General features: G+C 42.5%; 2 protein-coding genes and 1 pseudogene across 3 annotated transcripts; 1 reads left to right on the forward strand and 2 right to left on the reverse strand.

Moving 5' to 3' along the window:
• The first annotated feature begins 2,130 nt into the window (after positions 1–2,130).
• Positions 2,131–58,079, forward strand: LOC124039016 (glutamate receptor ionotropic, NMDA 2C-like). Its single transcript, XM_046354905.1, has 13 exons — positions 2,131–2,192; positions 5,049–5,237; positions 5,341–5,681; positions 5,789–5,903; positions 18,498–18,709; positions 30,860–31,028; positions 33,266–33,419; positions 35,283–35,408; positions 43,442–43,671; positions 50,487–50,647; positions 50,881–51,068; positions 51,645–51,877; positions 56,442–58,079. Exons 1-13 carry the CDS (start codon positions 2,151–2,153, stop codon positions 58,077–58,079), a joined length of 3,798 nt encoding a protein of 1,265 aa, XP_046210861.1. The 5' UTR covers positions 2,131–2,150.
• LOC124040079 lies at positions 22,313–24,058 on the reverse strand (annotated as a pseudogene).
• LOC124040080 lies at positions 24,479–26,467 on the reverse strand. Of its 2 annotated transcripts, XM_046356871.1 has the most exons (7): positions 26,206–26,466; positions 25,299–25,369; positions 25,035–25,211; positions 24,883–24,944; positions 24,703–24,800; positions 24,582–24,623; positions 24,498–24,513 (listed from the first exon to the last, which is right to left on the reverse strand). In XM_046356871.1, coding segments are annotated over exons 1-7 (609 nt in total). In that variant the 5' UTR covers positions 26,364–26,466; the 3' UTR covers positions 24,498–24,512. The 2 variants fall into 2 exon arrangements, with proteins under 2 accessions (XP_046212826.1, XP_046212827.1); XM_046356870.1 differs by having other exon boundaries at positions 24,479–24,623; positions 24,711–24,800; positions 26,206–26,467.
• Positions 58,080–72,089: the final 14,010 nt, after the last annotated feature.

Below are 72,089 nucleotides of genomic sequence, written 5' to 3' on the forward strand. Positions count from 1 at the left end.
GATTTCTTACCGTCCGGGTAGCAAGAACACCAAGCCTGATGCCTTATCCCGTCTGTTTAGTTCTTCTGTGGCTTCTACTGATCCCGAGGGATTCTTCCTTATGGGCGTGTTGTCGGGTTAACAGTCTGGGGAATTGAAAGACAGGTTAAGCAAGCACTCACGCACACTGCGTCGCCGCGCGCTTGTCCTAGTAACCTCCTTTTCGTTCCTGTTTCCACTCGTCTGGCTGTTCTTCAGTGGGCTCACTCTGCCAAGTTAGCTGGTCATCCCGGTGTTCGAGGCACTCTTGCGTCTATTCGCCAGCGCTTTTGGTGGCCGACTCAGGAGCGTGACACGCGCCGTTTCGTGGCTGCTTGTTCGGACTGCGCGCAGACTAAGTCGGGTAACTCTCCTCCTGCCGGTCGTCTCAGACCGCTCCCCATTCCTTCTCGACCATGGTCTCACATTGCCTTAGACTTCATTACCGGTCTGCCTTTGTCTGCGGGGAAGACTGTGATTCTGACGGTTGTCGATAGGTTCTCTAAGGCGGCACATTTCATTCCCCTCGCTAAACTTCCTTCCGCTAAGGAGACGGCACAAATCATTATTGAGAATGTATTCAGAATTCATGGCCTCCCGTTAGACGCCGTTTCAGACAGAGGCCCGCAATTCACGTCACAGTTTTGGAGGGAGTTCTGTCGTTTGATTGGTGCGTCCGTCAGTCTCTCTTCCGGGTTTCATCCCCAGTCTAACGGTCAAGCAGAGAGGGCCAATCAGACGATTGGTCGCATACTACGCAGCCTTTCTTTCAGAAACCCTGCGTCTTGGGCAGAACAGCTCCCCTGGGCAGAATACGCTCACAATTCGCTTCCTTCGTCTGCTACCGGGTTATCTCCGTTTCAGAGTAGTCTGGGTTACCAGCCTCCTCTGTTCTCATCCCAGCTTGCCGAGTCCAGCGTTCCCTCCGCTCAAGCGTTTGTCCAACGTTGTGAGCGCACCTGGAGGAGGGTGAGGTCTGCACTTTGCCGTTACAGGGCACAGACGGTGAGAGCCGCCAATAAACGCAGGATTAAGAGTCCAAGGTATTGTTGCGGCCAGAGAGTGTGGCTTTCCACTCGCAACCTTCCGCTTACGACAGCTTCTCGTAAGTTGACTCCGCGGTTCATTGGTCCGTTCCGTGTCTCCCAGGTCGTCAATCCTGTCGCTGTGCGACTGCTTCTTCCGCGACATCTTCGTCGCGTCCATCCTGTCTTCCATGTCTCCTGTGTTAAGCCCTTTCTTCGCACCCCGTTCGTCTTCCCTCCCCCTCCCGTCCTTGTCGAGAGCGCACCTATTTACAAGGTACATAAGATCATGGACATGCGTTCTCGGGGACGGGGTCACCAATACTTAGTGGATTGGGAGGGTTACGGTCCTGAGGAGAGGAGTTGGGTTCCGTCTCGGGACGTGCTGGACCGTTCACTCATCGATGATTTCCTCCGTTGCCGCCAGGATTCCTCCTCGAGTGCGCCAGGAGGCGCTCGGTGAGTGGGGGTACTGTCATGTTTGTCATTTATTATCATGTCTTGTCCCTGTGCTCCCCATTCTATTCGTTTCCCTCTGCTGGTCTTATTAGGTTCTTTCCCTCTTTCTATCTCTCTCTCCCCCTCCCTCTCTCACTCTCTCGCTCTCTCTTCTCTCTATCGTTCCGTTCCTGCTCCCAGCTGTTCCTATTCCCCTAATCATCATTTAGTCTTCCCACACCTGTTCCCGATCCTTTCCCCTGATTAGAGTCCCTATTTCTTCCTTTGTGTTCCGTTCCTGTCCTGTCGGTTCCTTGTTTAGAATTCACCATGCTGTGATTGTGTATCGCCCTGTCCTGTCGTGTTTTTGCCTTCATCAGATGCTGCGTGTGAGCAGGTGTCTCTGTCAGCTACGGCCTGCGCCTACCCGAAGCGACCTGCAGTCTGTGGCCGCTTCTCCTGTTATTCCCCTCTACAGACTAGAGGATTTCTGTTATTCCCTGTTTGGACATTTCCTGTTAAGGATTCAGGATTTGTCGTTTTCTGTTTGGACTTGAATAAACTCTGTTTCTGTTAAGTCGCTTTTGGGTCCTCTTTCACCTGCATGACACCCTCTTCTTCTCACCCCACTCCTCCCCCCTTTAGGCTGAGGGTTCCACGTTCCTCCAGATGGGTGCCTCCCTGGAGCAGCAGATCGTCTGCATGTTCAAGGTACAGGAATAGAATAATCTAAAGTTCATGTTCACTTATAGAGCCCCCTTTCAGCCAATCAGAATGTAGTAATCAGGAACGCCGTGGTCTGAAATGTTATGTCAATATATGATTTTACATTTATGGGTCGTTCCACAAGTACGTTTTGCATTCCTTTGATATTTTGAGTAGAGATTGCGCACCAATATTGCATTTTAAAAGCCTGTTTTTTTAAATGAAGTGCCCTTCAGACTATTAGCATGAAAAAGACTTGCTAAAGCAAGGTTTCCCAAACTTGGTCCTAGGGTCCCCCTGGGCGCACATTTTGGTTTGCCCTATCACTACACAGCTGATTCAAATAATCAACTCATCAAGCTTGGATTATTGGAATCAGCTGTGTAGTGCTAGGACAAAAAAAAAACATACGTGCAACCAGGCTGGGCCCCAGGACCGAGTTTGAGAAACAACATGGTAATTGATCACTAATAACATAAATACATAATACTCTTCAGAAAGAACTTGGTCAAAGCTTTAAAATGAAAACTTGGATAAGTGGGTTGAAATCTTAATCTAATTCGGAAAAACGAGACAACATGTCAAAATGCTGAATTGTGACACTTGTGGCATTTTGACATGTTGTCAAAGTAATCAATTAGCATCTGTCCCTCATTTCAAGGTCAAATCTTTTATGTGAACTGAACTCTCGTTTCAATGTGGTGAAACTATTCCTTTTCAAATGATTTTTTCAGTAAAAGTAAAATCATAGAGAGAAAGCAGGTGAGCTGGTTCTACTCTTTTAGGCCTTTTTCTGGTGTTCTGTGGTGGAAAACGGAGTGCATCCAGCACAACACGTCAACTCTGTTACCCATAGATAGATAGGCTAGAGATGTTTGAACAGTTTCATTTTTTTGTGAAGCTTGCATTCAATTTCAACTCCCTGTTGCACACAACAAGTGTCACGGCCATTAAAAGAACTGGACCAAGGTGCAGCGTGGTTTTATTCAAAATGACACCGACAAAACAAACAATACAAAACAAACCGTGAAGCTTAAGGCTATGTGCCATCAAAAAAGTTAACTTCCCACAAACACAGGTGGGAAAAAAGGGTACCTAAGTATGGTTCCCAATCAGAGACAATGATAGACAGCTGTCCCTGATTGAGAACCATACCCGGCCAAAACATAGAAAGAAAAAATCATAGAAACACAAAACATAGAATGCCCACCCCAACTCACGCCCTGACCAAACCAAAATAGAGACATAAAAAGGATCTCTAAGGTCAGGGCGTGACAACAAGCTTCTATTCCCCCTGTCACAAGTGGATTTATCGCTGATTTAAGATCAAAACATCAACCCTGTCACGGTCAACCCTGCTACTTTATTTTGCACTTAATTGGCACTTACTTTTGTTAGACTTCAGTGCGGCCTTTGACATTATCGATCATAGTCTGCTGCTGGCAAAATGTATGTTATGGCTTTACACCCCCTGCTATATTGTGGATAAAGAGTTACCTGTCTAACAGAACACATAGGGTGTTCTTTAATGGAAGCCTCTCCAACATAATCCAGGTAGAATCAAGAATTCCCCAAGGCAGCTGTCTTGGCCCTTTTACTTTTTTCAATCTTTACTATTGCTACTGGCTTTGAGGAAATCCAGTGTCTATGTATGCGGATGACTCAACACTATACATGTCAGCTACTACAGCGACTGAAATGACGGCAACACTTAACAAATAGTTGCTGTTAGTTTCAGAGTGGGTGGCAAGGAATAAGTTTGTCCTAAATAATTCTAAAACTAAAAGCATTGTATTTGGGACAACTCATTCACTAAACCCTAAACCTCAACTAAATCTTGTAATAAATAATGTGGAAATTGAGCAAGTTGAGGTGACTAAACTGCTTGGAGTTACCCTGGATTGTAAACTGTCATGGTCAAAACATATTGATACACCAGCACTGTCAGCACGGCTGGCCCTTGGATGTACACAGAGAGCTAATATTAATAATATGCATGTCAATCTCTCCTGGCTCAAAGTAGAGGAGAGATTGATTACCTGTTGAATGCACTGAGCTGTCTGTTTGAACTACACCCATGCATGCCCCACAAGACATGCCACAAGAAGTCTCTTCACAATCCCCAGGTCCAGAACAGACTATGGAAGGTGCACTGTACTAAATAGAGCCATGACTACATGGAACTCTATTCCACATCAAGTAACTCATGCAAGCAGTACAAATAGATTTTTTTAAAGATAGAAAAACACCTTATGGAACAGCGGGGACTGTGAAGCAACACAAACATTGTCACACACACACACACACACACACACACACACACACACACACACACACACACACACACACACACACACACACACACACACACACACACACACACACACACACACACACACACACACACACACACACACACACACACACACACACACACACACACACACACACACACACACACACACTACACACACACACTATACACACACGTACACATGGATTTTGTACTGTATATATTTTGGAGTAGGGGCCTGATGGGGCACGGTCTGTGAATGTATTGGAATGTTTTTAAAATTATATAACTGCCTTAATTTTTCTGGACCCCAGGAAGAGTAGCTGCTGCCTTGGTATGGGGATCCATAATAAATACAGATACAAAAAACTAAAATCATCTTTTTATTTAACTTCTTGAGATGGAAAAACGTGTTGTTTTTTAAAATTAATTTGAACATGTGCTCTTTATGACAATGTTAATTAGGTGAAATACATTTTTATTTTGGACCAGATTACACGAGCCAAAATGTACTCTATTAGTGGAATGACCCTTTACATATAATGTGTTCTATCATGTCTATATTCTAGTTGATGGAGGAGTATGACTGGGGAGACTTTGTAGTAATCACCAGCATGTGGCCGGGATACGAGACGTTTGTAGACTACGTCCGATCCTACACGGACACTTCCTACTTCCTGTGGAGGCTACAAGATATCCTGTCTCTGGAGATGTCTGTCGGAACCAGTGACGTCCGAGCCAAACGCATGTTACAGCAGGTAGGAGAGAGAATTTTAAAAAACTATTTCCAACGAGAGAGAGAGAGAGAGAGAGGTTAATGTTAGATATTACTTACAGTGTTATATCTGTCTGTCCCTCTAGATTGATTCCCAGGTGCTCCTGGCCTACTGTTCCTATGAAGAGGCCCAGTACCTGTTCCAGGTAGCAGGGGAGGTGGGTCTACTGGGGCCTGGGTACATCTGGATCCTCCCCTCCCTCGCATTGGGCAACACAGAGAGCCCTCCACCTATCAGCTTCCCTGTAGGACTGATTGGCGTCATCACTGACCACTGGAGGAAGAGCCTGAGGCAACGTGTCAGAGAGGGAGTGGCCATAGTGGCCAAAGGGGCGGATAGTTTCAGAAGGCATCAAGGGTTCCTTCCAGAGGGACACAGCGACTGCAACACACCAGTTACACATATCAACAACAACACACTGTTCAGGTGAGTGTGTGAGGCCACACATCCTCTCGTCCTGTGTGTGTTTTTGTAAGTAGACATATACTAAACAGGTGTGTTTGTGTTGAAAACTGAATCTGTGTGTGTTGCAGACACATGCTAAATGTGACATGGGAGCGTAAGGACCTGTCGTTCAACAGTGATGGCTACCTGACCAACCCCTCCATGGCCATCATCGCACTGGACAGAGACAGACTGTGGGACAAGGTACTGAATTACATGTGTGTGTGTGTGTGTGTGTGTGTGTGTGTGTGTGTGTGTGTGTGTGTGTGTGTGTGTGTGTGTGTGTGTGTGTGTGTGTGTGTGTGTGTGTGTGTGTGTGTGTGTGTGTGTGTGTGTGTCTGGACCGTGAAACAACCAACCCAGCACTACCTGGTGTCTGGTGTACTTTGACAGCTCTTTGGTCTTGGCCATAGTGGAGTTTGGAGTGTGACTGTTTGAGGTTGTGGGCCATTAATACAGGAAACGAGTGGAGGACAGAGGAGCCTCTTAAAAAAGAAGTTACAGGTCTGTGAGAGCCAGAAATCTTGCTTGTTTGTAGGTGACCAAATACTTATTTTCCACCATAATTTGCAAGTAAATTCATAAAAAATTCTACAATGTGATTTTTTATTTTTTTTCTCTCATTTTGTCTGTAATTTTGAAAATGTACAGGCCTCTCTCATCTTTTTAAGTGGGAGAACTTGCACAGTTGGTGGCTGACTAAATACTTTTTTGCCCCACTGTATATAATTTACAAGTCCAAAAATGGATGTAGCAACTACAGATTTCCCCTTTAAGTCTATCAAAAGTTTGCGAGTTTCAGCAATAAAAGCCCCACGTTTATTCCATAGGCTGGGATCCGCACTGTACAGCTTTTGCAAGAGTGCATTTTTCACTGGCTGTCCACTGGTTTCAAAAACAATGACTGATAGGCAGCTTAAACTTCTTGAATTCAATCATTTTGGGGTTCAAATACACATTTCGATTTGTGAACAGCCATCCACAATAACCACAATCCATAATAGCTCAATGAGAGAGCAACAGTGTGATTCACATCAATGCGCTACGTAGATAACACTATTAAGTGATCTGTATTGCCGTAGACTACACCACTGCTGTCATCCTTACCTCCAAGCACTTATTTAAATAGGATAATCTTTGGATGCCGACAGCAGTTGTACTATTCGAAGACATAGCTTGGACTATAGACTAAAAAAGCCTATTCCTGCTCTCTTCCCGCGATCCATCAAACTCATTTGGTGTGTCATCATAGTGGTCTCTGACTTGTGGTCAGACTCACTCAGGTGGAACAAACTTAAACTTGTGCCTCTTTTCAATGCTGATTTGAATGTCATTGAGAAAACAGTGTCAAATAGCTTTTTCTCTCAAATCCTTTATGAATTTAAAAGTAATCCTCAAAGTAATCATCTAGTTTTTCCAAAAGTATCTGTAATCTGATTACAATATTTTTTCTGGTAACATTACGGATTACAGATACCATTTCTGTAATCTCTTACATGTTACGGATTGCAGGTAATCTGTTACTCCCCAACCCTACACACACACACACACACACACACACACACACACACACACACACACACACACACACACACACACACACACACACACACACACACACACACACACACACACACACACACACACACACACACACACACACACACACACACACACACGCGCCAGGCAGTGACATTGATACAGTAGGCTTGCTGTGGCAGGGCAGGAATACATTTGTTCAATAGTAGGAGGTAGTAAAATCCTCAAAAGTTCCCACAAGAATAGCAAACAAGGGAAATTCTCCCTTGTTGGGACATTTCCCACATTCCCATGAGGACAAAGGCTATTTTAAGATTAGGGGTTAGAGTTAGGGTGACAATTAAGGTTATGGTTATAATTAGGGTTAGAATTAGGGTTAGAATTAGGGTTAGGGTAATGTGTTAGTGGTGTTGTGTATTTACTGTAAATGTAAATGTACTATCATTAAATTGAAGACTTATAGTTTTTATCAAAGATTCTCTGTAATTAGTATTACGCGAAATTAGTATTCAGATTACAAAGTTATCATTTCCTAAAATAACTTTTCAGGTATTTTATCTGATCAATTAGTATTCGAATGAATGAATTATTTACTTTAACTCACGTTAGACTCATTCCAAACGTCGTAAATTGTTGGTTATCTGCACAAACCCAGTCTTCACTACGAGTCATCCATACATCAGTTGTCTTAAATAATTTATTTATTACTAACTTAGTAATTCACAGAAATGCATAAACATACAGTAAATATGGTTACAAGAAATGATGGGAGAATGTGCCCCTAGTGGGCTAAACCGGCATGGCAGCTTGTTAGACAAAAGGGGAAGTGGGGATTGACTTAGAAGTCACTACAGAGTGATAATTATAACAATTGAAATGCTAATCCTTTGCACATGAACGCTCACTCATTCGGGAACAATTGCAACCAATATATATTTACACTCAGTGTGTCGTCTTGATCGCTGGTGAAAAGTTGTTTCTTTTGTAGAATTGTTCGTCTCTCTCCCTCTATCTCGTGGTTATACTGGTTAGTTCAGAGTGACATTCATTCATTTCATTATAGAGTGGTTGTTTCGGCGGTTGTCGTTCTTCTAGCTGCAGACTAGTAATTAATATCAAATACTTGTTCTTATTCTGTCGGTATGGATAGTCTAAGAGTTTAACCACGTGGTATGGTTAAAAGATTCAGCAAAGGTCTACAACCTTTGTCCTCTCCTAATGGAGAAAAACATGGTGTGGTGATAATTTCTCAAAGTTGGGTTTTATTTGGAATTGTAGAAAAGGGGCTGTCCCAGGATGCCTGACACTAACTGGGCTCAGGGGCGGTCCTCTGATTTAGTTCAAATCAAAAGGGAATTGTATTTTCCTTCATTAATCAGTCTAAAATCATAGTACACAATTTTACAAACAGTATCATACTCACTCGTTCATCATATACAACAATTTGATGTAAACCTCATATCTGAGGCTATTATATAAACAGCATTATGGTAATGTGGCCACACCGTCTCCCATGAGCTTCCCCAAGTTGTAACAAACGGACCAGTTCGTAGCTGGATTCTTCACCAATCTTTTATACTTTCTCCGGAACATGAAATTAGTTCGTACCTCAAGTTCTGTGAGGTGGAAGAAATTCCTTTGTGCTCAATGAAAATTTACTCTGCCTCTAATACTATGTGGCCATGTGGCAGGGTCTTCTCAGGAATTTACGACCTCTCTTTGACCACAGCAGCCTAGTTGAAGGAGGCCAAGGGGAGGCAGGGAGAGGGGGATGGGGCTTGCTATACCCAAAGAGGGCAACTTCATGACAGTGGTTAGGTTTAGGGTTAGGAATTAGATGTAGGGTTTGGCTTAGGTTTATGGGTTAAGATTAGTTATGTTTAGTGTTAGGGGTTAGGGAAAATAGGATTTTGAATAGAAAAACATTTTTAGGTCCCTACAATTATAAAGGAACATAACAGTGTGTGTGTGGTTGTGTGCGGGTCGTGACTGTGCAGTCGGAAACTCAAACACAAACCAAAAGTCAGGCTGCTGGGGAATGCTCTGGAATTCCAACAAAACACAGTCATTCACAACCCCTGCTTCTATTTCTTCCCTTTAACCTTCTCACTCTCTCTGTAACACTCTCTCCCTCTTTCCTTTAAACCTCTCTCCCCCTCCTTACCTCCAGTGTCATGTAGCTCATTCATTAGTGAAAAAGTGTCATTGTGCACTTACTTGTGGGTTTGTGCATGTGACATGCCCTTTTCATCCCTTCTCTTTCCTTCTGACACACTGACAGCACTACACATCTCATTTTTTAAAACTAAGTCAGGGGGAACCGTCTCTCTATCTACCTCACTGCTTTCCTCCTAGAGAGGGAGGGAGGAGTGATTGATTTCAGTAACTGCCTGCGAAACAGTTAAAACAGCACTGCAATTCATAGTCAGACACAATCGTGTGGGTTATTTACATGCTAATGTCGCTTTAAATAGTGTTGTAGCTATTTCTACTTAAAAAAAAGTAATATAAATCAATAGAGATAGATTTAGAGTTAGAAAAATGTATTTAAGTGTCACGCCACAATGATACAATAGTCCAAAATGCAGATTTTATTTTCAACCACATTGTGGATCACTCATATTGAGTTCTGCAACACTAAAAACAATCATGATCAAACATTGTACAGGATTCATCTATAATACATGACATCGTCTATATACACATGTAGCCTCTGCATTAAAAAAAACGGAGTATACAGTGAATAAAAGGACAATTGGGCACATAAAAAGAAACGTCTCTATTGGAGGATAAGATGGCAGGCTTTGGCGCAGGCCTTTACAGTGCAGGCATTGACCTTTGACTTCTTCCACATGTTGTTGTTTGTCGCAGCCTGAACTCAAAATAGATCAAATCATTTTTTTTCTCACCAACCTACACACAATACTGTGTCTGACACTTTGATAATGACAATGTGAAAACGTGTTTTTAGACATTTTTGCTGATTTATTGAAAATTAAATACAGAAATAGAGTGAGCTCCAAAAGTATTAGTACAGTGACACTGTTTTGGTTTTGGCTCTGTATTGCACCACTCTGGATATGAAATGATCAATGACTTTGTTTTGAGGGTATTTTCATCCATAGCGGGTGATTTTACAATTGTTAACAAATTTACTTACACTGTATGTGTATTAAAGTAGTTGAAAGTGTAGTATTTGGTCCCATATTCCTAGCATTTGCTGTTTGTTTTGGTTGTGTTTCAGATGATTTTGTCCCCAATAGAGATTAATGGTAAACAATGTATTGTGTCATTTTGGAAGAACTTTTATTGTAAATAAGAATATAATATTTTTCTAAACACTTCTACATTAATCTGGAATCTACCATAATTACGTATAATCCTGTGTCACACTGTGAACTGTTTCACCTGTCCTTGTGATTGTCTCCACCCCCCTCCAGTTGTCGCCAATCTTCCCCCTTATCCCTGTGTATTTATACCTGTGTTTTCCGTATACTTGTTTGTCCGTTGCCAGTTCATCTTGTTTGTCAGTTCAACCAGCATTTCTGTTCTCAGCTCCTGCTTTTCCCAGTCTCTCTTTTTCTCGCCCTCCTGGTTTTGACCCTTGTCTGTCTTGACTCTGAGTCCACCTGCCTGACCACTCTGCCTGCCACTGAGCCTGCCTGCTAAACTGTAGCTTTGCCCCACTTCTGGATTGCTGACCTCTGCCTACCCTGAGCCTGCCTGCCATCTGGTATTGTTGCCCCACCTCTGGTTTACTGACCCCTGCCTGCCTTGACCTGTCTATTGCCTGCCCCTGTTAGAATATTAAACTATTGTCAATTCAACGTGTCTGCATCTGGATCTTACCTTGATTTCTGATAGTCCTGAATGAATTGTGAATAATGATGAGACAGAAAGTTGCGTAAATATCACCACCCACAAAAAAATGCTATCCTCCCTGTTAGTATAATGGTGAGAGGTTAGCATGTCTTCGGGGGTATGATATCTGTGCATCTGTAACATTCTCACTTATCATTATTCACTAAAATATATCACTGTCCCAATACTTTTGGAGCTCACTCTATATCATTTACATAAGTATTCACATCTCTGAGTCAAAACCTGTTAGAATCACCTTTTGGCAGCTATTAGCTTCACTGACAGTTCCATACTCTCCCTGACCGAGTCTGTAATACCTACATGTTTCAAGCAGACCATCATAGTCCCTGTGCCCAAGAAAGCGAATGTAACCTGCCTAAATGACTATTGCCTGTGGCACTCATGTCGGTAGCCATGAAGTGCTTTGAAAGGCTGGTCATGGCTCACATCAACACCATCAACCGGAAACCCTAGACCCACTCCAGTTCGCATACCACCCCAACAGATCCACTGGTGACGCAATCTCAATCACAATCAAACTGCCCTTTCCCACCTGGACAAAAGGAACACCTATGTGAGAATGCTGTTCATTTGACTACAGCTCAGCGTCCTACACTATAGTGCACACAAAGCTATCACTAAGCTAAGGACCCTGGCACTAAACACCTCCCTTTGCAACTGGATCCTGGACTTCCTGATGGGCCGCCCCCAGGTGGTAAGAGTAGGTAACAACACATCTTCCACGCTGATCCTCAACGCGGGGGCCCCTAAGGGGTGTGTGCTTAGTACCCTCCTGTACTCCCTGTTCACCCTCGACTGCGTGGCCAAGCACGACATCCAACACCATCATTAGGTTGGCTGATGACACAATAGTGGTAGGCTTGAGCACCGATGAGACAGCCTATAGTGAGGAGGTCAGAGACTTGGCAGTGTGATGCCAGAACAACAACCTCTCCCTCAACGCGAGCAAGACAAAGGGTGCTGATCATGGACTACAGGAAAAGGAGGGCCATTCACATCGACGGGGCTGCAGTGGAGCGGGTCGAGAATTGACATGATTTGAGTCCATTGGAGGTGTACCTGGGGATGTATTTCAAGGCCTATCTTCAAACTCAGTGCCTCTTTGCTTGACATCATGGGAAAATCAAAATAAATCAGCCAAGACCTCAGAAAAAAAAATTGTAGACCTCCACAAGTCTGGTTCATTCTTGGGAGCAATTTCCAAATGCCTGAAGGTACCATGTTCATCTGTACAAACAATAGTATGCAAGTATAAATAACATGGGACCACGCAGTCGTCATACCGCTCAGGAAGGAGACTCGTTCGGTCTCCTAGAGATTAACTTACTTTGGTGCGAAAAGTGCAAATCAATCCCAGAACAACAGCAAAGGACCTTGTGAAGATGCTGGAGTAAAAGTATCTATGTCCACAGTAAAATGAGTCCTATATCGACATAACCTGAAAGGCCGCTCAGCAAGGAAGAAGCCACTGCTCCATAACCACCATAAAAAAGCCTCTGGTCTGATGAAACAAAAATAGAACTGTTTGACCATAATGACCATCGTTGTGTTTGGAGGAGAAAGGGGGAGGCTTGCAAGCTGAAGAACACCATCCCAACCGTGAAGCACGGGGGTAGCAGCATCATGTTGTGGGGGTGCTTTGCTGCACGAGTGACTAGTGCACTTCACAAAATAGATGGCATCATGGAAAAATTGGAGAATTGGATATATTGAAGTAACATGTCAAGACATCAGTCAGGAAGTTAAAGTTTGGTCGCAAATGGGTCTTCCAAATGGACAATGACCCCAAGCATACTTACAAACTTGTGTCAAAATGGCTTAAGGACAACAAAGTCAAGGTATTGGAGTGGCCATCACAAATGCCTGACCTCAATCCTATAGAACATTTGTGGGCAGAACTGAAAAAGCGTGTGTGAGAAAGGAGGCCTACAAACCTGACTCAGTTACACCAGCTCTGTCAGGAGGAATGGGCCAAAATTCACCCAACTTATTGTGGGAAGCTTGTGGAAGGCTACCTGAAACATTTGACCCAAGTTAAACAATTTAAAGGCAATGCTACCAAATACTAATTGAGTGTATGTAAACTTCTGACCCACTGGGTATGTGATGAAAGAAGTAAAAGCTGAAATAAATAATTCTCTCTACTATTGTTCTGACATATCACATTCTTAAAATAAAGTGGCAATCCTAACTCACCTAAGACAGGGAATTTTTACTAGACTGAGTTTAAATGTATTTGGCTAAGGTGTATGCAAACTTCCCACTTACAGTCTATGCAGGATGCTACCCACCCTCCACAGCTTGGCCTTCGCTCCAGAGCAAAACTCCAAACCCATAACCTAATTATTACTAATAGCCTAATTACCTAAAGCAGAGATTACTGCTTTCAAGGTTTTCTTTTTCCAAGCTATTCGGAGGGTGCTCTAGCAAACAAACAGCAGAGACCTGAGGACACCATTCCAAGCTGGATCTGAGTGAGTAGCGTTTGGTCTGATGCTATTTTGAAAGCCTAGAAGAAAAAGAAAAAACGTCGTTTTTTAAAAATAATGAAGTGCATTACGGTGACTGCATGCTGAGTTAAGGCTCCGAGGCTTGCAAGGACAGACCAAATACAAATGAATTTAGCACTAAATTGTGACGTAAACAGTCTTTGGGCCCAACAAGGGTCAGAAGTCTTTGAAGAGTCTTCTGAACCCCCCTTCTGCTGTTCAAAGACCATTCCCTGGCATTTTCTACAAGAAATCTGCCTCTAGAAATAAAAGCTTATCCCAAGTGTGTGTGACACCTACTCCCATTGCCTGCTGCACTGCTGCTTGGATTCCACCTGGCCATCTGTTTGCCGTCTGCCCTGCCCTGTCTCCCCCTGTCTGGTACAGGTACCTCCACCACACTCACCCCTTAAATTTCTTTCTTGTGCATTTTGCTATTTTGCCATTTGCCTTATGACTCCTGCATACTTTGTTGACTACAACCTTCTTTACCCAATTGTGGGACAGACTATCAGGTGCAGAGAGCATATATTTCCACAGGAAGACTTGCACTTTTAATATCGCACAGAATATAATGCCCAACAAAACAGAGTGAGGAAAATGTGGACCAACCCAACACAACAGGGTACCAGGTCCAGAGCACGAACACCAAAAAAAACATACACACGTAACATATCAGTAATCCCGCACGAAACAAGGGCGGGTAAACGTATTATAAATAAGGAAGCCAATCAAGCACACAAATAGACAGGTGCAACTAATAAGACAAAACAAACAGACAACGAAAAAGGGATCGTTGCGGCTAGTAGGCCGGTGACGACGACCGCCGAGCACCGCCCGAACAGGCAGTGGGGCCAACTTCGGTGGAAGTCGTGACACTGATGCTTATCCTTCTTTTTCCCCTGCCCGCTACAAAGTTTCTCCCTGCAGGCAGTCACTGAGTCCGAGGTGCTAAAGGAGCTCCTTAAACTTGACCCCAAAAAAACACCCTTTCTTCTTTAAGTTTGCTGCCCCTATAATCACCAAGCCTATCTCCAACCGTTTTAACCTGTCTCTCCTTTCTAGGGAGGTTCCCATTGCTTGGAAGGCAGCCACAGTTCACCCTTTATTTAAAGGTTGAGATCAAGCAACCAATTTATATTATGCCCTGTTTATCCAAAGTGTTGGAAAAACTTGTCAATAATGAACTGACTGGCTTTCTTGATGTCTATAGCATACTCTTGGGTCTGCAATCCGGTTTCAGCTCAGATTATGGATGTGTCACTGCAACCTTAAAGGTCCTCAATGATGTCACCATTGCCCTTGATTATAAGCAATATTGTGCTGCTATTTTTATTGACTTGGCCAAAGCTTTTGATATGGTAGACCATTCCATTCTTGTGGGCCGGCTAAGGAGTATTGGTGTCTCTGAGGGGTCTTTGGCCTGGTTTTCTAACTACCTCTCTCAGAGTGCAGTGTATAAAGTCAGAAAATATGTTGTCTCAGCCACTGCCTGTCACCAAGGGAGTACCCCAAGGCTCAATCCTTGGCCCCACGCCCTTCTCAATTTACATCAACAACATAGCTCAGGCAGTAGGAAGCTCTCTCATCCATTAAATGCAGATAATACAGTCTTACACTCAGCTGGCCCCTCCCCAGAGTTTGTGTTAAATACTCTACAACAAAGCTTTCTTAGTGTACAACAAGCTTTCTCTACCCTTAACCTTGTTCTGAACACCTCCAAAACAAAGGTCATGTGGTTTGGTAAGAAGAATGCCCCACAGGTGTTATTACTACCTCTGAGGGTTTATAGCTTGAACTAGTACTTGGGAGTAGGGCTAGACTGTGAACTGTCCGTCCTTCTCTCAGCACATATCAAAGCTGCAGGCTAAAGTAAAATCTAGACTTGGTTTCCTCTTTTGTAATCGCTCATCTGGTGGTCCTGTAGCTCAGTTGGTAGAGCATGGCGCTTGTAACGCCAGGGAAGTGGGTTCAATCCCCGGGACCACCCATACGTAGAATGTATGCACACATGACTGTAAGTCGCTTTGGATAAAAGCGTCTGCTAAATGGCATATATTATTATTATTATCATCTTTCACCCTAGCTGCCAAACTAACCCTGATTCAGATGACCAGCCTACCCATGCTAGTTTACGGCGACATAATTTATAGATCGACAGGTAAGGGTGCTCTCGAGCGGCTAGATGTTCTTTACCATTCGGATATCAGATTTGCCACCAATGCTCCTTATAGGACACATCACTGCACTCTATACTCCTCTGTAAACTGGTTATCTCTGTATACCTGTCGTATTTATAAAACCCTCATCCTTCACATACAACACCCGTTCTGCCAGTCACATTCTGTTAAAGGTCCCGAGAGCACACACACATCCATGGGTTGCTCCTCTTTTCAGTTTGCTGCAGCTATCAACTGGAACGAGCTACAACAAACACTCAAACTAGACAGTTTGATCTCAATCACTTCATTCAAAGACTCAATCATGGACACTCCTACTGACAGATGTGGCTGCTTTGTGTGATGTATTGTTGTCTCGACCTTCTTGACTTTTGTGCTGTTGACTGTGCCCAATAATGTTTGTACCGTGTTTTGGGGTGCTACCATGATGTGTTGCTACCTTGTTGTTGTTTTGTTGTGTTGCTACCATGCTGTGTTGTCATGTGTTGGGGCGGCAGCGTAGCCTAGTGGTTAGAGCGTTGGACTAGGTTGCGAGTTCAAACCCCCGAGCTGACAAGGTACAAATCTGTCGTTCTGCCCCGGAACAGGCAGTTAACCCACTGTTCCCAGGCCGTCATTGAAAATAAGAATATGTAACTGACTTGCCTGGTTAAATAAAGGTAAAATGAAATTATAAAGAAGCATTTGGTCTTGACTGACTTACCTAGTTTTATAAAGCTGAAATAAAAATTCTGAAAGGTGAATTCGTCACCTAGTGTCTGATGGAAAGCAGTTTTCATGTGTGAAGCTCTATTCTGTTTTTTTTTTACCCTAAAACCTCCCTAGTCCTTTCCAAGGACAAGCATACCCATAACATGATGCAGCCACCACCATGTTTGAAAATATGAAGAGCGGTACTCAGCGATGTGTTGTATTTGCCCCTTCTGTAGCTCAGTTGGTAGAGCATGGCGCTTGTAACGCCAGGGTAGTGGGTTCGATCCCCGGGACCACCCATACGTAGAATGTATGCACACATGACTGTAAGTCGCTTTGGATAAAAGTGTCTGCTAAATGGCATATATATAACGTTTTTTTTTTCAGGACATAAAGATAATTTCTTTGCCACATTGTCTTTGCATGTTTTGGAGTATTTCTATTTTGTACAGGCTCCCTTCAATTCACTCCATTGTTTAGGTTAGTATTGTGGAGTAACTACTATGTCGTTGATCCATCCTCAGTTTTCTCCCATCACAGCCATTAAACCCTGTCATTGTTTTAAAGTCACCATTGGCCTCGTGGTGAAATCCCTGAGCGGTTTCCTTCCTCTCCGGCAACTGAGTGAGGAAAGAAACCTGTATCTTTGTAGTGACTGGGTATATTGATACACCATCCAAAGTGTAACTAATATTTTCACCATGCTCAAAGGGATATTCATACTCAAAGGGATATTCAATGTCTACTCTTTTTTCCTCCCTGGACTTTGTGTTTGAATCTGTGTTTGAAATACACTGCTCAACTGAGGGACCATTGTATGTGTGGGGTACAAAGATGAGGTAGTCATAACAAAATTATGTTAACCACTATTATTGCACACAGAGTGATTCTATGCAACCTATGTGACTTGATTGGCAAATATTTACTCCTGAACTTATTTAGGCTTGCCACAACAAAGGGATTGAATACTTATTGACTCAATACATTTTAGCTTTTCATTTTGAATGAACTTGTAAAACATAATTCCACTTTGACATTATGGAGTATTTGTGTGTGTGACACAAAATCTCAATTCAATTCATTTAAAATTCAGGCTGTAACACAACACAATGTGGATAAATTAGAGGCACTGCATAATATTGTTATCTGTTAACATGTCACATAGTTTATTATTTTCATCAAGACCGTTACAATTTCCATTTTGGCTGATGCATGATGCAAAATCACTGCCATTTAAAAAAATAAAAAATAGCAACAGACGATGCCATATTTTCCAACCCATACAGCGCCTTGAATAACAGGATTTGTCGTGTATTTATCTACACCAAGGTAAAATTAGCATTTACACAATAAAAAATTATAATTTCTGTTCCCCCATACTCCTACAGCATAAGTACAAATACGGTATGTAGCACCAATGAATCAAACAGTTTAGTTAAACATTTAAATGGTAGCCGCCCATGGCTTTGTACTTTGCAATGATGGCACCGAGGGCACAATTCGCATAGTTAGATATGTACTTCACAGACACATTGTGATCCACAAAGTCTTTGACAATCAATCTCATATACTTGTACTCACTGATCATATATACTGTGGCCCGGACCACAGCAGTGTTCTAGTCACTGCTGAATTCCAATAGCGTACCACCTTAGTTTTGTCCACGTTGATATTCAGATTAAATTGTCCACACCAGTTAAAAACAATATATAACATTTCTTGAAACTTATCTTCACTTTCAGATATCAGTACAATGTAATCTGCATATCAAAGAAGAGACACTATGATTTATGACTGGAGGGATGGAGTTGGAAGCTCCAGGGAAAGAAGCCTGGGTGATAAATAGAGCACCAGTAGGGTTAAGCGAGGACAGGTTCTTAACGGGGATCACTGGGTCCTCTGGGGCTCTGCTTAGAGTCACAATCCATTGGATTACTTGGATCAGCCTCTCTCAGATCTACAGCCCTGAGTGTGTTTAATCCACTTTCATGTACTCTCCCTCTCCCCCCCCCCAGGTGGGAACATTAGAGCGGGGTATCCTCCAGGTGCGTTACCCGGTGTGGCCTCGCTATGGAAGTTTTCTGGAGACGGTATCAGATGACCGCCACCTGACGGTAGCCACTCTGGAGGAGAGGCCCTTCGTCATCGTAGAAAACGTGGACCCCGACACGGGCACCTGTGTACGCAACACCGTGCCTTGCCGACGCCAGTCCAACCGCACCGAGAGGTACACACGCACGCACCAACAACAACATGCAAATTGCAAATGTATACAGATGGCTGCACATAGAGTTGAAGTCGGAAGTTTACATGCACTTAGGTTGGAGTCATTAAAACTTGTTTTTCAACCACTCCACAAATGTATTGTTATCAAACTATAGTTTTGGCAAGTTGGTTAGGACATCTACTTTGTGCATGACACAAGTGATTCTTCCAACAATTGTTTACAGACAGATTATTTCACTTATAATTCACTGCATCACAATTCCAGTGGGTCAGAAGTGTACATACACTAAGTTAACTGTGCCTTTAAACAGCTTGGAAAATTCCAGAAAATTATGTCATGGCTTTAGAAGCTTCTGATAGGCTAATTGACATAATTGGAGTCAATTGGAAGTGTACCTGTGGAGGCTGGCGTAAACAGATACAAAAGTATCTATATCCACAGTAAAATGAGTCCTATATCTAATATGTAGAGCCATAACACATACATTTTTCCAGCAGCAAACTATGATCGATAATGTCAAAAGCCACACTGAACTCTAACAAAACAGCCCCCCTAATCTTTTTATCATCAATTTCTCTCAGCCAATCATCAGTCATTTGTGTAAGTGCTGTGCTTGTTGAATGTCCCTCACTATAAGCGTAATGAAAGTCTGTTGTCAATTTGTTGACTGTAAAATAGCATTGTATCTGGTCAAACACAATTAAGTATTGGTAACAGGCTGATTGGTCAGCTATTTGAGCAAGTAAAGAGGGCTTTACTATTCTTAGGTAGCGGAATTACTTTTTCTTCCCTCCAGGCCTGGTTGCACACACTTTCTAGTAGGCTTATATTGAAAATAAGAAAATAGGAATGGCAATATTGTCTGCTATTATCCTCAGTAATTTCCCATCAAAGTTGTCAGACCACGGTGGCTTGTCATTGTAGATAGACAATAATATTTGTTTCACTTCTTCCAAACTCACTTTATGGAATTCAAAATTACAATGCTTGTCTTTCATAATTTGGTCAGATATACTTGGATATGTAGTGTCGGCGTTTGTTGCTGGCATGTCATGCCAAAGTTTGCTAATCTTGTCAATGAAAAAGTCATTAAAGTAGTAGGCAATGTCAGTCAGTTTTGTTATGAATGAGCCATCTGATTAAATTAATGATGGGGCTGAGTTAGCCTTTTTTCCCCAAAAATATAATTGAAGGTGCTACAAAGCTTTTTTTTACCATCATTCTTTATGTTATTTATCTTTGTTTCATAGTGTAGATTTGTATTTATTTGTATTCCGTTTAATCATACGAGAAAGGCCGCTCAGCAAGGAAGCCACTGCTCCAAAGCAGCCATAAAAAAAGACAGACTACGGTTTGCAACTGCCCACGGAGACAAAGATCATACTTTTGGGAGAAGTGTTCTCTGGTCTGATGAAACAAAAATAGAACTGTTTGGCCATAATGACTATTGTTATGTTTGGAGGAAAAAGGGGGAGGCTTGCAAGCTGAAGAACACCATCCCAACCGTGAAGCACGGGGGTGGTAGCATCATGTTATGGGGGTGCTATGCTGCACGAGGGACTGGTGCACTTCACAAAATAGATAGCATGAGGAAGGAATATTATTTGGATATATTGAAGCAACATCTCAAGACATCAGTCAGGAAGTTAAAGTTTGGTCGCAAATGGATCTTCCGAATGGACAATGACCCCAAGCATACTTCCAAAGTTGTAGCAAAATGGCTTAACGACAACAAAGTCAAGGTATTGGAGTGGCCATCACAAAATCCTGACCTCAATCCTCTCTAAACTTTGTGGGCAGAACTGAAAAAGCATGTGCGAGCAAGCAGACCTACAAACCTGACTCAGTTACACCAGCTCTGTCACCCATCTTATTGTGGGAAGCTTGTGGAAGGGTACCCACAATGTTTGACCCAAGTTAAACATTTTAAAGGCAGTGCTACCAAATTCTAATTGAGTGTTTGTAAACTTCTGATCCACTGGGAATGTGATGAAAGAAATACAAGCTGAAATAAATCATTCTCTCTACTATTATTCTGACATTTTACATTCTTCAAATAAAGTGGTGATCCTAACTGACCTACGACAGATAATTTTTACTTGAATTAAATGTCAGGAATTGTGAACAACTGAGTTAAATGTATTTGGCAAAGGCGCATCTGGTAAACACATACTGGAAGCTAGATTTTGAGACCGGGATACTTTTGTACATTTCAAACACACAAACATACATGCATACACTATGATGCGCTGTTGTCAGAGCACATAGCAGCTGTGTGATCTTTTAAACTGTATCAAACCACGTGCATGAACACACCTGGAGTGAAACGGATTACTAATAGGAGCCAACCAATAACACAACAATGACACACCAGGGGCCAACCATTTACACACTTGTTACATACCCGATGTGCATCCCTTCGACATTCACACGAGTCAGCACATCAATTATCGGCCCAGTATATTAATAGTGGAGAGATGTGTGGGGAGAGTAGTTGTGCGCGATGGCACATTGATTGGCTGTAAAGAAGATTTATCTGCCAACGCTGGCATATATATCATGGCACTGTCGGGTAGAAATCACACAACCCTCTCTTTCTCTTTCTCCTGATTCAACGCTTTATTGGCATGAATGGGTGGTTGTCACTGTTGCCAGAGCAATGTACATGAAGTATCACATAAATTAACCATGTGTTTGAGCAACAATAATAATAATATATAGGAAAATAATAAACAAAACATTTAACAAACACCAACAATTGAGAAATATAAATCTACAGGGGCTATTGTTTTTCTTACATTATGACACGCCAGGACATAATCTGGAGCAACATCTACTGTCTCTACATTTTCTCCAAACAAAATGCTGATTTTCTCCTCAACAGGCAGGGGCCTGTTGCACAAAACTAGGATAAGGGATTAAGCCAGGATATCTTGGTGATCCTGGCTCAATTGATCCGTAATCCGGTTGCACTAAAGATGGATAGGGGGCAGGAGGATATGTTATGGTATAAATTACCATGGAGATTTATTCTGTGGAGCTAGCCTGCTCTAGACCAGGCTAAATTCCAGGATCTATTTAATCTCATCCCTAATGTCAGTCAGCAGTCACCTCAAATGGAAACCAATAGTTATTTCACTGCTCAGTATACATTGTTATCACATATAACTAGACCCACTGTCATTATTTAAACGTTTGTGATCATTAATTTCAATGATTTTGGATAAAAAATGATTTTTAGATGTTGCTATCATTAGATAATTTACAGTTTCCCATAGACTATATATAAAATGATAGAATATTAGGGCCACAGAGGGAAAAAAAAGACAAGTCATAATATTGTAACCAGTTGTTTTAAAGGAGGACAGTTGTTAAAATGACAGATGCGGGGCATTTCGTGAAATTGTACTTCAGTATGGTTTCATAAACAAAGACATGCTGATGTGCCAGAATATTAAGTATCACATTGTCATAAGTATCAAAACTGTAAAAACAATATGTAGCTTTTCTGCAGAAAGAACCAGCCTCATAAATTTATGACTTTATCCTTTTTCTTCAGTGTGGCCCTAGTACTCTGTCATATAAACAAATACACATTCCATATGAATATAAAAACACAATGTGTAACATTATGTTCCTTTATTGAATAAGGACAAAACAAAGCAGGTAAACCATCAGCTCCTTTCGAAACTGAAGTCACAGTGACTCTACAAGATGGAAAGCACAGAATCCAAGCATATTATACAAAATGATACATACACATTCAAAGGTCTGTATATAACACACCCTGCATGTCTGCACACTAAAATAAATGCAGGACAAATCCATACACATCAACTGAACAGAAAAATGAATGGATACAGTAGCCTCCCTGCAGCCTTGTATTACACACAGTATACCGCACAAACATCATAAGAGGCCAAATTCGTAAAAAAACGAACCCAAAAAAACCCAAATTCCTCTGCCACCGCAGGACATATTTAACCAAAATTGAAAGCACACATACTAACTAAAATAATTCAACACATATTGGTCCCTCAGCAGCCGACCACTGTCGTCATCAGGGAAGATTGCTGGATTGTCCCAGTCCATGGCTGGTGGCACTCTGGGGGCCCTCTCCTTCCTCAGGCAGGCCACATTGTGGAGGACAGCACAAGCCACAGTAATATCACATGCCCTAACAGGGCTGACCCTTAATTTGTGAAGGCAGTGAAAGCGTGCCTTCAGGAGGCCAAAGGTCATTTCAACTCTGGCCCTGGTCCTGGCATGGGCATGGTTGTAGGCCTGCTGTGCTTCCTGGGGGTCTGTGAAAGGTGTCAGGAGAAAAGGCTGGCAGCCATACCCCCTGTCTCCTAGCAACACACCAGAGAATTCACCTGTCAACACAAAATCTCATCATTACTACCTCATAAACACAGTGATATTCTTGACACAGCCATGATGGTTATAAATAGGGGTTGTGTGGCTTACCTTGTGATAGGCACTGATAGATTTCAGAGGCCCGAAAGATTCTGGAGTCATGGACTGAGCCAGGCCATTTTGCCACAACATTGCTGATCACACAGTCAGCATTGCAGACCATCAGAAATCATAAGATGAGGAATATTACACCAATCAATGCACATCACTGGCAATGCAGAGTGTTCGTCAATGGACAATATCAAAAAGTTATGTTCACCTGAACATTAATGCTGTGAAAGGATTTCCTATTCACAAAATCGGCCTCATGGGCACCTGAGGGGGCTTTTATCCTTATGTGTGTGCAGTCCACTGCACCAATGACATTGGGGAAACCTGTCACACAAAGTAATGAGTATCCTACTATGTGTTAACAGTTGTCCTGTAATTTGTAGATCCTCTTACCTGCAATCCTATAGAACTCCTCTTTGATGTCACAGAGTCTTCTGTGGCCAGGGAAGGAGATGAAGACATCTGCTAATGCTTTGATAGCCAGACACACACTCCTTATTGTGCGGCAAATTGTGGCCTTGTTCAGCTGTTCTGCATCCCCCACTGAGTACAGGAAGGCTCCACTAGCAAAAAGCGCAAGGCCACACAAACCATTTGCTCCACACTCAGTGCATGGCTCCGTGCAGTGCGGTGCTTAATCCTGGGACCCAGTAGTCTGCATAGATACCTGATGCCATCTGCAGAAAACCTGTATCTTTCATATAGATGGTCGTCAGGGAAGGCCAGTGGGTCCAACCGGTCCCTGAAGACCCTTTCTCGCATGAAGGCTCTCCTCAGCACAAGTGCTTCTTCATCCACCACATCTCGCACGAATGGGCATGCCATTGTCAGAGCAGAAAGGAACACACAATTTTGGGCCTTCATATAGGCTAGTGGCAACACCTAGTGCTGGGGGGGTGGGCAAAAGAGGGCGATGCCTTATAACGATGACTTGGTTGTACTGATTGCTGGGAAAATAAAAAAAACCTTAGAAAGATGCCACCGTCCTGTGTGCTCACAATAAGAGCTCATATGTCATGGCTCACTTGACTTTACGAGAATATACCTAATTTTTATTTTGAGCTGTGTCATCTTCTTGGAGCTGGGGGAGGAAATACAAATAATGATTAATACATTTGTGTTACAGTTAGCATACAGTGTACATTGAAGGCATATCTCACCTCCCTCTCAAGTTTTTTTAATTCAAGGTCCAGTTTCCTAATTGTCCTCTTTTTTATTTCGGACTCCAGTGCAAGATTTTCCATCTTTTTCTTCTTGTACTGAATGTCTATGTCTGCCAGTTCTATTTGGCGCCGGAAGTGGTTGCCATACAACTTTCTGATAGCTTGTGAGCTCTGTGAACACAATACAATTAGCGCAGCTGGAATTTGGCAGGATGTGGTGTCCTTTTATTAATACGCACTATGTTGCCAGGCTGGTTTTCCCACTGTATAGCATCTGGGTCCTGTAAAAGAAATTAGATTTTTTGATTTTGATGAGGACTCCTCACCATTGTAGAGTAAATAGTACTTTCACAGTCTTACCATGATACCTCATGCCTTCTGGAATCCAGAGAGATGGTCTCCTCCTCATCATCATCGTCTCCATCATGTGCTGTTGCTGCTGCACTGGGGCCTTCACCCTATCACATTTAATCGGATTCATATTGAAGCTAGTAGACAAGACATGCCAGGCCTACAGTATGCCTTTGATGGAGTACTCACTGGATCAGCATCGTCTGGTGCTTGTGCTGGTGGCTCTAACAGGAACACATTGCTGCCAGACACTGCAAGGCAATAGGTAAACCAAAGTCAGACAGTCCAAATTGATTCAATATGAATGTGGTTGTATCCCATGTAGAGATGGAAGGACATACCTTGAATGAAGCGGGTGGCATCTTGGGAGGAACCTATGCTCGTCTCTTTCCCCCCAGGGATCCCCTCTAAGACGGGCCTGCCTTTATTTAGCTCCAAGGCCATGTCCTCTGCTGGGGTAAGGTCAGCCTTTGGTGACCCACCACCCGTGCCTTGTCTGTGGGTATTCTTTTTCACTGCTAAAACAGTACAGACAATGTGTGAGCAGGCACCTTCTGGGTACAATATATGCTTGTGCTTTGTTAAATATTAGTCAGGGACCATACCATTCTGCAGAATGTTCTTGTATTTGATTTTGACCTGCTGCCATGTCCGTTTTGGCCCGTTCATGTTTAACCTACACACACACACACACATTTAATGGAGTCACACTGCAAAAAATTACTTGGTATTTTTGTCTTGTTTTCAGTAAAAATATTTAAAAAAAAACTTAAATAAAGATGTATTTTCTTGATTTGCTAAATGACCTAGCAAAATAAGTATAGTTTAGACAAAAAATATTAACTTTAAGTAAATGTGTGCTTAAAACAAGCAAATAAAAAATCTGTCAATATAATAAAAATTCTCTTGAAATAAGTTTACTTTTTCCATAAACACTTTTTTTGCTTATTTTCCTAGGTAATTTTGCTCAAGAAAATATTCAAGATGTTTTTTAGATATTTTTTTTTACTGAAAACAAGACAAAAATACTAAGTAAGAAAGACATTTTTGCAGTGCAGTGAGCAACCGACCTTGGGTCCTTTGAAAGGCGCTATATAAATTAAAGTGATTATTATTATAGCTCATCTATTTATTCAATTAAATTGTATTTATATAGCACTTTTCACAATTGTTTCATTCTGTCAAAGCAGCTTTACATTAATGAAAGCAGGAGAAACACAAAAAAAACGGTGGACAACATAAGAAGCAGAGTACAACGGCTAAGATTAAACCGTACTGAGCGTAGTAACGTTAAATAATAATGTAAGGCTTTAATAATAATTTATCATAGCTTTATACAGTGTGATGGACTTACTTTAACAATTTCACTCATATCTGCAGTGCATTTCAATTAAAAATTTAACCGTTTCATAATTACAGTACAACTGCGTTTTTGGAGATGTGAATTAAATATTTGAATTGTAATTGTGATGTTTCAGCGGAGCGGTGAGTGTGTAATTGTGCACTACTTACGCATTCAGGCGGTCTGCAATACTTTGCCACGCTTTTTCTCTTTGCTTTATCACTGTGGCGGTGTTGCCTTTCTTCTTAATTATATCTTTTACCTCCTCGTATGCCTCCATGAGGATTTGTGCTTCCGACGGGGAAAAGTACGCGGCTCTAGTTGCCATGGTAAATCAGTTAATCTGTGATCTGTGGCGGGGTCTATTTGAGTGAGCCGTGAGCGCGCACCTATCCAGGATTGGTTTCACCTGGCTTAATGAATCCGTGTCTGCTCATTCTGGCTTGGTCTTTGTGCAACCAATTAAGCCTGGACGCACATGTTTTGGCTTCATTGAGCTCAGCTGAGTCATTTATCCCGGATGTCTTAATTCTACTTTTGTGCAACAGGCCCCTGGTCAAGAAAGCCTGCAATTCTGTCTTCAAATTTCAGGAGATAAATACCTCTGATTGATTCGTATTTTGAGCAGTGGAGTAGGAAGAGCTGCTCATCATCTACTTCAACTGACCCACAGTGCTTACTTAGTCTTTCTCCTCTGACCTTCCATGCTTTTCTATGGCGTTCTGTCTCTATTGCCAGGTTATGCTCCCTCTCTCTCTCGCTCTCTCTCTCTCGCTCGCTCTCTCTCTCTCTCTCGCTCTCTCTCTCTCTCGCTCTCTCTCTCTCGCTCTCTCTCTCTCTCGCTCTCTCTCTCGCTCTCTCTCTCGCTCTCTCTCTCGCTCTCTCTCTCTCGCTCTCTCTCTCTCTCGCTCTCTCTCGCTCTCTCTCGCTCTCTCTCTCGCTCTCTCTCCCCCCTGCTTGGGGAGTAATCAACACTACGGGCTACCAGGGAAAAACAGAACAAGAGAAAGAGGGAGAGAGAGAGTTAGTGAAAGTAAAATAAAGGATGTTAATCATATGTTGGGTGACATAGCTCTTCTCCGTGGCAGATGTTTGGTGTAATTGAAAGGTTTTTTACTCATTAAAACTCCTCTCTTTGGACAGCGGCTGGTCTCATTGGCAACATAACTGAACTCCAATAAGTGAGAGTATCATAAACAGGTTGTTTGTTCAGCAACAAAAACCGATGCATGTGCAACTATGGGGCAAAACAGACAGAGTTGGCTTAGATTGTTGACATGTAAACTATATTTAGTCTCAAATATTTGAAAATAAATACATTTGCACAATGAGCACTTGTGTCAAATACACCATTATACTGTCGTTGCTAGCAAATTTGAGCCATATTAGCATAGATGTGACATCAGTAAAAACACTTCAAATCAAGACATAGTTTCATCTTGTTCTTGACACCATCTGAAACAAGCCACACCCACGATTCCCCACATGGCAACATCTTGTCATCGTTGCTAGCTATCTGGCCCATCCCAAATCACAACACACAGACTTCTGCCCCATTTTAAGCGTGTGCACCGTTTTCGTGAAATTGTCAGCTAACCCTTCTTTAAGGCACAGTCAAAAGCATCCTCTCTTCTAACTGACTGTGGGCTAGCCGCAACAGTGATGCTATTGGTGCGTGATCCTACATGCTGTACTATGCTTTGTCTGGGTAGAATCCTAACTTGTCCACGTGTGGGTATTTGATTGCAATGTAGTCGGCGTATACCTGCGAGCAGTACTGGTTTGGGGACGCCCAGAGAGCGCGAGAGTTGTATTGCGATGGCAGAATATTCAAGTGCAGTACTGCAAGACCTTAGTTTAGTTATGTAGACGCTTTGGGACAATTGCAACAACTGATGGCCACGAGATTATCACCAGCTCTCGTTAAACTCTCGATACGAGCTAAAAACCACCCGCACAACTGATCTCAATTGCAACCATCGTCCACCACTGTTAAACATCTGATTTCGGGGTTATGTTTTAGTCCTGATTCCAACCAACATTTTTCAAGACTATTTTGTTCTCTGGTGGGTAATTATCATCGGAACATTTTCATTTTGCTATTTTTTTTTCTCCACCTTTATTTAACCAGGTAGGCTAGTTGAGAACAAGTTCTCGTTTGCAACTGCGACCTGGCCAAGATAAAGCATAGCAGTGTGAACAGACAACACAGAGTTACACATGGAGTAAACAATAAACAAGCCAATAACACAAACAAGTCAATGACACAGTAGAGAAAAGAAAGTCTATATACAGTGTGTGCAAAAGGCATGAGGAGGTAGGCAATAAATAGGCCATAGGAGCGAATAATTATAATTCAGCAGATTAACACTGGAGTGATAAATGAGCAGATGATGATGTGCAAGTAGAGATACTGTTGTGCAAAAAAGCAGAAAAGTAAATTAAATAAAAACAGTATGGGGATGAGGTAGGTAGCTTGGGTGGGCTATTTACAGATGGACTATGTACAGCTGCAGTGATCGGTTAGCTGCTCAGATAGTTGATGTTTAAAGTTGGTGAGGGAAATAAAAGTCTCCAACTTCAGCCATTTTTGCAATTCGTTCCAGTCACTGGCAGCAGAGAACTGGAAGGGAAGGCGGCCAAATGGGGTGTTGGCTTTGGGGATGATCAGTGAGATGAGCAGACTAAGAGTGATGTATCTATTTGACGACTGAAACAAAGTATTTCCTTTTCTACCATGACAAATCTACTGTGGCAATTTTCCTGACACGTTGTATGAATGGAAAAAAAAATATGTTGAAGGTGTAGCCTATTCTTAATTATTTTATTTGTCTCCAATTTATACTCTCCATTAAATGCAACGGCCTTTAAAATAAAATTGTCTGATATGGTCATATCAAGATTGAGGGTAAAATATCCCTGGACAGTCCATATTAGAAATTTGCAACAATATCAAGTAAATCATGATTGAGTCATATAATCTATATTTGTTTATCAAATGAAAATGTAGTCGCAACAGTGTAGTCGCAACACACACGTTATACATTGAAAGGCAATTATTATTTTATTTTGCCATTTAAGGTGAAGCATTTGAATGAAATGAGGGCTAATACTTCTATCTTCTTATACATCAATCAGCCTTGATTTCTGATGCTTCTGATTGGGTGATAATTCATTCGGGGCGGTAGTAGAGAATCTAGACCAGCTATATGGTATCATAATCACTTGACATGGTAACAACGAGAGGTCAACTGATCTTTTTGTTGCATTCAAGCTTAGTCATCTCCCATTTGTAGCGTTTTAAGGAATCCAGCGGTAACCTGCAGGACTGCGTTAAATTCTGCCTGTTGGTTGCAATCGAGCCATAGGTATTAGCATCACATACCTAAGGGTACACCACTGGCAATCTCCCCACTGAAACATATGTTCTCAATCTTCCTTCCTCATTATTTCTTTCTCCACCATTCTCTGTCTTCCTTCCTCATAGCAAAGGACGTTTTTTTGTGTGTTATAGCTTTAGACTTCCTCCCTCTGTTCACATTGTTTCATACTGCTGTAGTCTCAGGGAAGAACCCTGGAGCCACAGAGCCATCACTAATCCTCAGGTGTGTCTGTGTGTGTGCGTGTGTGCAGTGTTGGGGGGAGATAGAGGAAGCAGTTTTTTTGTTGTGTAGCACACACACACACACACACACACACACACACACACACACACACACACACACACACACACACACACACACACACACACACACACACACACACACACACACACACACACACACACACACACACACACACACACACACACCCTAACTCAGAGCTCTTAACCTGCAGTGTTTAGCCCAGGCTGGTGAGATGAGGGAGACAGGGACAGACCTGTTTACTCTAGGTCAAACAACAACAACCATCCCCTCTCTTTCATCCCTCTCTCTCTGTCCTCCCCCTCTACCTACACATCATTAGACAGTGGGGTCGAGGGGAGGCTGGAGGTGACGGATCATCACCGCTCTATGTGTGTGTGTGTCAGTGTTCCTCCAAACACCCTAATGGCCTGTGTTTAGAGTCTGTTTCCGGCCCTCAGACATCCAAGGTTTCAGACTGGACTAAGTGTGTGTGTGTGTGTGTGTGTGTGTGTGTGTGTGTGTGTGTGTGTGTGTGCATGCCTGCCCCTCTGACTGCGTGCGTGCATCTCTGTCTCTGTTTGTGTGTATTCGTGATTATGTGTGTGTGATTATGTGTGTGTGTGTCTGGGGATACCGATTTACTGTTGTCGTTCGTGTCTGCAGACCAGGTCCCAGTCATTAGTACAGAGTACAGTTTGCTCTTTGCTCTGCTATGATGCTGTTTAGCTTATTGATCTGATATGTCTCACATCTTCAGCCATCAGGACTCACTGTACTCCTGCTGTTTGGGAGGTCAATAATAGGACCTATTAGGTCAATTAGGAGTTCTTCTTCTTTCTCCAAAAACATATCATGCCTCTCTCTCTCTCTCTCTCTCTCTCTCTCTCTCTCTCTCTCTCTCTCTCTCTCTCTCTCTCTCTCTCTCTCTCTCTCTCTCTCTCTCTCTCTCTCTCTCTCTCTCTCTCTCTCTCTCTCTCTCTCTCTCTCTCTCTCTCTCTCTCTCTCTCTCTCTCTCTCTCTCTCTCTCTCTCTCTCGATCTCTCTCTCTCGTCTCTGTCTCTGTCTCTCTCTGTCTCTGTCTCTGTCTCTGTCTCTGTCTCTCTCTCTCTCTCTCTCTGTGGGTCGATCTCTGCAATATCTCAGGTCACTGAAGAATTTACTAATCTCTGTTCTGTGTGTGCTCCTCCTCTCCCTACAGTATTGTGGGCCACTCTGAGCCCTACAACAAGCTGTGCTGTAAGGGGTTCTGTATAGACATTCTGAAGAAGCTGTCTCGCACCATTAAGTTCTCCTACGACCTCTACCTGGTCACTAACGGGAAACATGGAAAGATGATCAGTGGCATCTGGAACGGCATGATCGGAGAGGTGAGAGGAACACTAATGCCCAACCCCATATCAAACCCTAGTCTGTGGGGATCTGAGAGTAATCCGTAGGTGTAAGCAATGGGGTAAAAGCTCCACTGGCCTTCTGATAGCACACTTGATTACACTTATCAAGGCTTTCATGGTCCGTTGATTAGTGTCATCAAGTGTGTTGGTGCTGGCCTGCGACAAAAGCCTGCACACCCAGGAGTTTTCCAGGACCAGGAGTGCAGAACATTACAGGAGATGTCTGTGCTCGGGCAGAGGTGGTGGGTAGCATAGAGGCTCGAGAGGTGTACCAGTAGCTTGGAATGCTGCTGTTTCAAATGCCAGAACGATAACAATTGGAATATAAACTAGCTTCTCCATAAATAGCTACAGTGCTCCAACTCCTAACTATGTGCTGTGTGTTCCATGGGAGCAGGAGAGAAAAAGAGGCAGTGGTCAGTGGCAGTGGTAACCTGGGTAGGTGTACAGTAGCTCTGCCTATCTCTTTGATGGTGCATTTTAACTAGGCAATGGTGTATGAGGACATGCACATATGGTGCTGAAGATGCAAAACACACACATCAAACACAGTTGCATCCTTAGGCGTACGCCTTAACAGGTGTTCCTCATGAGAACATCACTGCCTGCATTCCTCTGCCCAGAGGCTCTATACTTTGTATGTGTTTTTTTTAGGTAATTCTAGAGAAAAATACCATAGTGTGCAATTCTTATATACAGCGCGTTCGGAAAGTATTCAGACCCCTTGACTTTTTCCACATTTTGTTACGTTACAGACTTCTTCTGAAAATGACTCAATCGTTTTGTTCCCTCAATCTACACACAATACCCCATAATTAGTTTCTCTGCAGATCCTCTCAAGCTCTGTTAGGTCACTGCACAGCTATTTTCAGGTCTCTGCAGAGATGTTCAATCTTGGTTCAAGTCCAGGGTCTGGCTGGGCCACTTAAGGAAATTCAGAGACTTGTCCCCGAGCCAGTCCTGCGTTCTGTTGGCTGTGTGCTTAGGGTTGTTGTCCCGTTGGAAGGTGAACCTTCGCCCCAGTCGGAGGTCCTGAGCGCTCTGCGGCAGGTTTTCATCAAGGAACTCTTTGTACATTGCTCCATTCATCTTTCCCTCGATCCTAACTGGTTTCCCAGTCCCTGCCACTGAAAAACATCCCCACAGCATAATGCTGCCACCACCATGATTCACTGTAGGGATAGTGCCAGGTTTCCTCCAGAGGTGACGCTTGGCAATCAGTAAAAGAGTTCAATCTTGGTTTCATCAGACCAGAGAATCTTGTTTCTCATTGTCTGAGAGTCCTTTACAGTAGAGAGAGCCCTTTACTCCAAGCGACCTGTCATGTGCCTTTTACTGAGGAGTGGCTTCTGTCTGGCCACTCTACCATAAAGGCCTGATTGGTAGAGTGCTGCAGAGATGGTTGTCCTTCTGGAAGGTTCTCCCATCTCCACAGAGGAACTCTGGAGCTCTGTCAGAGTGACCATCAGGTTCTTTGCCACCTCCCCGACCAAGGCCCTTCTTCCCCGATTGCTCAGTTTGGCCGGGCGGCCAGCTCTAGGAAGAGTCTTGGTGGTTCCAAACTTCTTCCATTTAAGAATGATGGAGGCCACTGTTTTCTAGGGGACCTTCAATGCTGCAGAAATGTTTTGGTACCCTTCCCGAGATCTGTGCCTAGATACAATCCTGTCTCAGAGCTCTGCTGACATTTCTTTTGACCTTATGGTTTGGTTTTTGCTCTGACATGCATTGTCAACTGTGGGACCTTATATAGACAGGTGTGTGCCTTTCCAAATCATGTCCAATCAATTACATTTACCACAGGTGGACTCCAATCAAGTTGTAGAAACATCTCATGGATGATCAATGGAACCTGGATGCACCTGAGCTCAATTTCGAGTCTCATAGCAAAGGGTCTGAATACTTATGTAAATGAGTTATTTCTGTTTTTTATTTTTAATAAATTAGCCAACGTTTCTAGAAATCAGTTTTCGCTTTATCGTTATGGGATACTGTGTGTAGATTGATGAGGACATTTTTTATTTAATGCATTTTAGAATAAGGCTATAACGTAACAAAATGCGAAAGGGTCTTAACTTTTTGAACTGCACGTTAACAGTGGGATTATGTACAGTAAATCCTATTGTCAGTTGTATAATGTAAAGATGTACATGTATCAACCTGACACTCTCTTTTCCTCACCCTGTCTCATTCCTCACCCTCTCCTCTCTCAGGTGTTCTATAGGAAAGCAGACATGGCCATAGGTTCTCTCACCATAAATGAGGAGCGTTCTGAGATCATCGACTTCTCCGTGCCCTTCGTTGAGACGGGCATCAGCGTCATGGTTGCCCGTAGCAATGGGACTGTCTCCCCCTCCGCCTTCCTTGGTGAGATAGTAGGATTGATTAATTGATTGACTTGAGATCATGTAAATATAATTTGATCTGAGGTCGGTTTAGTTTAATACTCCAATAGCTATCATTAGGATATGGGGAAGACAAGATGATCCTAGATGTGTGCCTAATAGTAATTTACCTGTTTTGTCGGCTATGATGCCTCTCCCCATGGATGCAGCAGGACCGCTAGCTCCCATGGCAACGCTCAGTGAGCACAAACGTGTGTGTGTGGCCTACTTTACTGAGTTCTGTCTCAGTGGTCTGTTTTTTCTGCTTTTAGAAACTTTAGATTAAAGTTTTATCCCGCAGATATGACTAAATCCCACATAAACCCTGAAACAACAAAATCAAAATGAAAACAAGTTGCTGGATATTTTCCCATGTTAAAATGAATATTTTTTTTTATCTCTGCCTCTTCTCTCCCTGATCTTCAAATTACAGTGGGGCAAAAAAGTATTTAGTCAGCCACCAATTGTGCAAGTTCTCCCACTTAAAAAGATGAGAGAGGCCTGTAATTTTCATCATAGGTACACTTCAACTATGACAGACAAAATGAAATTGTAGGTTTTTTAATGAATTTATTTGCAAATTATGGTGGAAAATAAGTATTTGGTCAATAACAAAAGTTTATCTCAATACTTTGTAATATACCCTTTGTTGGCAATGACAGAGGGCAAACGTTTTCTGTCAGTCTTCACAAGGCTTTCACACACTGTTGCTGGTATTTTGGCCCATTCCTCCATGCAGATCTCCTCTAGAGCAGGGATATTTTGGGGCTGTTGCTGGGCAACACAGACTTTCAACTCCCTCCAAAGAAAGAAAAACAGCTCCAAAGCATGATGTTTCCACCCCCATGCTTCACAGTAGGTATGGTGTTCTTTGGATTCAACTCAGCATTCTTTCTCCTCCAAACACGACGAGTTGAGTTTTTACCAAAAAGTTATATTTTGGTTTCATCTGACCATATGACATTCTCCCAATCTTCTTCTGGATCATCCAAATGCTCTCTAGCAAACTTCAGATGGGCCTGGACATGTACTGGCTTAAGCAAGGGGGACACGTCTGGCACTACAGGATTTGAGTCCCTGGCGGCGTAGTGTGGTACTGATGGCAGGCTTTGTTACTTTGGTTCCAGTTCTCTGCAGGTCATTCAATAGGTTCCCCCGTGTGGTTCTGGGATTTTTGCTCACCGTTCTTGTGATCATTTTGACCCCACGGGGTGAGATCTTGCGTAAAGCCCCAGATTGAGGGAGATTATCAGTGGTCTTGTATGTCTTACATTTCCTAATAATTGCTCCCACAGTTGATTTCTTCAAACCAAGCTGCTTACCTATTGCAGATTCAGTCTTCCCAGGATGGTGTAGGTCTCCAATTTTGTTTATGGTGTCCTTTGACAGCTCTTTGGTCTTGGCCATAGTGGAGTTTGGAGTGTGACCAAATACTTATTTTCCACCATAATTTGCAAATAAATTCATAAAAAATCCTACAATGTGATTTTCTGGATTTTTCTTTCATTTTGTCTGTCATAGTTGAAGTGTACCTATGATGAAAATTAACGGCCTCTCTCATCTTTTTAAGTGGGAGAACTTGCACAATTGGTGGCTGACTAAATACTTTTTTTGCCCCACTGTATGATAATTACCTTGTTTGAGCCTGGCAGTACAAAAAGCTAACACGACAACCAAAGGAATGGATTAAGAATCCCATGATTACCGTTAATTCTTCTTTAGAGACTATGCAGAAGACATTGTTAGCCATTATTGGCCAGTCCAAAATACCTGAAAAGAAAGATGTCTCTCACTCCTTCTCTCTTTTGCCCTCCCTCCCCTCATTGACTCTCATCCTCTCCACTAGAGCCCTATAGCCCAGCGGTGTGGGTGATGATGTTTGTAATGTGCCTGACCGTGGTCGCTGTGACTGTATTCGTGTTTGAGTACTTCAGTCCTGTCGGGTACAACCGAAGCTTGGTCAGTGCCAAAGGTGAGTTGAGACAAACCTGTCTGCTAGCCTGGATTTAGCTCAGAGGGCTAACACAGGAGACCCAGGTTCAAACTCAGTTGCCTTTAAGGTTTTTAACTTGGGTCAAACGTTTCGGGTAGCCTTCCACAAGCTATCCACAATAAATTGGGTGGATTTTGGCCCATTCCTCCTGACAGAGCTGGTGTAACTGAGTCAGGTTTGTAGGCCTCCTTGCCCGCACACGCTTTTTCAGGTCTGCCACAAATTTTCTAGAGGATTGAGGTCAGGGCTTTGTGATGGCCAATCTAATACCTTGACTTTGTTGTCCTTAAGCCATTTTGCTACAACATTGGAATTTTCCTCTTGAAAATTTGTGGGCAGAATTGAAAAAGCGTTTGCGAGCAAGGAGGCCTACAAACCTGACTCAGTTACACCAGCTCTGTCAGGAGGAATGGGCCAAAATTCTCCCAACGTATTGTGGGAAGCTTGTGGAAGGCTACCTGAAACGTTTGACCCAAGTTAAACATTTTAAAGGCAATGCTACCAAATACTAATTGAGTGTATGTAAACTTCTGACCCGCTGGGAATGTGATGAAAGAAATACAAGCTGAAATAAATCTTTCTCTCTACTAATGTTCTTACATGTCACATTCTTAAAATAAAGTGGTGATCCTAACTGACCTAAGACAGTTAATTTTTATCTGGATGTCAGGAATTTTGAAAAACTGAATTTAAATGTAGTTGCCTAAGGTGCATGTAAACTTCTGACTTCAACTGTATATAGACAGTACCAGTCAGAAGGTTGGACACACCTATTCATTCAAGGATTTTTATGTATTTATACTATTTTCTGCATTGTAGATTAAAAGTCAAGACATCAAAACTATGAAATAACACATGTGGAATCATGTAATACCCCAAAAATGGTTAAACATATCAAAATATATTTTAGATTTGAGATTCTTCAAAGTAGCCACCCTTTGCCTTGATGACAGCTTTGCACACTCTTGGCATTCCAGCTTCACCTGGAATGATTTTCCAGTCTTGAAGGAGTTCTCACATATGCTGAGCACTTGTTGGCTGCTCTTCCTTCACTCTGCTGTCCGACTCATCCCAAACCATCTCAATCAAGGCCAGACCATCTGATACAGCACGCCATCAATCACCTTGGAAAAATAGCCCATACACATTCTGGAGGTGTGTTTTTGGTCATTTTCCTGTTGAAAAACACCCATTAAGCCCAAACCAGATGGGATGGCGTATTTCTGCAGAATGCTGTGGTTGCCATGCTGGTTAAGTGTGCCTTGATTTATAAATAATTCACTGACAGTGTCACCAGCAAAGCATCCCCACACTATCACACCTCATGCTTCACGGTGGGAACCACACATCCGGAGATCATCAATTCACTTACTCTGCGTCTCACAAGGACACAGCGGTTGGAACCAAAAATCTAAAAGTTGAACTCATCAGACCAAAGGACAGAATTTCACCAGTTTAATGTCCATTGCTCATGTTTCATGGCCCAGGCAAGTCTCTTCTTCTTATTGGTGTCCTTTAATTGTGGTTTCTTTGCAGCACTTTGGCCATGAAGGCCTGATTCACACAGTCTCTTCTGAACAGTTGATGTTGAGATGCGTCTTTTACTTGAACTTTGTGAAGCATTTATTTGGGCTGCAATTTCTGAGGCTGGTAACTCTAATGAACTTATCCTCTGCAGCAGAGGTAACTCTGGGTCTTCCTTTCCTGTGGTCGGTCCTCATGAGAGCCAGTTTCATCATTAGGCTTGATGGTTTTTGCCATTGCACTTGAAGAAACCTTCAAAGTTCTTAAAACGTTCCAGATTGGCCGACCTTCATGTCTTAAAGTAGTGGTGGACTGTCATTTCTCTTTGCTTATTTGAGCTGTTCTTGCCATAATATGGACTTGATCTTTTACCAAACAGGGCTATCTTCTGTATACCACCCATACCTTGTCACAACATACCTGACTGGCACAATGCATTCCAGGTGACTTTCTCATGAAGCTGGTTGAGAGAATGCCAAGCGTGTACAAAGCTCTCATCAAGGGAAAGTGCGGCTACTTTGAAGAATCTCAAATATAAAATATATTTAGATTTGTTTAACACTGTTTTGGTTACTACATGATTCCATATGTGTTATTTTGTAGTTGTTATGTCTTCACTATTATTCTACAATGTATAAAATAGTAATAATAAAGAAAAACCTGGAATGAGTTGGTGTGTCCAAACTTTTGACTGGTACTGTATATTTCGGACAACTTGGGGAGCCAAATAAAATCACCCACCGAAGGAAGTCGACCCACGGGCCACCTGTTGGGGAAGCCTGCTTTACAGGTTATGAAACAGAATGTCCCACAGAGAGTCCCCGGAAGACTGTGGGGTATAGCCATACACAAAACGAAGATGGCTATTCAATCCCAGCATGCCGAGATGCCAAAGCTCGCTCTCGTCTCACTGTCTGAAAGGTCACTTCCTGGTTTAATTAACGTTTGTCGCTAGGCTAATCTGACGGAGATGGATGTGGCTCCGCTAAGATGAGCAAGATGGATGGACTTAGGGTGTGTTCCCCAACACGACACACAGCTAGAAGCAGGCTAGCAGCAAGCGCAGTGTTCCCCAACACGACACACAGTTAGAGGCTAATGCTGTCTTCCACAACATGATACAGACCAGGTGGAGGCAGGCTAATGTCTAACCTTTCAGTGGCTAGGCTAATGCTGAGAGGATCGCTAATGCTGCTGGGTAGAGTGATGGGTTAGGGAACGACCTATGAATAGAAACACTATATAAGTTTGACCTATTCAGCTCTCTATAAGGCCTAGTAGTGGCCTATAGAAATAGACATCTGCTAATGAGGCTGTTATGATACCTTGGGTTTATTAACCAAACATCTAATCTCCACCTCCCTCTCCTCCCTAACATCCCCCCCGCCTCTAACTCTCAATGGTAATGTAAAGTGTTTTGTATTTTGAAAATACAAATGACAGAATTTTGAAAATACAAAATACATTGGAGTGTAGTTCAGCCCAATGTAATTAAAAAAAAAAATACTCAGAAATAATTATAATATATTTATTTCAAATACACTACCGGTCAAAAGTTTTAGAACACCTACTCATTCAAGGGTTTTTCTTTATTTTTTAAAACTATTTTATACATTGTAGTATAATAGTGAAAACATAAAAACAATTAAATAACACATATGGAATCATGTAGTAACCAAAAATTGTTAAACAAATCAAAATATATATTATATTTGAGATTCTTCAAATAGCCACCTGTCACGCCTTGGTCTTAGTATTTTTGTGTTTTCTTTAATTATTTGTTCAGGCCAGGGTGTGACATGGGGTTATTGTATTGTCGTATTGTTTTTTTGTAGGCATTGGGATTGTGGTTGATTAGGGGTGTGTCTAGTATAGGCTTGGCTGCCTGATGCGGTTCTCAATCAGAGTCAGGTGATTCTTGTTGTCTCTGATGGGGAACCGTATTTAGGTAGCCTGGGTTTCACTTTGTATTTCGTGGGTGATTGTTCCTGTCTCTGTGTAGTTTCACCAGATAGGCTGTAATTAGGTTTCACGTTCCGTTTTGTTGTTTTGTATTTGTATAAGTTATGTTCATGTATCGCGATCCTTCATTAAAGATCATGAGTAACAACCACGCTTCATTTCAGTCCGACTCTCTTTCGACAAACGAAGAACGCCGTTACAGAATCACCCACCACACACGGACCGAGCAGCGTGTTAACAGGCAGCGACAGCATGAGCAGCGGACATGGGCAGACGTTATGGACAGCAGAAGCTTGGAGTATACGACGTGGGAAGAAATAGACAGGTGGGCGGTCGACCCAGAGAGAGTGCCGGAGCCCGCCTGGGATTCGCTGGAGCAGTGCGAAGAGGGCTATAGGAGAATGGAGTCGAAGAGAAAGACACGGCGGCGCAGAAAGAAACCCGAATGTCACCCCCATCAAAGAACTTCTGGACTTGGGAGGAGATATTAGACGGAAAAGGACCCTGGGCTCAGCCTGGAGAATATCGCCGTCCCAAGGAAGAACTGGAGGCAGCAAAAGCGGAGAGGCGCTGGTATGAGGAGGCAGCACGGCGACGCGGATGGAAGCCCGAAAAGCAGCACAAAAAAAATATTGGGGGGCTTACAGGGAGTATGGCTACGCCAGGTAGGAGACCTGCGCAAAATCCCTGTGCTTACCGGGGGGCTAGAGAGACCGGGCAGGCACCGTGTTATGATATGGAGCGCATGGTGTTTCCAGTGCGGGTGCATAGCCCGGTGCGGTTCATACCAGCCCTTCGTATTGGCCGGGCTAGAGTGGGCATCGAGCCAGGTAAGGTTGGGCAGGCTCGGTGCTCAAGAGCTCCAGTGCGCCTGCACGGTCCGGTCTATCCAGAGCCGGCTCTGGTTCTGGTCTCCTCCTTGGCTCCTCACGATAAACAAGGAGAGTTGGCTCTGGATTGACGGGACCGTGCAGGCGCACTGGAGCTCTTGAGCACCGAGCCTGCCCAACCTTACCTGGCTCGATGCCCACTCTAGCCCGGCCAATACGAAGGGCTGGTATGAACCGCACCGGGTTATGCACCCGCACTGGAAACACCATGCGCTCCATAGCATAACACGGTGCCTGCCCAGTCTCTCCGAGACTGTGAAGGAGTTAATGGGGAAAGTGGAGGAGAGAGTAATGGGGGAGTTGCTAGTATGGTGCTATAGGAACGATATTCGTCCGACGGAGCGTGTCGGGGATTTAATGGCACCTGGGTCAGCGCTCCATACTCGTCTTGAGGTGCGTGTTGGTGAAAAATGTGCCAGCCTCACGCACTAAGCCTCCTGTGTACCTACCTAGCCTTGCACGTCCTGTGCCAGTCCTGCTCTCAGGCTCTCCAGTACACCTTCACGGTCCAGTCCATCCTGTGCCACCTTCACACACCAGTCCTCCGGTAGCAGCTCCCCGCACCAGGCTTCCTGTGCGTGTCCTCGATCCTGTAGCACCAGTTCCAGCACCACGCACCAGGCCTTCGGTGCGCCTCGCCTGTTCAGCACAGCCAGAGCCTTCCTTCCCTCCTGCGCTGTCGGAGTCTCCCACCTGTTCAGCGCTATCAGAGCCTTCCTCCTCTACAGCGCTGCCGGAGCCTCCTGCCTGTTCGAAGCAGCCAGAGCTGTCAGTCTGCATGAAGCAGCCAGAGCTGCCAGTCTGCAAAGAACTGTCAGTCTACAAGGAGCTGTCAGTCTGCAAGGAGCTGCCTGTCTGCAGGGTGCTGTCAGCCTGCATGGAGCAGTCAGAGCTGTCAGTCTGTATGAAGCAGCCAGAGCTGTCAATCTGCATAAAGCAGCCAGAGCTGTCAGTCTGTATGAAGCAGTCAGATCTGTCAGCCTGCATGGAGCAGTCAGAGCTGTCAGTCTGTATGAAGCAGCCTGAGCTGTCAGTCTGCATGAAGCAGCCAGAGCTGCCAGTCTGCAAGGAGCTGCCAGTCTGCAAGGTGCTGCCAGCCTGCATGGAGCAGTCAGAGCTGTCAGCCTGCATGGAGCAGTCAGAGCTGTCAGTCTGCATAGAGCAGCTAGATCCACCAGCCAGCCATGATCTTCTAGATCTGCTAGTCAACCAGATTCTTCCAGATCTGCCAGTCAACCAGTCTCTTCCAGATCTGCCAGTCAACCAGTCTCTTCCAGATCTGCCAGTCAACCAGAATCTTCCAGATCTGCTAGTCAACCAGAATCTTCCAGATGCGCCAGCCAGCCAGGATCTACCGGAGCCGGCTACCTACCTGAGCTTCATCTCAGTACTGGGCTTCCTCTCAGTACTGGGCTTCCTCTCAGTACTGGGCTTGCCCCTCAGTTCCGGGCTGCCCCTCAGTCCCGGGCTGCCCCTCAGTCTCGAGCTGCCCCTCAGTCTCGAGCTGCCCCTCAGTCCCGAGCTGCCCCTCAGTCCCGAGCTGCCTCAGTCCTGAGCTGCCCCTCAGTCACGAGCTGCTCCTCAGTTCAGTGGGGTTCTGGGTGAGGACTATTAGGCCATGGTCGGCGGCGAGGGTGGATTATCCCAGGACGCGAAGGGGAGGAACTATTACTTTAATGGAGTGGGGTCCACGTCCCGAGCCGGAACCGCCACCATGGACAAACGCCCACATAGGACCCTCCCTATGGTTTTGAGGTGCGTCCAGGAGTCCGCACCTTAGGGGGGGTTCTGTCACGCCTTGGTCTTGGGTGTGACATGGGGTTATTGTATTGTCGTATTGGGTTTTTTGTAGGCATTGGGATTGTGGTTGATTAGGGGTGTGTCTAGTATAGGCTTGGCTGCCTGAGGCGGTTCTCAATCAGAGTCAGGTGATTCTTGTTGTCTCTGATGGGGAACCGTATTTAGGTAGCCTGGGTTTCACTTTGTATTTCGTGGGTGATTGTTCCTGTCTCTGTGTAGTTTCACCAGATAGGCTGTAATTAGGTTTCACTTTCCGTTTTGTATTTGTATAAGTTATGTTCATGTATCGCGATCCTTCATTAAAGATCATGAATAACAACCACGCTGCATTTCGGTCCGACTCTCTTTCGACAAACGAAGAACGCCGTTACACCACCCCTTGCCTTGATGTCAGCTTTGAACACTCTTGGCATTATCTCAACCTGCTTCATGAGGTAGTCACCTGGAATTCATTTCAAGTAACATGTGTGCCTTCTTACAAGTTAATTTGTGGAATTTCTTTCCTTCTTAATGTGTTTGAGACAATAAGTTGTGTTGTGACAGGGTAGGGGGGTATACAGAAGAATCATATTTGGTAAAAGATCAAGTCCATATTATGGCAAGAACAGCTCTAATAAGCAAAGAGAAATGACAGTCCATCATTACTTTAATTTTAAGACATGAAGGTCAGTCAATATGGAAAATGTTAAGAACTTCGATAGTTTCTTCAAATGCAGTCGCAAAAACCATCAAGCTCTATGATGAAACTGGCTCTCATGAGGACCGCCATAGGAATGGAAGACCCAGAGTTATCTCTGCAGCAGAGGATACGCTCATTAGAGTTACCAGCCTCAGAAATTGCAGCCCAAATGAATATTTCACAGAGTTCAAGTAACAGACACATCTCAACATCAACTGTTCAGAGGAGACTGTGTGAATCAGGCCTTCATGGTTGAATTACTGCAAAGAAACCACTACTAAAGAACACCAATACTAAGAAGAGACTTGCTTGGGCCAAGAAACTCGTGCAATGGACATTAGACCAGTGGAAATTTGTTGTTTGGTCTGGTCCAAATAGGAGATTTTTGGTTCCAACTGCCATGTCTTTGTGAGACGTGGTGTGTGTGAACGGAGGATCTCCGCATGTGTATTTCCCACCATAAAGCATGGAGGAGTAGGCGTTATGGTGTGGGGGTGCTTGGCTGGTGACCAGGCACACTTAAACAGCATGGCTACCGCATAATTCTGCAGCGATACACCATCCACATCTGGTTTGGGCTTAGTGGGACTATCATTTGTTTTTAAACAGGACAATGACCCAAAACACACCTGCAGGCTGTGTAAGGGCTATTTTACCAAGGAGATTGATGGAGTGCTGCATCAGATGATCTGGCCTCCACAATCACCTGACCTAAACCAAATTGAGATGGTTTGGGATGAGTTGGACAGCAGAGTGAAGGAAAAGCAGCCAACAAGTGCTCAGCATATGTGGGAACTCCTTCAAGACTGTTGGACAAGCATTCCAGGTGAAGCTTGTTGAGAGAATGTCAATAGTGTGCAAAGCTGTCATCAAGGCAAAGGGTGGCTACTTTGAAGAATCAAATATAAAATATATTTTGATTCGGTTAACACTTGTTTGGTTACTACATGATTCCATTTTGATTGTTCAACACTTTTTTGGTTACAACATGAGTCCACATGTGTTATTTCATAGTGTTGATGTCTTCACTATTATTCTACAATGTATAAAATAGTAAAAATAAAGAAAAACCCTTGAATGAGTAGGTGTACTAAAACTTCTGACCGGTAGTGTATATGTAATAAACATACTGCCCATCTCTGCTCCTTCCCACCCAGCGCCCGGAGGTCCTACCTTCACCATAGGGAAGTCAGTGTGGCTACTGTGGGGCATCGTGTTCAATAACTCAGTCCCCATTGAGAACCCTAAAGGCACAACCAGTAAGATCATGGTGTTGGTGTGGGCCTTCTTCGCTGTCATCTTCCTGGCCTCCTACACTGCCAACCTGGCTGCCTTCATGATCCAGGAGCAGTACATAGACACTGTGTCTGGACTGTCTGACAAGAAGGTAGGACAACTAATCAATCCCTGAGTCATCCAACAATCCATCCATCCTGATAACTGTCCTCTCTGGGCTCATCCTGTCAACGATTCTCCCTGTCAGACCATAGCATTCACACACACACACACACACACACACGCACACGCACACGCACACGCACGCGCACACGCACGCGCACACACACACACACACTCTTCGTCATTTGGCTCGTTATTCCTCAGCGTAATCACAGAAGAGGAAAATGGCAAGCGACAAACTTCACTTCAGAGTATGAGAGCGAGAAACAAATAAACAGAGAATAGATACAGAGAGAGAGAGAGAGAGAAAGCCAGGGCCTCAGGGGATGTGTTGAGACAATGTTATATTATTTTCAGACAGTGAACACACACACACAGGATCTTATTGTTGAGAGGTCCATCCATCTTCACAGGGATCTGAAGGTCAATACTAACAGCTTATAATGGAGAGTTTTTATTTACACTTTGATTGAGTTTCATGAGCGTCTGGGTTCTGTGTGGTTCTGTCAAAGGTTTCATTGGCCAAACGGCCCTGAGTTGAAGTACTACACTAAAAAAAATGTTGCGTGAACAATCCATTGCTGGGTAAATATATATTTTTGACCCAGCAGTTGGGGCACTTAGTTGGGTTATTGAGCTATGACCAGATTGGCAGTATGTCTGTTACATATATTTGAAATACATATTCCAATTACTTCTGAGTATTGTGTATTTTGTATTACACTGGGCTGAACAACACAATATAATTTGTAGTAAGATACTCTTGAAAGCTGTAATTTCTGTATTTCTGTATACTTTTTTTATAGCGGGTCACAATTTTGTGGTACCCTTTCACCCAACATTGGTATCAGAAGTCTGATGGCTTTCGGTCATTTAGAATTATCCAGAGTGCATGCAGCTAAGGTAGACAAACAACAACATATCACAGTCAAAGCAAGTAAGACGTTTCCACAACCACACAGGATATTGTTGCTGATCGGCTGGCTACTTGCAAATTTAGTTTTGTATTTTAAAATACAAAATACATGGCTTTTAATTCAATGCAATTCTTGCAACTGTATTTTATATTTTTTATTTTGATACATTGGTCTTTCGGTATGTTGTAATTTGTCATTTATTCCCATCCCTGGCAATGACCCAGCAGGCCAGATCAGAAGACTGGAGGTGTGGCTATGTAGGGGTGTGGCTTTAAGATAGCTATTTTTGGCCACCCATGAGTGTAAATGTCAGTCAGGTTTGTCTTGTCTGTGGTATTGTCATTGCATTACAATTTTGAGCTGATAGTTTTGTAGCTTTAAAGAGGTGTACATAACAGTATGAGTTCATCAAGAACCTATGCATTACCAAATATTGGAATTGGTACCCCTGTGTGAGTCTTTGAATGAAGATGTTATTCATTTTATATTAGGACAATAAAATGACAGTTATAAGACTTTAAGACACAGCATGAAAGTAAAAAATGACCCATGTTTGGGTAATTCAAAGGCATAGCCTATTGAGAGTGTGGCTTTCAGATAGTTATTTTAGGCCACCTGTGAGAGTAAATGTCATTCCTGTTCATCATGTTAAATTTGTACACTGCAAATTAAAATGTTGCTTAATGAATCACAATATATCAAAGTTGTACCCTTCCCAGCATTTAAGGCACTCATACACTTTGAAAGCCTTATTAAAATACAAAAGTGTCAGTACTCAACCTTATAATATATTGACAATACAACAGAACAGATGATCTGGGATGACATTTACACTCATGGGTGGCCAAAAATAACTTGCCTAAAGCCATGCCCCTACTAAGCCATGCTTCCAGTCTTCTGATCTGACCCGGTGGATCGTAGCCAGGGATGGGCATAAATTACAAACTACAAAATACAACTACAAAATATCCTAAAGACCAATGTATCAAAATATAATATACTTTTTCAAAGTACTGTATTTAATTGAAATACATGTACTGTGCCTTCAGAAAGTATTCACACCCTTGACTTATTACACATTTTATTACTAAGTGGGATTAAAATGGATTTCATTGTCTTTTTCTGTCAACAATCTACACAAAATACTCTAATGTCAAAGTGGAAGAAAAATTCTAGCATTTGTAAAACAAATCATGAAAACTAAAACACAAATATATTTTGATTAAATAAGTATTCAACCCCCTGAGTCAATACATGTTAGAATCAAGCATACCCATAACATAATGCAGCCACCACTATGCTTGGAAATATGGAGAGTGGTACTCAGTAATGTTTTGTATTGGATTTGCCCCAAACATAAAATGTTCTATTCAGGACAAAAAGTTAATTGCTTAGCCATATTTTTTGCAGTATTACTTTAGTGCCTTGTTGCAAACAGGATTCATGTTTTGGAATACATTTATTCCATACAGGCTTTCTTCTTTTCATTCTGTCAATTAGGATAGTATTGTGGAGTAACTACAATGTTGTTGATCCATCCTCAGTTTTCTCCTATCACAGCCATTAAACTCTGTAACTGTTTTAAAGTCACCATTGGCCTGCAACCATTCAAAATCTATTTAGCAGTCAGTACTGTTACAGTTTTTCTCAATTGCTAAAACACTAAAACCCATTGACTGAACAAAGTTCTCAGTTGCCTGGACTCATTTAGCTAATTTTGCAGTCTGTTGTCAATACCTGAAACCATTTCACATGGTAAAACACAATTTGCAGATCTCACTTAGACTTTTCAGCAAAACTCTAAACACATTCTCAAAACACATTCTGCATTCTAATTGACATGTCATCCATACTGGTTAACACAAGTGGCAACAATCAAATACAAATAGAGAACATATGTCATTGATTGAACACAACCACTCAATATAGATTTAACCTGTTTCAAATGATGCAACACAACCAATATAAGCCAGTTCAGAGAGCAAACAGGTTGTTGAAGGTGGGAAGGAGAAAGTCTGAGAATGGATACTGTAGTACAGTGCATTGTAGGCTGTATACTGTACAATGGACAAATTGTATGGCCCTGAACATTGCGCTTACATTTTTTAATACACAAACCTGTTTTTACTTTGTCATTATGGGATATTGTGTGTAGATTGATGAAGAAAAAAACTATTTAATCAATATCAGAATAAGGTTGTAATGTAACAAAATGTGGAAAAGGTCAAGGGCTCTCAAATACCACATTGGAGTGTTGTTCAGACCAGTGTAATACAAAATACAAAATATTCAGAAGTACAATATATGACCAAAAGAATGTGGACACCTGCTCGTCAAACATATCATTCCAAAATCATGGGCATTAATATGGAGCTGGTCCCCCTTTGCTGCTGTAACAGCCTCCACTCATCTGGAAGACTTTCTACTAGATGTTGAAACATTGCTACGGGAACTTGCATCCATTTAGCCACAAGCATTCGTGAGAGTTTAGGTCAGGGCTTCGTGCAGGCCAGTCAAGTTAGTTCTACAAACCATTTCTGTATGGACCTCGCTTTGGTAGTGAGTGCAACGGAGGACAGATGTTTTTTTACGCACTATGCGCTTCAGCGGTCCTGTTCGGTGAGCTACGTGGTTCAGCCATTGTTGCTCCTAGATTTCATTTAGTTTCCATTTTTACAAAAGCAGCACTTACATTTGACCAGGGAAACTCTAGCAGGGCAAAACATTGACAAACTGACTTGTTGGAAAGGTGGCATCCTATGACATTAAGGCCATTCTACTGCCAATGTTTGTCTATGGAGATTTCATGGCTGTGTGCTTGATTTTATACTCCTGTCAGCAACAGATGTGGCTCAAGTAGCCAAATCCACTAATGTGAAGGGGTGTCAACATACTTTTGTATATATAGTGTGATTAAAATACATATTTGAAATACGTGTAATAGAAATAAATATCTCTGATTTATTTTTTTTATTTTATAAAATTATTTATTATAAAAAGCACAAGGAGGGGGGTAACATTAAAGTATTAGAACATGAAGGACAGACAATACAGCATCAAACATGTATCAGTCTTTCCGCAACAGAGCCATCCTTATGTGTGAGGGTGCGTGTGCTTGATAGCGATATAAATTATATGTCATAGTTTCCCCAATAGCTGTCGCTGAACCATTCGAGAACCCCCTCAGTCCCCCCCCCCCCGGAAGAATAAAAATTAAAAATACAATTAATTCCATTCCCCACCCTCAAGAACCCCTCAATGCACCAACAAGCAAGAGAATAACTAATGAGAAAAAAGGAAAAGACAGACGAAAACAGCAAACAACAATGCAATAAATAAATAAAAATACATTAAAAAAACAAAAAACAAAGGACATCAAGGACAACTGAAATCATAACAGCAATGCCGACTGTATATGTTTGTGTGCATGTCTGGCACTATTATGTGTGTGTTCTTGTATGCGTTTATTTGAATTAGAGTCGGTGTATATATCTACAAACACCTGCACGGCATCAGACTCAGGCAAACTGGCATTAGTTGTAAAAACACTGCCACTTCGTGTCATTCAAATGTACTTTTATTATGTTTTATTTGGACTTGATTTCCTTTCTCTTTATCATTCTCTCTCTCACACAGCACCTCCACTCCCACTTGACCCTATTCCACATACCAACCCTCAGCTTCCCTCAGCCCATTCCATCTATCTCTGCTGGCCACCCACTTCGTGTTTCTACGCAACACATATCTTTCAACTATGCTATGATGTTTAACGTACAATTTAAATCTATCTAATCAAATAGAAACTACAGATTGCGTGTTGAAGATAAATACTTTTACTAAGAGTATTAGTATATTAGTAATTGACTGACCCGGTCTCTCCAGATCTCCTAACAGTACTATTTCTAGGGTTAATTTTAGATCAATGCTATGCATTTTCAGCCATTCCTGAACCTGAAACCAGCAACAGGCTACCTGAGGGCAATACCAAAATAAATTGTCTATTGATTCTGTATCCTCACAACAAAATCTGCAGAGCTTCAATGATTTTATGCCCTAAATATTCAACATTTTGTTGGTGGCAAGAATTCTATATAATAATTTTAGGTGAAAAGCACAAAGTCTTGAGTCTTGCGTTGTTTTATATATCAACTCATGCACCCTGTACCATGGAATCGGTACATCAAAAATCTCTTTCCAACTCATTTGAAATCTTTCTGGCACATTTGTCAACATCCTGGTCCTCAAATGAAACTTGTATACTTTCCTATTTATCCTATTTATTCCTCCGCCAGTTTTGATCCTTTATATTGGGCAGACAGACCAGTTCCCTACCTCCTCCCCCTGCCACCCGCCTCCTCCAGTTTTGATCCTTTATATTGGGCAGACAGACCAGTTCCCTACCTCCTCCCCCTGCCACCCGCCTCCTCCAGTTTTGATCCTTTATATTGGGCAGACAGACCAGTTCCCTACCTCCTCCCCCTGCCACCCGCCTCCTCCAGTTTTGATCCTTTATATTGGGCAGACAGACCAGTTCCCTACCTCCTCCCCCTGCCACCCGCCTCCTCCAGTTTTGATCCTTTATATTGGGCAGACAGACCAGTTCCCTACCTCCTCCCCCTGCCACCCGCCTCCTCCAGTTTTGATCCTTTATATTGGGCAGACAGACCAGCTCCCTACCTCCTCCCCCTGCCACCCGCCTCCTCCAGTTTTGATCCTTTATATTGGGCAGACAGACCAGTTCCCTACCTCCTCCCCCTGCCACCCGCCTCCTCCAGTTTTGATCCTTTATATTGGGCAGACAGACCAGTTCCCTACCTCCTCCCGCTGCCACTCGCCTCCTCTATTTTTGGGGCAATGCTGTAATCAATTGGTTGTACTCTTGGATTGAGCAGACCTTCCCGTACAATTCTGATAACTCCATGAAGGACATAACTCTACCATTCCAATTTACAATATCATTTAAGAACAAAATAACCTTCTCAAACATCTTTTCCATAAATACAGGTATCTTATCAACCAGCACATTTGAGTTCAGCCATAATATTTGTTGTGATATTTGTTTGACCCATCTCTGATTTTAGTTAAATACTGCAGCATCAACAACCCAACCTGGCTCTGGCAATGTGTTCTTAAATGACCCAACTGCTGGGTCAAAATAATCCAACATGTGTTCTGTCCTATATTTACCCAAATTGAGTTGTTTTTAAAGCAGCGTTTTTTTTAGAGTGTGGTAGACTGAACTCAATCAATCAATCAAATGTATTTATAATGTCCTTTTTACATCAGTCGATGTCACAAAGTGCTTATACAGAAACCCGGCCTAAAACCCCAAACAGCAAGCAATGCAGATGTAGAAGCACGGTGGCTAGGAAAAACTCCCTAGAAAGGCAGGAACCTAGGAAGGAACCTAGAGAGGAACCAGGCTCCGAGGGGTGGCCAGTCCTCTTCTGGCAATGACGGGTGGAGATTATAACAGTACATGGCCAAGATGTTCAAATGTTCATAGATGACCAGCAGGGTCAAATAATAATAATCATAGTGGTTGTAGAGGGTGTAACAGGTCAGCACCTCAGGAGTAAATGTCAGTTGGCTTTTCATAGCCGATCATTCAGAGTTAGAGACAGCAGGTGCGGTAGAGAAAGAGAATCGAAAACAGCAGGTCCGGGCTAAAAGCAGGTCCGGGCAATCTATGGCTATTGAATTGACTCAAAAATAATGGCCTTGAATTATATCAAATCTACTCAAATTGAAAAGGGTAGAATGACATTCAATCAAATTAAATTGAATTGAGTGGAACTGCATTTATTTGAATCAGTTTGAAATTAATAGGACGGCTCTGAATTAGATCTCATTGAACTGAATCTCCTCTCCTCATCACTTCCTACAGTTCCAGAAGCCTCAGGAGCACTACCCTCCATTCCGTTTTGGTACGGTCCCTAACGGCAGTACAGAGAGGAACATCAGGAGTAACTACCCTGACATGCATGCACACATGGTCAAATACAACCAGAAAGGAGTGGAGGATGCCCTCAACAGCCTCAAGACAGGGTAAGAAAAATGCACTGCGCTTAACACTGAACACTCCTCCAGCTCTCAACTCTAACCCTCATCCCAATGACCTCAAAATAAATTACAGTCCATTAACCCAAAAATTGGATTTAGTCCCATTTACTGGAAGGAGTTATATTTGGCTCCCTGTGCATCTACTTTATAACTCATTCCTAATATAATCTGGAGATTTATTACATCACTGTCTGAGTATTTTTTGTGTCATTCAATAGGAAGCTGGACGCATTCATCTATGATGCTGCGGTGTTGAACTACATGGCAGGGAAGGATGAGGGATGTAAGCTTGTGACTATCGGCTCTGGGAAAGTGTTTGCCACGACAGGCTATGGTATAGCCCTGCAGAAAGATTCCAGATGGAAACGGCCCATTGACCTGGCCTTGCTGCAGTTCCTGGGAGACGGTGTGCCACTGCAAACACATACGTGCACATGCGCACGCACGCACACGCACGCACACGCACACAGCCTGTAGAGCTGGCACTTCTCCATTTGTTGGTGACAGTGTGTGCAGCAGCACCAGGGGTGAAGCTTAGAGAGCGAGAGAGTTAATATCCTTCCTCACAGTAGGGAGGTGTGAGGATGATAACCATTATGGACACACACACTCATACAGTAGGAGTTAATATCCGCTATCACAGTAGGATCGTAGGAACCACAGGGAGGTGTTAGAGATATCATGAGTGCAGTGTTGGGAATACAAACTATACAACACACACACACACACATACAGACACAGAACAGGTTTCTTATATAGGTATAACAGGAGCTTCAGGTCATACTGATACGGTAGAATTATGGAAGTCGTCTCTTGTTCACTGCTAACCCCAATTTGTCATAAATAATGTGTTCCTCAATAGACTACCCTTATTTGAAAGAAAGCTAAAGCAGCTGACTGAATCTGACTAGTTATTCACTTGTGAGTCCAGTCCCTCCTCAAGGGGATTATGACCATGGCCCCCTCCTCTCCTCTCTCCCAGGTGACACCCAGCGCTTGGAGACGGTCTGGCTGTCAGGCATCTGTCAGAATGAGAAGAACGAGGTGATGAGTAGTAAGCTGGACATAGATAACATGGCCGGGGTCTTCTACATGCTACTGGTGGCCATGGGGCTCAGTCTCTTGGTGTTTGCCTGGGAACATCTACTCTACTGGAAACTACGCAAGAAACTAGACAAGTCTCCTCGCATGGACTTCCTGCTCGCTATCAGCAGGGTGAGACAGGTTTAGAAAGAGAGAGAGGATGTGTGGCCAATGTATGAAGCCTGATATGAGCTCTTAGTACTGTTGACACCGCCTATCATTTCAATGACTACATTATCATCTGCCAGCTATAGTTATAATGAGCACGAACCACAGTTACAATTCCTGCTCAAGATTAGTGTTAATCAACAAGCAATCTATGTAAATAAAGCGTGGTTGTTGTCGAGAGGAGAGGCAGGAGCAAGGAAGGAATAACATTACCAGACAAAAATCTATAGACCCAACTCCAACACCACTCTTACAAAGAGTATGTGTGTGTACGTCCTGCTCTAGCAGAGTGTAATTGCAGAGTTGTGCCTGTATCAGGGCTTATCAGATTTGCAGCTAAATGACTATCTGATAATTAATCCCTACGGGGGCCCCTGAGGGCCAAATTAATTTGGGCTTTGTCAGTTTTTCAGTCGACTGTGAACAGGGCAGTCAGGAGACTCGGCTCTCTGTTTGCTGATGCAGTATGAGTCTATTTGCTCATAAAGTGTGTTCAGTGTGTGCGTGTGCGTGTGTGTGTGTGTGTGTGTGTGTGTGTGTGTGTGTGTGTGTGTGTGTGTGTGTGTGTGTGTGTGTGTGTGTGTGTGTGTGTGTGTGTGTGTGTGTGTGTGTGTGTGTGTGTGTGTGTGTGTATTTGTTTAGCTATAGGCAGTGTTGTAATACTCAAGACAGGTCTCGATCTCGAGTCCGGTATCGAGACCACATTGAGTGTCGGTCATTCCATTCAGCCAGGCCAAATATTCTTCAAACATGAATACAGCATGATAACAGCCTTCATATCTATTATAGACATGTTTGCACAGTGGCAAACCTATAGGCCTTCAGCGTCTGACAGGTTTCTGATTCTGAATGGACATCAACTGTAATAACAGCGCACTCATGTAGGGGAGTGCACTTTTTGTAGAACACAAAGTAGTGGAGGCTATAGCAGATATAAACCATACACCTACTTTTCTTTCAGTGGGCATTGCATATACTTACTTATTAATCCCTACTGATGCGTGTCAAAGTAGTGTAGTGGAGGCATGCAACTTATCAATGATGTGGTACAATAGAGAATTCGTGCACAAAAGAAGCCTCCACAATTGCAAAGCATGTGAAATATATTCACACGTGCGCCGCGCAAACATCCTAGTTTCAGCAGAATATCATCTGCAGGTAGCAAGAGCGTGCAGCACTCAACTTTTTTTGGCATGGAGCAGCTCAGAGAAGAATGACATTTGTAGCCGGTAAATGCTGACTAATGAAACAATGGGTATGCAAACCAGCTAATGAAAAGGTTTAGTCTGAAGTGTTGATTAGTAGGCTATTTGTCAGTGGTGGAAAAAGTACCCAATTGACATACTTGAGTAAAAGAGGAACATACCTTAATAGAAAATGACTCAAATTAAAGTGAAAGTCACCCAGTAAAATCCTACTTGAGTAAAAGTATTTAGTTTTAAATATTCTTAAGTTTCAAAAGTAAATGTCATTGCTAAAATAATTATACTTAAGATTCACAAGTCAAAGTATAAATCACTTCAAATTCCTTCTATAAAGCAATCCAGGCGGCACAATTTTCATGTTTCTTTAAATTACGGATAGCCAGGGGGCACGCTCCAACACTCAGACATCAATTACAAATGAAGCATGTGTAGGGATGACCAGCGACGTTCTCTTGATATGTGTGTGAATTAGACCATTTTCTTTTAGGAATGTAGTGAAGTAAAAGTTGTCAAAAATATAAATAGTAAAGTTAAGATACCCCCAAAAACGACTTAATAAAAAACAATCTGACACAGCGGTTGCATTAAGAACCAGTGTATCTTTAATTATATGTAGTAGAACATGTATCTTTAGTCAAAGTTTATGATGAGTATTTCTGTTATCTGGCGTAGCTTTCTATAATTCCTCCGGATATTTTGGAGGATTTTCTGAACATGGCGTCAATGTAAACCGAGATTTATGGATATAAAATGCATATTGTCGAACAAAACATAAATGTACTGTGTAACATGTCATATGACTGTCATCTGATGAAGATTTTCAAGAGGTTAGTGATAGATTTAAAAAAAATCCTGCTTGGCTACGTTTTTTCTTTGGTTTGGTGGTGGTCTAACATAAATATATGTTGTGTTTTCGCCGTAAAACATTTAAAAAATCTGACACGCTGGGTAGATGAACAAGGTGTTTATCTTTCATTTGAGGTGTTGGACTTGTTAATGTGTGGAGATTAAATATTTCTAAAGAATACTTTTGCATTCCCTGCGCCACCTTTTCAGCTGAACGGGGTGGCGCGTTACGTTTAGTATTTCCAAAACCTTTAGGTGATTTTGCAGAGAGCCACATCAATTTACAGAAATACTCCCAATAAACATTGATAAAAGATACAACTATTATACACAGAATAATAGATTCTTCTCCTTAATGCAATTGCTGTGTCCGATGTCAAAAAAACCTTAAGGACAAAGCACACCATGCTATAATCTGAGTACGGAGCTCAGAGACCAAAACAACCCAAACAGATATCCGCCATGTTGTGTAGTCAACATAAACCATATATTACATGCTAAATATTCCCTTACCTTTGATGATCTTCATCAGAATGCACTCCCAGGAATCCCAGGTCCACAATAAATGCTTGATTTGTTCGATAATGTCCGTTATTTATGTTCAATTAGCTACTTTTGTTAGCGCGTTTGGTATACATATCCAAACGCTGGTTCTGGTCAGCGTTACATTGGACAAAAACTTTAAAAAGTTATATTACAGGTCGAAGAAACATTTCAAATTAAGTACACAATCAACCATTAGGAAGTTTTTAGCCCATTCACTGCTCAATAGGGATGCATTGGAATGCAAACGCTTTCAAAACATGAGGCAGTTCCGGATTGGATTTTTCTCAGGCTTTCGCCTGCAACATCAGTTCTGTTATACTCACAGACAATATTTTTAATGTTTTGGAAACTTTAGAGTGTTTTCTATCCTAAGCTGTCAATTATATGCATATTTTAGCATCTTGTCCTGACAAAATATCCCATTTACTTTGGGAACGTTATTTTTCCAAAAATGAAAATACTGCCCCCTAGTCACAAAAGGCTTTAGACAATGCAGTAAATAAAACTGTTTTGTCCAGGACCGGAGTCTACAGAGACTGGTGAGCTATAGCCAATCAGATCTAGAGTAGGCCTTTATACAAACAAGCCATTTGCCACTCGGCCCTGCCATCATTCACTTTGAAATGGACTGTGTGTTTGCAGGCAGTTGCAACAGCACAACTTTAGATAATTAGACCTCAATCGACAAAAGCCACAAAATACACCTGAAAGGAGTTCTGCAAATGTGTTAACACCATGGGAGTCCTTTTACATTTGGGAACTTTACAGTACTATTGATCAAACAACCATGAAATGTTAGGCTCTCTCTCCCGCAGTTACACACATCAAGAAGTTAAAAAACTAATGCCAGCCAGAGCAAGATGAGCTAATATCTAACGAAGGAACATTAGATTAACCCTCTCAAACGTTTTCAGCGAGTAGGCTCTAAAAATTGTACCGCTGAACCATGGGGAATTGTAGCCTCCTCGTCCTTCTGCAGCTTGCCTGCCAATGCATGCTTGTCCCAACCAAGCACCCAAACTGACTGGTTAAATTTGCTTAGCTTGCTAGCTAGCTACTTCCAGACACAAATTAGAGAACACCTCACTCTGACAATTTTACTGGCTGTAGCAGAGCTGGTTAGGCTGTTTACATGTTATCTAGTGCATTCTTGACTAACTATTACTTTTTTGTCTACATTTATTGACACCGGTCATATTCAGCAGGTGTTGCACATTTGTAAATTCATCAGTTGTTCTGTGCTCTGGCAAACTCAAACAAGGGTGCTCCGGAAAAAGATAGGAGGGGAAGAAGTCAGTCACTCACCCACTCCTCCAATGGCATGACATGACATCCTCCTAGCAGCTTGATAGCTAGCTAGATAACGTTAGAATCTGTGTTTTTAGTTTGCTACATAAATAGATACCCTAACCTATTAGCAACGTTATGACTGATCATTGCGATGTGATTATTGCAATCATTGCCCTTGCTAGTTTGATCGTATTGACATTCCCAGCCTTAGTTATATTAATTTTTTTATTTTACCTTTATTTAACCAGGTAGGCTAGTTGAGAACAAGTTCTCATTTACAACTGCGACCTGGCCAAGATAAAGCACAGCAGTTCGACACATACAACAACACAGAGTTACACATGGAATAAACAAATATACAGTCAATAATACAGTAGAAAAAATAAAAGTCTATATACAGTGAGTGCAAATGAGGTAAGATAAGAGAGTTAAGGCAATAAATAGGCCATGGTGGCGAAGTAATTACAATATCGCAATTAAACACTGGAATGGTAGATGTGCAGAAGATGAATGTTTCATGTTTTAAGTGTAATAGATCATAATTTTCTCACTTCTACCCCCCCATTCCTCTCTTCCTTCCTCTACTTTCCCTCCCTCTATCTAACCTCTATCCCTTTCTCCCTCTCTCTTCCATCTCCCAGGGAATCTACAGTTGCTTCAACGGGGTGGAGGAATCAGACCACCCTAACCTGGCAAACTCAGATCTGACAACTAACTACGCCCAGGCTAACATGCTTAAGATGTTACGCACCGCTAAAGACCTGGTCAACTCTGCCCAGGTCGAGACCTCACTGGACCATGCCACCAAGACCATAGAACACTGGGGTCGCCATGGCGGCAACCTGCCAGTCCACATTCCGCAGCAGGTCACCACGGAAATGGTTCCAGGAGGGTTTTCTCATGTCACAGATAACACACACACACACCTGTCACCCGAGCACCCCCTCATCCCGCAATACTGCACGCTGGGTGTAGTGACTTCTCTGAACAGGCAGAAGGGGCTGGCAAGACCCACGCCCCTACGATACACGCTCCCGGCTCGCACTTCCTCCCTCTACGACAGACCACTTTCTGTTTCTAGTCTCAGTAGCCCTCACCTTGACCTGGCTGGAGGGGACCCCCTCTCTTCCTACTCTCAACCCTCCACAGGTAGGCTGTATGTGGAGCCCCAGCACATCTCCCACCCCCGCTCTCCTTTCATCCCCTATAGTGAGCTTCAGCTGCCAGACATCTACCCCTTCTCTCACCACCCCTCTGCCATCTCCCATCCATCCCACACAGAACCCTCCAGGAAGAATAGGAGGAGCAAGAGCCTCCTCTCAAGGGAATCAGGAGGAGGAGAGTGGAGGAGGCGTAGGGAGGAGAAGACGGTGTGTCTGGGTGAACTCCGGGCCAACCACCTCCAGGAGAACAACGTCTCGCCCCAGATGCCCGACTCCCTGTACCCAGGAACAATGCTCTGTCCTGGGGTAGAAGGCTGCGTTGGCTCCTGGCCTCTTCCCCTGGAGGAGCTGGTTCTGGCAGGCAGACCGAGGCTCCACCGACGGCCATCTTTCCTCCGAGCAACCTGGGGGAGTGAGCGGATTCTCCAGCCGGACGAAACTCTGCCTACATCCCTTGATTGCCAATCACATTCTGCTTTACCAGACCTGTTCCCCTGCGTCATGGCCGACCAAGAAACTCCCACTAAACTCTACAACCCCGCCCCCCTCCGGAACAACCTATGCTACCCTGCCACCTCAACTCGCCAGCATGCGTATCTCCATATAAGGCAGGACCAGAGGAAAGGGAATGGACGTAAGAAGCTGCGGTACTCAAACTCCACCCACCTGCCCACCTACAGGGAGGCCATGCTGGGGGGTCAAGGAGGCGGAGGGGGGGTAGGCCTTGGGGGGGTCCGGAGAGCCACCAACCTGCTCAGCAGACAGTACTCCCACTATCTAACCTCCTACCCTGGGCTGCCTCTCTACCATGGTCCCCTGGACCTTCAGGCTCATTCCCAGGCATCCAGCAACCACGCCAGCCCCAGCCCCGGTACATACCCTAGTCCCAGTCCAGTATGCCAGCTCCTGCCCTGTGGTGGCTTTCGAGGCCAGAGGGGGTTGCTGTACCAGGACAGTCTGTATGGAGCCTATGGGGCCAATGGAGCCTACCGAGAGGACCAGGATCCGGGCTTAGAGCCCCAGAGAGGAGATACATCAGTAGGTTTGAGGTCTGAGGACAGATCCTGTGTGACCCAGCCCTGGGGACGCGTGTCTAGTCTGGAGTCAGAGGTCTGAGAGACACAGACAAATACTGCAGACTTTACATACTGGAATTTATACAATAGAATATACCGTTTGACTTCCACATTTAAGATTTGTGATCCACAGTGACCGTTTTAGAGGGAGGTGGGATATGTCTCATACACAGAAACATGTACACAAAGGATTTGTACAGTAAAGGTGGTAAGCTGAGGGGTAGGTAGGTTGGACAGTTGAACTTCCTTATTTCTTATTGAACAGACAAAGTAGAGTGTTTGACTAAATGTTAAATGGCCATTTTGGAAAAAGCATGAAACTGAAAGGATGTGTAGTGGAGGTAACTGTACTGCAGCTAGCTCAGCTTAGCACAGTGATGTCCCTTTTTCTTCAAATTTCACACTCTTAGAAAAAAGGTGCTATCTAGATCCTAAAATGGTTCTTCGGCTGTCCCTATAGGAGAACCCTTTGAAGAACCCTTGGCTTTTGACGGAATGTTGAATTTACTTGCTGCTTTGAAACATTATATTCCTGTGTTCTGTGCATTGTATTACGTGGCCACGATGTACAGAGTCAGTAGTGTTGCTGTGTGGGGCAGATGCTCTCAAAGATAGCCCAGAGAGCTGTGTGTGCGTATTCTGTGTGTGTGTATATGTGTGCTGTGTGTGTTGTCAGCCCTTGCCGGGTTATTTCCTTCTCCACTGAGCCGAGCAAAAGGGGAACATGTCTTCAGCTCTCCATATAAGCAAAGAACCTCCCACAACCATACAGACTAACAAGATCACAGTTACCTGTATCTATTGACTTCTATGTACAAGGCCATGACAACCCAGCAATTTCTATAAGTAGGAGCACAGTTAAAGAATCTGGAGAAGAATTGCAATAAAAAGGTTTCCGTTGTAGATATGAACACACTGTATATTGGTAAGGAATACGGAAATCTAAGGGCTGGACACAATCCCTATCGCGGAAGTATTGAGAAAGATCGGCATTAAAAGGCGAAGATCATTTCCGATTGAGCCGACATGCAGGGTTTACTGTAAGTGCAGTCTCTGCAAATGTGGGAACATTGCCTATAATGAGCTATAGCGCGGGTCTTCCGTGATACTGTGGGGATACGGATTGAATCCTGCCCTTTTTGTGTGTATCTACAGTGCAATAAAAATGTTTCAGCTGTAGAAGTGATCTGAGAAGCTATATAATCCTGGATGTTGATCTACGGTCAGTTTTGTGTTCCCACCCTGATGGTTAAGGTAAGGTTTTTGGGAAGGTAGGCTGATACTAGATATGTGCCTTCTCTGAGCACATCACACTGGATGGATGATACATCCACAGCAGCACACAATCTAATAGGGCTTCTCATCAGATTTACAGTGCATTCGGAAAGTATTCAAACCCCTTGACCTCTTCCACATTGTTTTTACATTACAGCCTTATTCTAAAACGGATTAAATTGTTTTTCCTCCCTCATCGATCTACACACAATACCCCATAATGAAAAAGCAAAAACGGGTTTTTATTCATTTTTGCAAAACTGAAATATCACATTTACGCAAATAATCAGACCCTTTACTCAGTACTTTCTTGAAGCACCTTTGGCAGTGGTTACAGCCTAGAATATTCTTGGGTATAATGCTACAAGCTTGGCATACCTGTATTTAGGAAGTTTCTTCCATTCTTCTCTGCAGATCCTCTCAAGCTCTGTCGGGTTGGATGGGGAGCGTCGCTGCACAGCTATTTTCTGGTCTCTCCATAGAGAGGAACTCTGGAGCTCTGTCAGAGTGACAATTGGGTTCTTTGTCACCTCCCTGCCCTGTCACCAAGGCCCTTCTTCCCCGATTGCTCATTTTGTCCGGGCAGCCAGCTCTAGGAGGATTATTGGTGGTTCCAAACTTCTTCCATTTAAGAATGATGGAGGCCACTGTTATGTTAGGGACCTTCAGTGTTGCAGAAATGTTTTGGTTTCCTTCCCCAGATCTGTGCCTCGACACTATCCTGTCTCGGAGCTCTGCAGAAAATTCCTTCGACCTCATGGTTTGTTTTTGCTCCACATGCACTGTCAATTGTGGGACCTTATATAAACAGGTGTGTGCCTTTCCAAATAATGTCCAATCAATTGAATTTACCACAGGTGGACTTCAATCAAGTTTTGAAACATCTCAAGGATGATCAATGGAAACAGGATGTACCTGAGCTCAATTTCGAGTCTCATAGCAAAGAGTCTGAATACTTACGTAAGTAAGGCATTGATGTTTTTTTTATTTTATAAATTGTAAAAAATGTGTATGAACCTGTTTTAGATTTGTCATTATGGGGTATTGTGTGTAGATTGATGAGGGAAAAAAATATTTAATCAATTTCATAATAAGGCTGTAATGTAACGAAATGTGGATAAAGTCAAGGGGTCTGAACACTTTCCGAATGCACCGTATATGTATTCTATATTTAGATATAGATAATATATACTGTAGATATATCATGCTATTTGTTGTTTTAGTGTTATATTAATGTATTAATATATATATATATATATATATATATATATATATATATATAGTTTCTAATAACCAATAACTATTCAGGCATATCTTTCAGGACTTTTATAATGGCAGAACTGACTGACTTGGTGAGGCATTTACTTTGATTGATATTCTTTCTCTCTCCATCTTTTTCCCAGTCCCTTCCTTTTCATCCCTCTCTTTTTCTATTTCTCTCTCTTCCGCTCTCTCGCTCCTCTCTCTGTGTAATGATGGCAGAACTTACTATTTCTCCCCTCCCTCCTCTCACTGTAAATTATAGCTAAAGGAGGTCATTGAAAGCTATTCTAGTATCTGTATTACCTGATTTTTCCACATTGTAATTAATCACTAAGAACAATTAAAGGTATTTTGGACGGACGTGCCTGTGAGTCTCTCTTTTGATCTCTCTGTGTGACTCTATTGCTCTGTCCCATGTTTCTCTCTTTTGACCACTGTCTGCCTCTGTGCCTGTCACTCTCTCTTTATCTCTGACTGTCGGCTTCATTCTCTGTCATCTGTTTCTGTCTTATTATCACTCTCCCTATGCCCTCTATGAAGGGTGACCAATCAAAAACACAAATATTTAATACACAAAACACATTTATTAAACAATGGGCAAAATAATGTTGTAGATAACCCTCTAAAAAAATGTCCAAACCTCATGTCTCTATTATAATCCGTTAAAAAGTTATTGGAGTTTTTACCCTTGTAGGATGGCCATAGTTAGGGTGACTAAATCAATGCAAGCCAGATACAAAAAGTGGTCAAAAATCTACATAATTGCATTGTGTCAACAAGGCTGGATTCTGTGCAAGAATTAAGGCTACTTGCTACCTGTCAGGCTCACTATCCCATTGAACTCATCATCTTTCTTCTCGAATCTGCGGGTCATTAAAGAATATAGAGGTAAGATGGATATCGATTTTGAGAAATGACGTGTAGTATTTCCATATTTTAGTATATGCTTTTTCATATTAATTTACAATTCCTGTAAGAACATTTTTGGATTTCTAACAAAAACAAGTGTATCTCTGTTAGAGGTCGACCGATTAGGATTTTTTTAACACCGACACCGATTATTGGAGGACCAAAAAAAGCCGATACCGATTAATCGGACAATTTTTATTTATTTATTTGTAATAATGACAATTACAACAATACTGAATGAACACTTATTTTAACTTAATATAAAACATCAATAAAATCAATTTAGCCTCAAATAAATAATGAGACATGTTCAATTTGGTATAATTAATGCAAAAACAAAGTGTTGGAGAAGAAAGTAAAAGTGCAATATGTGCCATGTAAAAAAGCTAACGTTTAAGTTCCATTGCTCAGAACATGAGAACATATGAAAGCTGGTAGTTCCTTTTAACATGAGTCTTCAATATTCCCAGGTAAGAAGTTTTAGGTTATAGTTATTATAGGACTATTTCTCTCTATACGATTTGTATTTCATATACCTTAGACTATTGGGATGTTCTTATAGGCACTTTAGTATTGCCAGTGTAACAGTATAGCTTCCGTCCCTCTCCTCGCTCCGACCTGGGCTCATACAAGGAACACATCGACAACAGTCACGCTTGAAGCATCGTTACCCATCGTTCCATAAAAGCCGCGGCCCTTGCAGAGCAAGGGGAACAACTACTCAAAGTCTCAGAGCGAGTGATGTCACCGATTGAAACGCTATTAACGCGCACCCCGCTAACTAGCTATCCATTTCACAACGGTTACACCAGCCTAATCTCGGGAGTTGATAGGCTTGAACTCATAAACAGCGCAATGCTTGAAACAGTGAAGAGCTGCTGGCAAACACACAAAAGTGCTGTTTGATTGAATGCTTACGAGCCTGCTGGTGCCTACCATCACTCAGTCCGACTGCTCTATCAAATCATAGACTTAATTATAACATAATAACACACAGAAATACGAGCCTTTGGTCATTAATATGGTCGAACCCGGAAACTATCATTTAGAAAACAAGTTTATTCTTTCAGTGAAATGCGTAACCGTTCCGTATTTTATCTAACAGGAGTGGCATCCCTAAGTCTAAATATTGCTGTTACATTGTACAACCTTCATTGTTATGTCATAATAATGTACAATTCTGGAAAATTAATTACGCCTTCGTTAGGAATAAATGGAATTCACACAGTTCACAATGAGCCAAGCGGCCCAAACTGCTGCATATAACTTGACTGCTTGCACGGAACGCAAGAGAAGTGACACAATTTTCCCAGTTATAAGAAATTCATGTTAGCAGGCAATATTAACTTCTTCGAGATAGGGGGCGCTCTTTTTATTTTGGGATAAAAAACGCTCCCGTTTTAAACAAGATATTTTGTCACGAAAAGATGCTCAACTATGTATGTAATTGACAGATTTGGAAAGAAAAAAACTCTGACGTTTCCAAAACTACAAAGATATTATCTGTGAGTGCCCCAGAACTAATGCTACAGGCGAAACCAAGATGAAGTTTCATACAGGAAATGCCCCAGATTCTGAAGGCGCTGTGTTCCCATGTCTCCTTATATGGCTGTGAATGCGCCAGGAATGAGCCTGCCCTTTCTGTCGTTTCTCCAAGGTGTCTGCAGCATTGTGACGTATTTGTAGGCATATCATTGGAAGATTGACCATAAGAGACTACATTTACCAGGTGACCGCCCGGTGTCCTGTGTCGAAATTATTGCGTAATCTCTAGGGCCAATGCTTGTTCCATTTCTTCAGAAGAGAAAGTCAACTGCCACGAAGGATTTATCATCGATAGATATGTGAAAAACACCTTGAGGATTGATTCTAAACATCGTTTGCCATGTTTCTGTCGATAGTATGGAGTTAATTTGGAAAAAGGTTCGCGTTTTAATGACTTATTATTTTCTTTTTTTTTCTTACCCAAACGTGATGAAGAAAACGGAGCGATTTGTCAACACAAATAATATTTTTTTTAAACTGAACATTTGCTATCTAACTGAGAGTCTCCTCATTGAAAACATCCGAAGTTCTTCACAGGTAAATGATTTTATTTGAATGCTTTTCTGGTTTTTGTGAAAATGTTGCCTGCTGAATGCTAATGCTAAATGCTACGCTAGCTATCAATAGCTATCAATACTGTTACAGAAATGCTTGTTTTGCTATGGTTGAGAAGCATATTTTTGAAAATCTGAGATGACAGTGTTGTTAACAAAAGGCTAAGCTTGAGAGCTAGCATATTGATTTCATTTCATTTGCGATTTTCATGAATAGTTAATGTTGTGTTATGCTAATGAGCTTGCGGATAGATTTACACAATCCTGGATAAAGGTTCTTTTTCGTAGCTAAACGTGACGCAGAAAACGGAGCGATTTGTCCTAAACAAATAATCTTTCAGGAAAAACTGAACATTTGCTATCTAACTGAGAGTCTCCTCATTGAAAACATCCGAAGTTCTTCAAAGGTAAATTATTTTATTTGAATGATTTTCTGGTTTTTGTGAAAATGTTGCCTGCTGAATGCTAACGCTAAATGCTACGCTAAATGCTACACTAGCTATCAATACTGTTACACAAAAGCTTGTTTTGCTATGGTTGAGAAGCATATTTAAAAGAAATCTGAGATGACAGTGTTGTTAACAAAAGGCTAAGCTTGAGAGCTAGCATATGGATTTCATTTCATTTGCGATTTTCATGAATAGGTAACGTTGCGGCTGTAGGCACGATCCCGGATCCGGGATGGCTCGACGCAAGAAGTTAACTAAATATGCAGGTTTAACAATATATAATTGTGTATTAAATTTAAAGAAAGGCATTGATGTTTATGGTCAGGCACATTGGTGCAACGACAGTGCTTTTTTCGCAAATGCGCTTGTTAAATCATCACCCATTTGGTGAAGTAGGCTATGATTCGATGAGAAATTAACAGGCACCGCATCGATTATATGCAACGCAGGACACGCTAGATGAACTAGTAATATCATCAACCATATATAGTTAACAAGTGATTATGTTAAGATTGATTGTTTTTTTTTATAAGATAAGTTTAATGTTAGCTAGCAACTTACCTTGGCTTCTTGCTGCCCTCGCGTAACAGGTAGTCAGCCTGCCAGACAGGCTCCTCGTGGAGTGCAATGTGGTTAGAGGTGGTTAGAGCGTTGGATTAGTAACTGGAAGGTTGCAAAAAACGAATCCCAGAGCTGACAAGGTAAAAATCTGTCGTTCTGCCCCTGAACAAGGCAGTTAACCCGTTCCTAAGCCGCCATTGAAAATAAGAATGTGTTCTTAATAACTGACTTGCCTAGTTAAATAAAGGTGTTAAAAAACACAACTTTTTTTTTTAATCGGCAAATTGGTGTCCAAAAATACTGATCACCGATTGTTATGAAAACTTGAAATCGGCCCTAATTAGTCAGTCATTCCGGTCGACCTCTAATATCTGTGAAATGTCAACGGAGCACATTTACGTTTAACAAGCTTTCATTTTCAAAACCTACATTTAATTCAGCTCGTGTCATGCTAATTCAGATTTTTGCGACCGACGGAAACAGCTTTTGATGTCGACGACCACAAAATGTAAAATCCTCAAAGGCTGTTACGAGAAACCTGCATCGCTATGTTAACATAGCTCATTGCTTATTATCGGCTGTATTAGGTGATGGAATTTGACTTTTTGGATATAATGTTAATGATAGGTTAGTGAAAGACCCCACTGAACAATTCAGAACATGAATTATTCAGAACATGAATATTTGTCTTGGTAAATGTATTTTATAACAAAAGGAACTTACTTTTCATCACCAAAGCGCCTTTTCACCCTACTCTATATACAGTATGGGTGTGCACTTTATGTACAGGTGATTACTGCAGCTGTACATAAATATATAATCCATCCATCTATAATTTAGCCCAAACAACTACCTCTCTCTCTCTCTCTCTCTCTCTCTCTCTCTCTCTCTCTCTCTCTCTCTCTCTCTCTCTCTCTCTCTCTCCTCTCTCTCTCTCTCTCTCTCCTCTCTCTCTCTCTCTCTCAATTAAATTCAAAGTGCTTTATTGGCATGGGAAACATATGTTTACATTGCCAAAGCAAGTGAAATAGATTATAAACAAAGTAAACATTACTCAAACAAAAGTTTCAAAGGAATATAAACATTTCAAATGTCACATTAGGGTTATGTTCAGTGTTATAATGATGTGCAAATAGTACAAAAACAAAAGTAAATACACATACAGTAAATATGAGTTGTATTTACAATGGTGTTAGTTCTTCACTGGTTGCCATTTCCTTGTGGCAACAGAACACAAATATTGCTGCTGTGATCAAACAATGTGGTATTTCAGCCAATGGATATGGGAGTTTATCGAGATTATAATTTTTTTTCAAAAATCTTTGGTGGGTTGGTGTAATCTGAGGTAAATATGTGTCTCTGATATGGTCACACATTTAGCAGGAGGTTAGGAAGTGCAGCTCAGCTTCCATCTAATTTTCTGGGCAGTGTACACATAGCCTGTCTTCTCTTGGGAGCCAGGTCTCCCTACGGCGGCCTCTCTCAATAGCAAGGTTATGCTCACTGAGTCTATACATAGTCAAAGCATTCCTTCATTTTGGGTCGATCACAGTGGTCAGGTATTCTGCCACTGTGTACTCTCTTTTTGGGGCCAAATAACAATCCGAGTTTGCTCAGTTGTTTGGTAAATTCTTTCCATTGTGTGAAGTAATTATCTTTTTGTTTTCTCATGATTTGGTCTAACTCTGTTGCTGTTGCTCTCCTGGGGCTCTGTGGGGTCTGTTTGAGCCCCAGGACCAGCTTGCTTAGGGAACTCTTCTCTAGATTAACCTCTCTGTGGGTGATGGCTTTGTTATGGAAGGTTTGGCTTTGTTATGGAACATTTTTTTGCCAATTTTAACTGCACACTTGTTTGTGTACATGGATTTTATAAATGTTGTATGTTCCCCCCCCCCACCCCCACCCCACACACTGTTTTCCATCAATTTGTATAGCAGACCTCAATGCCAAATGGAGTCAAAAGCTTTTTTGAAATCACCAAAGCTTGGAAAGACTTTGCTTTGTTTCTGGTTTGTTTGTTAATTATGTTTTGTAGGGTGAATACGTGATCTTTCAATTAAACTTTTGCTCAGCACATTGTTTTCACAGAGAAAATGAGTCTGCTGTTGATGACAATACAGAGGATTTTCCCATGGTTGCTGTTGATGCATATCCCACGGTAGTTATTGGGTGTCACACCCTGATCTGTTTCACCTGTCCCTCTGATTGACTCCACCCCCTCCAGGCGTCGCTTATTTTCCCTGGTGTATTTATCCCTGTGTTTCCTGTCTCTCTGTGCCAGTTCGTCTTGTATGTTCAAGTCAGCCAGCGTGGTTTTTCCCTGTGCACCTGCTTTGTTTTCGCTTCTACTAATCCTCCTCCTGGTTTTGACCTTTGCCTGTTTTCTGTACTCCATTCCCGCCTGCCTGACCATTCTTCCTGCCCTGACCTTGAGCCTGCCTGACCATTCTGCCTGCCCTGACCTCGAGCCTGCCTGACCATTCTGCCTGCCCTGACCTCGAGCCTGCCTGACCATTCTGCCTGCCCTGACCTTGAGCCTGCCTGACCGCGAGCCTGCCTGCCTTTCTGTACCTCTGGAACTCTGAACTGGTTTTGACCTTTTGCCTGTCCATGACCATTCACTTGCCTACCCCTTTTGGATTGTTAATAAACATCTTGGACTCTAACCATCTGCCTCCTGTGTCTGCATCTGGGTCTCACCTTGTGCCCGTATATTGGGGTCAAATGTATTTCCATTTTTGTGGATTGGGTTCCAAATATTGGGGAAGATGCCAGAGTTGAGGATAACGTTAAAGAGTGTAAGCATATCCAATTGGAATTTGTGCTCTGTATATTTTTATCATTTAATTTAGGATTTAGGATCAATATCACAGGCCTTTCTGAGTAGCAGGGTTTGTATTTTGTCCTGTAGTTCATTCAATGTAATAATTAATTCTGGTAGTCTTTAATAGCTGATTCTAAGATTTGTCATTTATCATGTATCTGTTTTTGCTGTCTGTGCTTTGTTATAGAGCCAAAAAGATTGGAAAAGTGGTTTATCCATCTCCGTTTTGGATAGATAACTTTGTGGATTGTTTAGTGTCTTCCAATTTTCCCAGAAATGGTTAGATTCTATGGATTGTCCAATCACATTGAGCTGATTTCTGACGTGCTGTTCACTCTTTTTCCGTAGTGATTTTATGTATTGTTTTAGTGATTCACCATACGGAAGGCACAGGTTTTCTGGGTCTCGTTTCTGGGTATCGTTTGGTGACTGTAACTGTGCTGCTGGCAACAATATAATTATGTTTTTTGCCGACTTCTACTGACAACGGTCATATTCAACGTGTTGCACGCTTGTAAATGCATCCGTTATTCAGCGCTCTTGCACACAGACGAGAGTGCTCTGAAATCGTACATAGCCAAAGTTAATTTACGAACGCATCCTTAACCTGTATATACAGTATTGAACCGAGCAAGGAACCCGAAAGAGGGCACATTGATGCTCCTGTTGTTTTTGGTTGGCTAGGTTTCCCAACTTCTTTCTTAGGTTTTTGCATTCTTCATCAAACCATTTTTCATTGTTTTTAATTTTCTTAGGCTGCCTGATTGAACATTTTTGATTTGATAGGGAAGCTGAAAGGTCAAATATGCTATTAAGGCTTTCTACTGATAAGTTTACACCTTCACTATTACAGTGAAATGTTTTGTCCATGAAGTTGTCTAAAAGGGATTGAATTTGTTGTTGCCCAATAGTTTTTTGGTAGGTTTCTACACTATTTTCCTTCCAGCTATATCATTTAATAATGTGCAGTTCCTTTGGCTTTGATGCCTTGTAAATTATTATTGAACTCTTCAAGTAGTCTGTGATCTGATAGGGGTCGCAAGTGGGCTGAGAGAGAGCGTTCACCAACATCAACCTCTGGGTTGAGGTTGGTTATAAAGTAGTCTACAGTACTACTGCCAAGAGATGAGCTATAGGTGTACTGTACCTACCATAGGAGTCTCCTCGAAGTCTCCTCGAAGCCTACCATTGACTATGTACAGACCCAGCATGCAACAGAGCTGCAGGAGTTGACCTGTGACCTGTTTTTGTTGGTTGTTTTGTCATAGTTTTGTCTAGGGGGGCATATTTGTGAGGGACTACTGTCACCCACAGGTAGGTGTTTGTCCCCCTGTGTGCTGAGAGGGTCAGGTTCTTGTCCAGTTCTAGTATTTAGGTCCCTGGGCATGGAAGTGGTTTCATTTCCCCCTCAAGGATAGAGAAGCTGTGATCGTTAAATTATGGGAATTCTATTGGGGGGATATAGGTAGCACACATGAGGAAATGTTTTTCTCTGAGATAATTTCCTTGTTCTAGCAAGATATAAAATGTTCCTATTTTGACTTATTTAAGAGTGTGTTAGGTCTGATCTATACCAAATTAGTGTGCCTGTTAGAGCCGATTTGGACATATTTGTATAAAAGACCGAACATATGGAGCTCCATGTATATTTGTGTAAATATATTAAATATGAATGTAAATGATGAAATATTAGGTACGTACCTTTATGATTTATATTTACCCGATTGAGATATATTAATTTGTTGTTAGTGTAACTCGGACATTTGGCCCCCCCTCTTGCCTGTTCATTGTATTGTGTTAATTTTGTTAGGATAAAGGCAGGAAGTTGGGCCTTCGGGAGAGGGAGTCCTTGCTAGACGCGGGAGCGGTATAGTTTTTTGACCATACAGACATACAGACATACAGGTCATAATATGTATTTTCCATATCAAGTATTTTGTGCTTTAAGTTGATTGGAGACTCATTTATTTGTTAGATATAAGAAGAATAAACATTTTTGTTGCACCATATCCCTGGATGTCATGGAATGTTTGGCCGTTTGGAAACCTTGAGTGTGGACTGTATGCGTACCAAACAACCCCGCTTCAGGCTTGGGCAGTGGCTATGGTAAAGACGAAAGGAAGCCACTACAATCAAGTCAAAAAACTCCGCGAAGGATTACTATCGGAAGGAAATCTCCGGTTCGGACACACGCTGGATATTGTTCTATTTGTAATTGCATCCGGATCGTAAGGACAGCTCGCTTGGAAGGATTTGAACTCCTAGAATTCGCCAGCCGTGAGTAACCACTGCGAATGAATGAGCTGCCCTGTTCAATGCGATCATTTGATCATGCATATTATGGAAGCGCAAATGTGCTTTTAATTGGAATGTTTGATAAACTTGGGAATGGAATTCAAAACACAGCGTTGTGAAAACAATTAAGAAGTTTAAGTTTGGGAAACACTGAGATCCTATGCACAATGTAGCCTAATCTTATGTCTAATATTTGGCCTAACGTGGAAATGCAATGCATCAACGCAACAAATTGCAATCTAAGGATCTGAAGATACTGCGTGTTTAAACTTCATTAAAGGGACAACTTATAATGGGATGAAATGTTTAAAACGCATCTAAAATGCCGAACTTGCACATGTTCAATTCAAAATGGGTCAATATGCTGAAATGGAGGACTGTGTTTTTAAAGCATTAAAGGAGGTCTAAAGGGGCATTACGTTTAACAATCAAAAACCAACAACTGTGTCATTGTAAATTGAGTGAACTAAAAGTGAATGATGGAGGATGAAATCCCAAATAAGACTCCACTGGAGAGGGCAGAGGAGCATCTAAATTCACTCTATGCAGCCCGGAGAGGCAAACTTGGAGTGTGTACACGCAAAATGAATGAAATAAAAGCCCTTCTTGTTGATGGAGGAAACATTGAAACTGTGGATGAGAGTCTTGAAGCATTCCATGCTGTTCTCAATGACTTTAAGAATGCTCATGATTCTGTGCTAGAGCTGGTCACAGAGGAGGAACACGAACAGGAGAGCATTAACTATTATCAACCAAGAATGAGAACTTATGAACATTTCCTGAAAGAGGTGGAAATATGGAAAAAAGCTGAAATCGAGCCACAAACGCTCATTGAACCACACGACAGCATTTCCAATGTGTCAAAAACATCAAGTAAAACAAAGTCTTCTAAAACTGCTTCCTCAGTGTCCTCTGCACGCCTAAAAGCTGAGGCAGAACGAGCAGCTCTACTAGCTCGCCAAGCATCATTACAGGACAAGCATGCATTGGAACTGGAGAAAGCTCAACTGGAACAACAAAGCTCAACTGGAACAGAAAGCTCAACTGAATGTTAGGATGGAAAAAATGGCACTGGAAACGGACATAGCAGCATATAATGCCAAACTGAAGGTTCTGGAGAGTGTTGAGTCAACTTCTCAATCCCATTCTGTGGCAGCCCATTTTCTAAGCCAAGAAGATGGAATGAACTCTTATTATGAGAACCAGGAACCCGAGGTCTATAAGGAACCTGAACCATCACCTGTTGCATTTTCTGCATTAGGTGCAGTTCCAAAGACCCCACTACAAAGAGTTTTACAACAACCGACCACAAAGCCATCAAAACCTATTCAGAAAACAGTCATAAACCACACCCTTCAGCAGCCAACATCGAGGTCTAGCAATCAACACAGAATCAACACTGCGGGTATCAGCCATAATACCAGCCATGATAACCTCACTACTGTCATGCAAAGGCAGAATGAAATTGCTGACCTCCTTGTACTACAGCACAAACAGGCCACACTCCCTGTTAGGGAGATACCCATGTTTGACGGTGATCCTCTAAACTTTAGGCCATTTATGCGTGCATTTGAGCATGGAATAGAAGATAAGACAAGCAGTCACCAGGATAGGCTCTATTACCTGGAACAGTACACCTCTGGTCAGCCCAAGGATCTGGTCCGTAGTTGTCTGCATATGGAAGCCAGAAGAGGCTATGCAGAGGCTAAGAGGTTGTTAAAGGAACACTTTGGCAATGAAATCAAAGTCGCCACTGCTTACATGGAAAAAGCTTGGAACTGGATAAACATCAAACTGGATGATGGAAAGGGACTGGGTGGCTATGCACTCTATCTTAGAGGATGCTGTAACGCTATGCAAGACCTACAGAACATGGAAGAGCTTAATCTTCCCTCCAACATAAAGTTGATCATGTCAAAACTTCCTTACAAACTAAGGGAAAAATGGAGGTCTACGGCATGTGATATTTTAGAGAGAAGCCACCTGAGGGCCCAGTTCAGTGACCTTGTGACGTTCATGGAAAAACAGGCCAAAATACTGCAGGATCCGTTGTACGGAGATATCCAAGATCCCCTGACCAACAAAAGGTTTTTTAAAACCAAAACAGAAGCTGTCTTTAAACAGCAGTTCAAATCCAAGAGTAGGGGAAGCAGCTTTGCCACTGCAGTAGATGTAGTGGCAGATTGTAACTCGGAAAAACCTCTAAAAGAACAAACATTCAAAATCAAGAAACCAGGCACCTACTCTTCTGATGCTCCCAGTATCTCATGTGTATTTTGCACTGGTGAGCATTTCCTGGTCGACTGCCAACAGGTGAAGGCACAGCCACACGAAGCCAAGGTTGAGTTTCTGAGATCAAAAGGCCTTTGTTTTGG

The sequence above is a fragment of the Oncorhynchus gorbuscha genome, linkage group LG07 (genome assembly GCF_021184085.1).
Source record: "Oncorhynchus gorbuscha isolate QuinsamMale2020 ecotype Even-year linkage group LG07, OgorEven_v1.0, whole genome shotgun sequence".
Classification (NCBI taxonomy): domain Eukaryota; kingdom Metazoa; phylum Chordata; class Actinopteri; order Salmoniformes; family Salmonidae; genus Oncorhynchus; species Oncorhynchus gorbuscha.

Bases quoted from the DNA above. Each gene is read 5' to 3' on its own strand.
- LOC124039016 (XM_046354905.1), top strand. From the start codon at position 2,151: ATGGGTGCCTCCCTGGAGCAGCAGATCGTCTGCATGTTCAAG. The intron at 5,904-18,497 runs GTACTGAATTAC...CCCCCCCCCCAG, and splicing joins GAGACAGACTGTGGGACAAG to GTGGGAACATTAGAGCGGGG. The intron at 35,409-43,441 runs GTGAGTTGAGAC...CTTCCCACCCAG, and splicing joins AAGCTTGGTCAGTGCCAAAG to CGCCCGGAGGTCCTACCTTC.
- LOC124040080 (XM_046356870.1), bottom strand. From the start codon at position 26,363: ATGGCAACTAGAGCCGCGTACTTTTCCCCGTCGGAAGCACAAATCCTC. The intron at 25,212-25,298 runs GTATGGTCCCTG...GTACTGTTTTAG, and splicing joins CAAGAACATTCTGCAGAATG to CAGTGAAAAAGAATACCCAC. The intron at 24,624-24,710 runs GTATCATGGTAA...TTTCTTTTACAG, and splicing joins TGGATTCCAGAAGGCATGAG to GACCCAGATGCTATACAGTG.